The 71,499-nt window shown below is 36.0% G+C and overlaps 1 protein-coding gene across 1 annotated transcript; it reads left to right on the top strand.

The window, feature by feature from the left end:
* Positions 1-28,550: 28,550 nt before the first annotated feature.
* On the top strand, positions 28,551-60,352 carry TFPI (tissue factor pathway inhibitor). Its single transcript, XM_049773343.1, has 8 exons — positions 28,551-28,656; positions 29,764-29,880; positions 37,154-37,351; positions 38,738-38,779; positions 43,008-43,184; positions 44,655-44,747; positions 58,827-59,006; positions 60,240-60,352. The coding sequence occupies exons 2-8, from the start codon at positions 29,772-29,774 to the stop codon at positions 60,338-60,340; spliced, it is 900 nt and encodes a 299-aa protein (XP_049629300.1). The 5' UTR covers positions 28,551-28,656; positions 29,764-29,771; the 3' UTR covers positions 60,341-60,352.
* The last annotated feature ends 11,147 nt before the right edge of the window (positions 60,353-71,499 follow it).

The raw sequence follows: 71,499 nt of genomic DNA on the forward strand, positions 1-71,499 counted from the left end.
TCTCCTACCCCTGGATTTACAAATTTTCTGCTATCTCTGAAGTGCTTATAGTCTAACTTAAAAAAGTATTTAAGACAAGATTACGTATCTAAGAAAACTATCTAAAAATAGGTTCAAAAGTGTAAGTTATGTACCAGAGGCAAAACAGTCTCATGAGCATTGAGTGGAAATAAAAAATGATTAGACTTAAATACTCAACTCAAAAGTTAGTGACAGGAGCGATAGCACAGTGGTAGAGCGTTTGCCTTGCACCTGGCCCATCCAGAACGGACAGAGGTTCAATCCCCGGCATCCCATATGGTCCCCGAACCAGGACAGATTTCTGGGTGCGTAGCCACTGGGTGTGGCCCCAAACAGCCCCCTCTACGAAAAAGTTAATGACAATAGAATCAAGAAACCCAAACACAACAAGCTATACACAAAAGGGACCTGTTACACTAGCAGTCCAGGTGGCTGAGGGTGGAAATATGGGATGCATGCTGGCAACAGTGGTGGAAGGAGGTCATCGGTGGTGGTGGGAATTGCCCAATTCATGCTATGTACCAAATTTTTTGTGTTTTTTTTTTTTTGTGTGTGTGTGGTTTTTTTTTTTTTTTTTTTTTTTTGGTCACACAGTGGTGCTCAGGGGGTTATTCTTCTCTCTGAGCTCAGAAATTGCTCCTGGCTAGGGGACCATATGGGATGCCGGGGATTGAACCAGCCTCTGTCCTGGGTCAGCCACGTACAAAGCAAACTCCCTACTACTGTGCTACCACTCCACCCCAACTATGCACCTTAAATATAACTATGAAAAACTTTTAATTCACATTGAGCTCAATAAAAGTTTTTTAGAAAAGTGTCAAGTCCTAAGGAATGATATCAAAGGCTTTTAAATTGTTGATAGGGAAGAGAAAGATGAGTTACTCTTTGTGTATGAAATATTTCTAATTGTTGTTTTGTTTGTTTGCTTGGAAGCCATACCCAGAGTTCTATGCTAAGCAAATGCTTCTGGTTGTACTTGGAGAATAGAACATGGGCCTTTCACAAGCAATGGGCTCAGCCTGTTGAACTATCTAGCCCTAGGAAATTGTTTTAGAAGATACATTTTTGAAAAGTGATTGTTATTTAATGCTCTTTCTTTTCTCTCCTTATACTCAGTAACTTTTCACTTATAGCTTTAAACCTGTCATATATATGTATATATGAGTATAAGTAAATGTATACATGAATGTATTATGTATACTTATGAGTGTATATATTATAATTTACATGTAAGTTATGTATGTATAAGTATATACTAAATTATATATATTGTCTATATATTGATTGTATAACATGTATACCTGTATATAATTACATATATGTTCATATAACAAGTATACATGTATATAATTGCATATATCGTTTATATAACATACAGTGTATATATTATGATTTTATTTCAGGCACCATGATTTTCAGTACTGATGTTAAGACTTCATACATAAAATATTCAAGCTAAATCCTCCACCAGTATCTACATTCCATCACCATCATCCCTCATAATCTCTTTCTGTGGTCTTTAAGCATGTGTTATTTTCTTATCTGTTTCTTTATATTCTAGATATCAGGAAGTTATGCTGTGTCTGTCTCTGCCTAAGTTCACTCAGAAAGATTCTAGTTCTATCCACGTCACAGCAAAGTTTATGACTTTTGTCTTTTCTTATAAGTTGTCAGTATTCCATTTATAATATATACTTGGTATCTTGAAGGACGCAAATAGTCTACTATATGATAATTTTATTCAATTAAATATTAATCTAGTACTACTACTATTGAAAAGGCTATCAAAAAAGAACAAACCTTTGGTCTCTATTGCAGGAAAATTATAATTTAAACATTCAAATAATGAGAAAATACTGTTTCATTATGTGAGGGGGCAAAATTTGAATAGGATAAAAAGAAATGGCAATTTGTACAAATTAATTGGTTTTTATAAAAGCATAAAATAACAGCATTCATCATGAGAAAGGAAGAGAGGAAAAAAATGTTTACTGGATTTTCTGAATATAAAAGGAAGTGTCAGGAATTGCCTTTCATTTCCGGAGAATACAGATCTCATTCTTGGCTGGAAATGATGTTTTACAGACTGAAGGAAAAATGTCTGGAGATCAACATTATTGGTTCCTGGAGGCTCCTGACTAAGCTTCCTGAGGCTCCCTATTCCATTATAGGATGATTCAGAGGAGTTGACCTCAGAGCCACTAAATGTTTTATGGGTAAAATCCCCACATCTTCTCAGACCCTTCTCCCGGTCCCCTTGTTTGTTTGTTTGTTTTTATTTTTGAGTCACACCTAGTGGCTCTAATGGGTTACTCCTGGCTCTTTGCTCAGAAATCGCTCCTGGCAAGCTCGGGGATCTTATGGGATGCTAGGAATTGAACATTGGTCAGTCCCGAGTTGGCTGTGTGCAAGGCAAACGCCCTACTGCTGTGCTATTTCTCTGGCCTTCCGGGTACTTTTGACTAAATTATATTCAGAAATTCTTTCCCATATTTAGCAACACTGACCTCATTAAAGTGTAAAAAAAAAAAAGGGTATAGTGGTTGGTCATGTTTTGTTCTACTTAAAGTGAAACATTATCACTAATATTTAGAAATAAAAATTTCTATTAGAATGTTATCTGAAACAAAAATGTTTTAAATATTTAGCCTCAAATTTAATCCAAATTTTGCTTTTCTTTTTATGAAGAAAATAGCAGTAATTTGTGGGAAATGTTCATAGATGGGCCAATATTTTTCTCTCCATTTCTCATATAAATTGAGTTTATCAGAAGAAACCTAAGTTCTCTAATATATTTCTCAAAGCAGAGAAAAAAATCTGAAATGACTACAGACTTTGAAATGAAATGAGAAAACTGACTTGATTTTACCAATTGATCCTTGAATAAGTTAATGTCAATTTTAATTATTAAATTAATCGAGATTCTGAATTGAGTTATTGGAATGATGTCTTTTATAAGTTTAAATACTTTTTGCACATAGATATCACACCCCATATAAATTTGTAGATCAACTACAATTAACACATTAATTATATAGTGAAATTTAGATAAATAATATTTATTTAGAAAAATAAATGTGATGTTGGTGATGGTTCCAAGGTGACTTAGGTGAAGTGGGAGAGGCTGCAGCCTAGAGATGAAAATCTGCTATTTTTCTCTCTCTCTCTCTCTGTTGTCTCTCTTCTCTCTCTCTCTCTCTCTCTCTCTCTCTCTCTCTCTCTCTCTCTCTCTCTCTCTCCATTAATCTCTCTTCGTCTCTGGTCACCCCTTCTGAACTTCTGGGGAGATCTAGAACTGTGATCTTTGCTCTGGCAAGGAAAGCAAAGTTAGTCCTAGATATTGCTCATGTCTTTTGGATCCATCACCTTTCTCTCACAGAAAAGAATTTCAGGAGCAGTGAAGTGAAAATAGGTTTTACTTGGAAATTAAGAGGGAGAGAGAAAGGGAGAGGCTAAGAGAGAGAGTAATGTGCTCAGCTGAAATGCAGGCTTCTCCAAAGTCAGAGAATCCTGGTACACAACCCAGCATGAAAATGGGAAAATATGAAAGTACACATGAGTATGAAAATATGAAAATATACATCAAAGTATGAAAGTGCACATGAAAATATCAAAGTACATAGGTATGGTGACATGTAATTGGGTACCAGGTGCAGAGGCCAGCAACACTCATGTGTTCAGCACATAGTCCCAGGAAGTACATATGTACTTCTTTCGTTTCTCCCAACTTACCCCACATGGCTTTCTACCCAGGTAAAAGTCCTGTTGGTATGGTGATTCCTAGTGGTTATATTATAGTCTTGTTTCTTGACATTCTTTCCCTACTTTTGTTCCCCAGACTTCTCTGGATCTGCTCTGGCTTCAGTTAAAGATTTTATCAGGTCTTTGTCACTAGTCACTTATTAAACTAGGTGGTCTCATTGCTTCTAAGAATTCATTGCCTGCCTCGGATTGGGTAGAGATAGTGAATCAATGGTACTGAACTATCATTCTATCTTATTAAATAACTAGAAAAGAAGACAGTAACAACATGGAAAAATAATAGCTTATTGTAGGACTTTTCTATATTACATTTTTTTTGCTAAATTGAAGTAACAGTTCAAAATTTAATATCTTTCCTTTTTGGGGGGGGCACACCCGGCGATGCTCAGGGGTTACTCTTGGCTGTCTGCTCAGAAATAGCTCCTGGCAGGCACGGGGGACCATATGGGACACCGGGATTCGAATCAACCACCTTTGGTCCTGGATCGGCTACTTGCAAGGCAAACGCCAGTGTGCTATCTCTCCGGGCCCAATTTAATATCTTTCATATGTACAAGGTTTTAACTTGGTATCTCTATATTACAGTATGCACACCATCAAATTATATAAACATGGTTTCTAACCATCACCATAAAATTGATTATCTATCATTTTTCCTATACAAAAATTCCCTGCTTTATAAATCATATCTGAACTACTTTTGCATCTAAATGAGAAAAAGTGGCCAGATTTATTTCATTATCAGTACAGCCACAATGTAAAAGCTATATTGTTGGTTACTTGGATTTTTATTTAATTAGGGGGTTAATTTTATTTAATTAGGGAGTTCATATTACCCAGTTCTCCAGAAGTCTGACTTTTTGTAACAAAACCCATTCTGGTAACTATTTTCTTAGTGAATCTTGAAATCTTAGTGAATTATTGTTACAGTGATCATAATTAGAAAGGTATTTATTATTGGCTAAATTATATTTTTAAATCATTTAATTTCAGAAACTAAGTTTCAAAATTAATTTACTTAATAGATAAAAACTAGGGGTTTTTTTGGTGGGGCACACCGGGTGATGCTCAGAGGTTACTCCTGGCTATGCACTCAGAAATCGCTCCTGGCTTGGGGGACCATATGGGACACCTAGGGATCGAACCCAGGTCCTTCCTGGGGCAGCTGTGTGCCAGGCAAACACCCTACCACTGTGCTATCACTCTGGCCCCAAAAGTCTTGCTTCTCCCATACTTAATATTTAGACTAGGCATATATTTTAATAGACCCAAAATTTGACTCTTGTAGCCAAAATACTAGGAAATATTTTAATGTCAAAATAGTCTTTGTTTTTATTTTTGTTTTTGGGTCACATCCAGCGGCTCTCAGGGATTACTCCTAGCTCTGTTCTCAGAAATCGCTCCTGGTAGGCATGGGAGACCAAATGGGATGCTGGGATTTAAAATGCCCTATCACTGTGCTATTGCTTCAGCCCTTTTATTTATTTATTTATTTTTTAAGGAAGGAATATTTTAATAGTTTCAGGATATTATGAATGTTCTTTTAACACTAACGTTCAATGTCTTTGTTTGGCTAGTATTTTTTTTTGTGTGTGTGGTTTTTGGGTCACACCCGGCAGTGTTCAGGGGTTACTCCTGGCTCCATGCTCAGAAATTGCTCCTGGCAGGCACGGGGGACCATATGGGACGCCGGGATTTGAACCGATGACCTTCTGCATGAAAGGCAAACGCCTTACCTCCATGCTATCGCTCCGGCCCCTGTTTGGCTAGTATTTTACAATACTAAGAATCAAACTCATGGCCTCATACATACAAAACTAACATTTCAGAGCAGATCTAATGATATGAAAGAATTCTGATCTAGCATTTGAAGTACTGATACCATTTCCCCATTTCTCAAGCATGTTCTAATGAAATAAAAGAAAGTGCTTTAAGGTTAACACCGGCTAAAGGAAAGACAAACAGCTGTCAAGTCAGGTTTACTATGGCTGGTGATAACAAGACCAACCCTTATGTAATAAAGCTATTTATTATTTTACATATGAAGTATAGTGATAGGATGCTTCAAGCTAGGTGAATTCCACATTGATCCACATTCTTTCTATCATTTTATTTCCATCATTCACAGTAGACCAACTTAATCCCAGACTCCTCAAAGTTTCTTTGTTTTAGGCCCATGCCTCACATCCAGACAGCAAGAAAAAGGAGATCCCATATAACTCTTCCCACCTCAGCCATTTTGAAAGCAAGAATTCTTTTCAAAAGCACTTCGTTCTCAACCTGGGATAGAGAGAAAGGACACTTTCCTCTGAGGCCAAAAAATTTTCATACAAAAACATTAAATGAAACACTTTTAAGGGAAATGGATTCACTTTTCTTACATGGACAAGTATAGACTTTCCTTCTCTGAGAGCTAAATTTATCTCTCTATTTAGATCTCTGCCATCAGAGTGGGTAGGATTCTTGTCTTGCAAGTAATCACCAAGGTTTTATCCTGGCTCCCCATATAGTTCCCTGAGCTTAGCAAGATTGATTCCTGAGTGGAGAGGCGCTCGGGGTAAGCCCTGAGCACTGTTGGGTGTGGCCCCAACACCAACAAATAAAATACCATTATAAGAAAATTAAAATGTGGATCAGCGAGAGTGCTTAAAGAGTAGTGTGAATGCTTTGCCTAAGGGAAGCCTACAAAAATTTCCAGTGTATCCTGGTTCTCCAAGTAAATCCTGGGGCCACATGCACCAGCAGTGCTCAAGGCTTACTCTTTGTTCTGTTCTTAGGCATAGAAGTAGTTGGGGAACTCAATAGTGAAGTGGCTGGGACTGAACTTGGGTTACTGAGTGCAAGGCAAGCATCCTACTTGCAGTACTATCGCTCCAGACCAATTTCATTATCTCTTTTATGTAGAAAATTTAATAAGTGAGAATTTTTTTGGCCACACCCGGCGATGCTCAGGGGTTACTCCTGGCTGTCTGCTCAGAAATAGCTCCTGGCAGGCACGGGGGACCATATGGGACACTGGGATTCGAACCAACCACCTTTGGTCCTGAATCGGCTGCTTGCAAGGCAAACACCGCTGTGCTATCTCTCCGGGCCCAAATGAGAATTTCTTGATCTTTCTATATGTTTACACATATGCATACAGGCATTAACTTATATGTGTGCTTAGACCTTTGAAATTAAATTCTGTACCCCACCCAGGGAAGCCTAAATTTCTCAAGAAATCCTCTTCAGACCAAGTGAAACCAACATTCTATGCTCAGGGTATCATTCCTATTCATTTTGTTTGAGGACGTTTTCCTCTCCCTCTTTAATTTAAAAACCTAAAACAATGTAGTCTATGTAGTTTCCTGTAAAATGCCCTCTGGGACTGGGCTCTGTTGCCTGGCTTTATTAAATTATACTGCAATTTGCTATTTTCACATTTTCATATTCATTGGCTACTGCTCCATGACTGTACCAAATCTGTTTTGGCAAGCTTGCAAGATACTGTCACAATCACTATCACTGAACCTCATTACTGTCTTCTAGCTCAAACTTTATTTAAATCCTCAGTACTTTAGACTTATTTGATTTACAACAATTTAACTAAATACAACATGGATCTGAACTATAGAGTTTCATTTCTATGTCTTTGTTGCTGTTGTTGTTGTTGTTGTTGGGAAAAATGTCATTGTGCCATTTTTTTAATAATTTTTATTTTGACCAAAGTGGCTTACATATCTTTCACAGTAATATTTTAGGTACATATTGACATTGAATCAGGGGAATTCCCATCACCAAAGTTGTCCTCCCTCCATCCCGTTCCCATATCCCCCACTCTCAACCCCCCGGGCTGCTAGAATAAGTAGTCCCCTCTGTGTATAGCTTACTATTTAGTGATCATACAACTGTTTGGTCTTGGTACCCTCCATTACTTACCCCTCTATTTAAGAGGCAGAACTAGATAGTTCAAGATATGTGGTTTTGTTTGAAGAAAAGAAAAGCAATAAAATGGGGTAAAAATCAAATAAGCTGAAAATGGGCGGAGTCCTCCTAGAGGCTCTCAACCTCAGTTTGAGAGACGAAAGGGAAAAAGGAAGTGAAACACCACAACAATACAAAAGGAAATATCAAATAAAAAATCCAGTGAGCACTACAGCAATAAGGACAAGCACCCCATAATAGCCACGATCCTGAAATAAAAACATAACAGAGCGCAAAAAGGGAAAAAGAAAAAAAAGAGAAAAAAAGAAAAATATTAGAGACAACAACTTCAATATCCAAACCAAAACAAAGTAGTAAAAAAAATAATAAATAGGGATAGTATGGAGATAGTATGGAGGTAAGGCGTTTGCCTTTCATGCAGAAGGTCATCGGTTCGAATCCCGGCGTCCCATATGGTCCCCTATGCCTGCCAGGAGCAATTTCTGAGCATGGAGCCAGGAGTAACCCCTGAGCACTGCTGGGTGTGACCCCAAAAACACACACACACAAATAATAATAAATAGATAAATAAATAAAAAAGATTATTTTGTGCTTTTTTTTCCTGCATGGGCACAGTAAATATTGGGAACATTAGAAAGGGAATTCCCTTGGCCTAAGAGATACAGGGTTTCTCCACCTTTGAAGTATACTGTCATAGGAATAACTATAGACTCCTTGCATGTTCATTTACTCTCCTCTTGGTGCCTTTGTAGTGTATGGAAGATTTCTCTCCGTCATGGGTGATAAAATCAGACCTCTATATCTAGAGATCTTGGTATCTGCACAGGTCAAGGTATGGAGCTTATGACGAAGTCTTTCTTTGTGGTTCTAGAAGTTCTGTTCCTTCACTGTCGTTTTAATCTGTCTTCTGTAGTTGGTGGTCTTGGTCATTGTCATTTCTATGCCTTAAAAAGACAATTTTTTTCCTGAAATTTTCAGGAATTTTTTTTCAGAAAAAGTAAATTTTCTCTATATATCTACATACAAGACATGAATTTATATACATAAAATTATATATACATATAAAATTACTGAAAATATATTTCTTCTGCCTTATGGCTTTGTAATAATAGAACTAAAATGAGGTAAGGAGGGCAGAGAGATAGTATAGTGGGGAGGGCCTTTGCCATGCACATGACTGACAGGGGTTCTATACCTGGCACCACATATGATCTGCTTGAGTTATACCCTGAGCACAGAGCCAGAAGTAAGCTCTAAGTATCTCCAGATGCTGCCACCATAAATAAATAAATAAATAAATAAATAAACAAACAATAGTATTTTTTTAATCAGTGCTAGAAAGATAGTACAGCAGATAGAACATTTGCTTACACATAGCTGATCCGAATTTGTTCCTTAGCACCTCATATGATCCTCCAGCCCACAGTAAGTGATTTCTGGGCAGCACCAGGGGCGAACACAAAACTAAGCCAACCAAAACAAAACAAATTTAGCATTTTGGGGGGGCCAGAGAGATAGCACAGCAGTGGGGCATTTGCCTTGCATGCAGAAGGACAGCATTCTATATGGTTCCCCATGCCTGCTGGGGGGTGATTTCTGAGCGTAGAGTCAGGAGTAGCCCTTGAGCACTGCCGGGTGTGACCCCCCCCAAAAAAAATTAGCAGTTCTTAGTGCCCAGAATACAAGAGTCACCCACCATGTGGGAGAAATTGTTCACCAAATACCCACCAGATAAGGGGCTAATATCCAAAATATACAGGGCACTGACAGAACTTTACAAGAAAAAAAATCTAATCCCATCAAAAAATGGGGAGAAGAAATGGACAGACACTTTGATAAAAAAAGAAATACAAATGGCCAAAAGACACATGAAAAAATGCTCCTCATCACTCATCATCAGGGAGATGCAAATCAAAACAACTATGAGGTACCACCTCACACCAGAGATTGGCACACATCACGAAGAATGAGAACAATCATTGCTGGCGGGGATGTGGAGAGAAAGGAACTCTTATCCACTGCTGGTGGGAATGCCTTCTAGTCCAACCTCTATTGAAAGTGATATGGAGATTCCTCCAAAAACTGGAAATTGAGCTCCCATTCGACCCAGCTATTCCACTCCTAGGGATATACCCTAGGAACACAAGAATACAATACAAAAAACCCTTCCTCACACCTATATTTATTGCAGCACTATTCACAATACCCAGGTGCTGGAAACAACCAAGATGCCCTTCAACAGATGAATGGCTAAAGAAACCGTGGTACATATACGCAATGGAATATTATGCAGCTGTCAGGAGAGATGAAGTCATGAAATTTACCTATACATGGATCTACATGGAATCTATCATGCTGAGCAAAATAAGTCAGAGGGAGAAAGCGAGAGAGAGAGAGACACACACACAGAATAGTCTCACTCATCTATGGGTTTTAAGAAAAATAACAGTCACTTTTGCAACAATCCTCAGAGACAATGAGAGGATGGCTGTTTGTTTGTTTGTTTGGTTGGTTTTTGGACCACACCTGGCGGTGTTTAGGTGTTACTTCTGCCTCTTTACTCAGAAATTGCTCCTGGCAGCCTGGGGGGACCATATGGGATGCCATATAGGGGGGACCATGGGATGAGGATCAAACCCTGGTTCATCCCAGTTAGACCTCATGCAAGGCAAACACCCTCCCCCTGTGCTATCACTATGGCTCCCGGACGCCGATTTAGGTTTTTTTTGTGGGGAGGGGGTCACACCTGGCAGCGCTCAGAGGTTACTCCAGGCTCTATGCTCAGAAATCGCTCCTGGCAGACTCAGGGGACCAAATGGGATGCTGGGATTCGAACCAAGTCCTTCTAGATGCAAGGCAAAAGCCCCACCTCTATGCTATCTCTCCAGCCTGCCAATTTAATTTTAAGTGAGATCCAAGCTTTAAAAATAAAGAGTGTGCTTGCATTAAATAAAAATGGGCTGCAACAATTATGTGATGGCAATAATTATGCAGTGAAATAAGTAGGTAATATATTTAAGTATGTTTTCTATTTTGTTTCCTATTCTCTAAATCTTGCAATTTAAAATAAAACTTTTCAAACAGCAAAACTAATTTAAAAATTAATAAAAACTATAGTGTTTGAGAGGGAATATAGTGCTTTTCAGGGGAGACAGACTGGGAATGAGCTGAAGGGTGGTGGGTGGCACTAAAGTTTGGTGGTGGGAATGGTAAGTTGTGTTCACATAGAGAGGTGTTAAGCTATATCTTTTAAATTCTATATTAGTCAGAACAAGTGATTTATTGGTAATATAAAGAACAATAACAAAAAATTTCAGAGTAGTTCAAGATTTGAATTTACCATAAATCTTGGATTGCACAATGTAATTTATATATATTATATGATTTATTTAAGCACCACGATTATAAACATGTTAGTAATTTGGTTTCAACCATAAAATGCAGAACCCCCTTCACCAGTACAATTTTCTCACCACCATGTAATATTTAAGCTATGGTAATAAAATAGTTAAGAAGTCACTTCAAAATGTAATTATTATCTCAAAATGATATTTTAAAATGTTTATCTCTTTGAATTTACAATATTTCTTAAGTAAATGTTATCTATTCTATATGTAACACATAATAACTCTTGATATTTGATCTTAAATTTAACCTTATTTCATAGATATTTTTCTTGATACCACAATAATGCCTTTAGTGATGACTCAGTCAACCAGGAATGTGGTCCTTGGGGTAAAGTTAATAAAAAGATAAAGAAGATTCTGCCCTGACTCGTTAGAATTGTTAGTCATTGGCATGTGGTTAATGCTCTTACAGAACTTTAGACCCCTCTGGGAAGCTGCCCAAACATTTGAATCTCCACAATATATTTACTCAGAACATACTGTTTTCCTGAGAAAAGTCTGCTTCTCAACCTTTCACTGAGATTATATAAATTTAGTAGCCTAGCACTTGTGAAAAAAGTATTTTAAGTTTAATAAGAAATGTTTTTAATCAAAACCCAATTCCAGATCCAGTCATTGTGAGCGTTGTGAATTTTCTACTCAGAATTCTGCTTATGAAAAGGAACCTTCCAAACAGAAAATGAAAACAGAAAATGATTGCAATTTTTATAGCATATTTTCTCTTCCTTAGTCAACTGTTTTATTTTAATTTGTTCTTTCTTCTTTCATTATCCTTTGCATTTGTGTGTTGAAAATCCCAAAAGGAAAAAGAGTCAAGAAAGCAAATAGGTTAGAGATAATGAAGGGTATCAGGATTTAGTGGCCAGAATTGTCCCCTGCAGATCGGCTAAATTGAGTGGATGAAAGTCATAAACACCAAGAAGATAACAACATTAGCCACTGGTGAGCAGAAAATTGGAATTACTCTGTGTTATTTACTTTTTCATTTTCTGTTGTCATATTTTGTCTATCAGTGCTACTGCATAAAGAAACAACCAAATAAAATTTCTTCTTCCTGATGTAATTAAACTTAGAAAAAATTATCAGTATGTTACAGATAAAGGAAATTGGGATCAGAACATTTAAACACTGAGACAGACTGCTGATATTAGATGTAAAACCACCATTTCTCCAGATTAAATATTATAAAATAATGGACCTGTGTCTCAGAATTAATTCTAAAATAGATTTACCTAAAATGTATAATCAACTTGACTAATTGTGCAATGTTTGCCACAGAACAACAGACTATAACTCTAATGCTGTAGTTCCAACCTAGCATTGGTCTCTGCTATTTCTATGACTTCTTTGCATTTTGTTTTGTTTTTCTTTCTAATTTTTGTCATAATACCATGACTACCAAGTTAACTTGTTTATAATACAGTCATTTTAGGCATTGGATTGGTTCAAAACCAATCCCACCACTAGTGTGACTCCCTCCACCACTATTTCCAGTCACCTTCCCACCACAATATCCTGCCTCTATGCAGCACAAACAAATTTACTTCATATTACTTGTTACAACCCTAAGGCCACTGGAATTATCAAAGTATGGGTGAAGTATGGGTGGCCATTATTTTCATCTGGAGCCTCCTGGTAGAGCTGGGACATTTTTCTGGCTCTTTGCATTTTGTCTTGTTTGTTTGTTTTTAGGCCACAGCCAGCAGTGCTCAGAGTTTACTCCTGGTTCTGCACTCAGAAATCACTCCTGGCAGGCTCAGGGGACCATATGGGATGCCGGGGATCAAACCTAGGTCAGCCACATGCAAGGCAAACACCCTACTGATGTGCTATTACTTCAGCCCCCTCTTTACAATTTGAATCTAGCCATATATTCTTTTTTTTTTTAGGGCCACACCCATTAGATGCTCAGGGGTTACTCCTGGCTAAGCGCTCAGAAATTGCCCCTGGCTTGGGGGAACCATATGGGACTCCAGGAGAACAGCGGTCCTTCCTTGGCTAGGGCTTGCAAGGCAGATACCTTACCTCTAGCGCCATCTCACCGGCCCCTGACCATATATTCTTAGACATTACCTTTGGCACTCCCTTTGAGTTGTTTTGTTACCAAGAAAAACTGCCAAAATATTTCACTTGCTCCAATGGTCTTAAATCATAAGAGGATTCAGTTTTGCTGGAGAATTCACTTTACAACTTGTAACTCAGAAATCCTCTTTCCCTCATTACTTACCAATTACAACAAATTTTACTTAAAAATCAAGACTCTCCATGTTTGCAATTATTTTTAGACTTTAAAGTTTGAGATAATATTCTTAATAAAAGATAAATGTTATAAATATTGAACTTGCATTTTTTCAGTGCACAAAAGTGCTATCAAGAAATAGTTATAGGGGGCCGGAGAGATAGCATGGAGGTAAGGCGTTTGCCTTTCATGCAGGAGGTCATCGGTTCGAATCCCGGCGCCCCATATGGTCCCCTGTGCCTGCCAGGAGCAATTTCTGAGCCTGGAGCCAGGAATAACCCCTGAGCACTGCCAGGTGTGACCCAAAAACCAAAAAAAAAAAAAAAAAAAAAAGAAATAGTTATAAAAGTCAAAGCGGTAGGCTAGAAAGTTAGTACAAAGGGTAAGACATTTTTTTGCCTTGCACACATAACTGATCTAGATTCAATCCCCAGCATCAATAGGGTTTCCTGAACACTTCCAGGAGTAATCCTTGGAAACAAAGGAAGGAGAATCTCTGAGTACCAACAGATGTGGCCCAAAAAACTCATTGTCCCCCAAATAATTATATTAAAGTCTGGGAAATTCAATGAGCAGGAGGCCATACTGAGCATACTGGGGACCCATTAATATCTAGCACATGGTCCTCCTGAGTGCTGCGCAGCTCTACAGTTCACCAACCATCTCCACACATATATTATAGTAGTTCATATCTATTGAATTGGTCACATTTTTAATTTTTTGCATTTAATCTAGATGCCTTACAATATAAGTTCTAGTAAAGTTATCTACCCATTGTATTGATGAGTGGAAAGACTCAAGGAGGATAATAGATTACTAACTTCGAATAATTAAGAAGTTGTAAGAGTACTATTGGGATCAGTACAGTCTATACTAACCTGCTTGCTGTCTAAAATGTTGTTGCTGGGGCCAGAGTGGTAGCATAGTGGTAGGGAGTTTGCCTGGCATGTGGATGACCCAGGACAGATCCAAATATCCCATATATTCTCTTGAGCCTGCAAGAATGATTTCTGAGCTCTGCTGGGTGTGACACAAAAACCACACAAATATATTTAGTATTGCTTCATAGAAATATCTTCCCTTCCAGATCTAGAACTAAAAGTTTCAGATTAAGGCATCAACAAATGAGTTTACTTCTGAGGTCTCTTTACTGGGTTGATAGTAAGCTGGTTGTTCCTGTTTATATCAAAATCCTGATCCTTTGTTCAAGAAGGACAACAGTGCATTTAGTTTAGGATTTACTTATATAAACATTTATCCTTGATCATCTCATCAAAGGTATCCAAACATGACTACATTTGGAGTATTCACATTCAATTATTGGAGATAACGAGCATATGGAGTTTCCTTATCTATTAATGAAAATATTCCAAAGTTAATTATGGTGATGTTTATATGATTCTGTTTATTTCCTAACAGTTACTGAAAAAAATTTAATCAAATTTAGCTACCTTAAGACTTGCCTATTAAATTTTCTTTTATGAAAATAAATCAGTCTAAGGTCAAATATAGATATTTAGCAATGGACTTCTACCTATAATATATAAAAATTGTAATAATTCCATAATAAAAAGACAAAAGAATGTTTAAAATAAAATTCAGGTAATTGAGAATTACAGTACCTTCTATAAAAAAAAAAACAAACAAACACGGTGCTCAAGAAAGATATTTTGAACAAAGTGTCTCAAACAAGGGTCTTAGGTAAAAGGAGGATATGTGCTATTTAGTGTTTTATAAAATAGTGTTCTCAGAAAGAAAAATACAGTTTCCAGGTATTAGGCATACACTGATCTTGGTTTGTTCAAGAATCAGCAGGTTCAGAGAGCTAAGAACTAAATATGGACTTACTGTAAAGCAAAGTAACTGCCTGAAAGAATTGACAGAAAATAACATCAAATGGGGAGATGGGATGATTCATTGGGCCCCTTTCTTTTGTAAAAATCCTATCTCTTGATGCTGATAATACAGCACATCCCCAGCTTCTATCTCATGTTTTAACTATGCAGATATAGGTCCATTTAGAAAATTTATATTCTATAGCTGAATTAATTCTTAATAGTCAGATCAATCACTGCCTATATGAATTTACCTAGTTGCATGAGTAGCATAAATAATCCAAGGTGTGTTTAAATTATCTGTCCTTTATATCCTATATCAATTACTTAATTTTATCAATACTTTGCTTAAAATGCCTCTCTTGTCATTTTCTTTTTATTTCTACTAGTTGCCTTCTGTGAATAATTTTGATGTGATCTTCTGCAATATACTCACTTATTATCTCTACTTTGAATTTTCCTTTCTCAGCATCTTTCTACCAACCTAAATTTTATTAAAGCTCTAATCACATTGAATATTTTTTTCCTGGTCCTTCTCCCTGCAGTTCTCATATGGTAATTGTTATATTCTTATTCCAAAAATCTACTTTTTCTGTACCTATTATCTTAGGCTTCTAAGTATGTTCATAAAAAATAATGGCAAACCATCTTGACCTATATTTTTCCATAATGAATTTGTTATATTTTCCCAGAGGAGATACAATTTCACAATATAGTGATAAAAAGTCTTAAAAGGTCTACATTTTTAAAACATATATATTTTAAGTTCTTATAGAAATGGCCATTAACCTACAAGCACCTTTTATAATAGCTTGCTGAATTAATGTTCTAAAATATATCTTTGACCTAAAGAGATAAAATAGATGGTACAAATTAGCAATTAATGCATTGAAATGCAGCTACACAATATCATTATAATATATTCTGCAGATTTGTGCATATATATATATGTAAAAAAACCTAAAGACAATTGATACTAAGTGATGCATTGTAAAATAATGTTTAGAAACATAAATTTTCTAAGATTACATAAACTTGCAGCTATTCCCTATAATTTCTACCTTATTACCAAAATATATAAGTAACTTTTTTTTTTTTTGGTTTTTGGGTCACACCCAGGGTCTACTCTTGGCTTGGCTCTGCTCAGAAATCACCCCTGGCAGGCTTGGGGGATCATATGGGATGCCAGGATTTGAACCACCTTTCGTCCCATGTTGGTTGCGTGCAAGGCAAGGCCTTACTGCTGTGTGATCTCTCCGGCCCCATAAGTAACATTTTATTCAAGTTAAATAATTGAATATTTAGTTTACCACTACTATGTGACTACTGTATGCAGATATCCTGACTGCTCATTTTGACAATTAAAATTTTTCTGTTACTCACTTGAGTATAAATTCCTTATGGTTCAAGGCTTTGTCTAGAATGTCAACTATTTCTATTTTCTAACTAATAATTATGCTCATATAGTTACTGGTGCAACATATTCATTTTTTTTTTTGCTTACCTAACATGACATATTAAAAAGCAAAGGAAGGAAACTTAACAAGACTCTGAAATCAATCCATTAATGAAGAGTTATCTAACGATATTATAACTACAATAAGACTCAACAAGATTATTTAGTAATACTTTTGGTCAAAGCAAAACAAGCTGCAATATCTTATAAGATATTTAAAATAAAACATTTTGTGGAATACATAATAATAGAGTTGCTATGCCTTCAAAGAAAAAAGTTTTATTTGTGCCTCTCAGAGTTCTTTCTCTGTCCCTATCTGATTCTCCCTGGGTTGAAATGTAAAGAACCACCATATGAGCTTGTCTATCTTTCTGCATTACTATACTTTGATTTATTTTTGCTTCAATTTTTGGAAAACACCTGGCTCAGTCAGATGCTACTCCCAGCTCAGTGCTTGAGGGTTGCTGCTGGCAATGCTGGAAGACTGTGGTGCTGCAGATCAAACCCTGGCTTCCTGTGTTTCCAGCCCTTTGAGATAGCTCCTTGACCTGTTCCTGGCTTCTCAGCAACTCTTTGGTCAAGTTTAAACACTAGCCAAAGTAGAACTTCACTATCTTGGGAAAAGACTTCTAGTTTACAAAGGCTATTAGGTTGTTTTATATATTAAATTACATCTAATCAAAAGGAGAGGAGACAATTATGGAAGAAAAAATTCTGGAATAATGGATAACTAACTATATTTTGCTTAGGTTTAGCCTTTTTTTTTTTTTTTTTGGTTTTTGGGCCACACCCAGTAATGCTCAGGAGTTATTCCTGGCTATGTGCTCAGAAGTCGCTCCTGGCTTGGGGGACCATATGGGAAACCGGGGGATAGAACCGCGGTCCATCCAAGGCTAGCGCAGGCAAGGCAGGCACCTTACCTCTAGCGCCACCGCCCAGCCCCGGTTTAGCCTTTTTTCAAAATGTAAAGATAATATAGAAATTCCTATATTATTCAAAAAAGTTAATCTGGGCCAAGAAAAAAAATATGAAGGAACTATAGAAATATACAGATAGAATGGATACCAAGATGCATAGAATATTGAGCTTAAATACAGTGAACTTTGCCCTAAAGTTTAATGATAAAATATAATGCTGTAATTAGTAGTAATTAGAAAGAAAAGACTTAAAAAAAAAGAAAGAAAAGACTGTTTTGGGGATCAGTGAGAAGATCTGAATTAAGTTCACTAGAGGAGGGCAAATATCAATAGATATGTTAGCTTGTACAAGAAACAACGTAATCACTATTCATTGGGGAGTATAAAAGAATAATTGCAACTAATAAATTAAGTATGGGTGCAAAAACAACATTTTTAAAGAAATTAGGGACCGGGCCGGGCGGTGGCGCTGGAGGTAAGGTGCCTGCGCTAGCCTAGGACGGATCACGGTTCGATCCCCCGGCGTCCCATATGGTCCCCCAAGAAGCCAGGAGCAACTTCTGAGCGCATAGCCAGTAACCCCTGAGCATCACAGGGTTGGCCCAAAAACCAAAAAAAAAAAAAAAAAAAAAAAGAAATTAGGGACCAATGTTATAGCATTTGAAGAGGGAAACTTTTTTTTTTTTTTTTTTGGTTTTTGGGCCACACCCGGCGGTTACTCCTGGCTGTCTGCTCAGAAATAGCTCCTGGCAGGCACAGGGGACCATATGGGACACCGGGATTTGAACCAACCACCTTTGGTCAACCACCTTTGGTCCTGGATCGGCTGCTTGCAAGGCAAACGCCGCTGTGCTATCTCTCCGGGCCCCTGAAGAGGGAACATTTGTAATAGCACATGCTCTCAATCTTGTTTAGCAAAGTTATTGCAAACATAGCAATGAAGAAAGGATTTGATTCAAATCTAGCTCTAAGATTCCTCATGTTTAGTTAGTACTAAACAGTCATGACCTGTAAAACTGCTTTGCAGTTTATAGTTAATAAAATCAGTTCACATAGGAATTTCGGTTGTTTTTTATTATCTTGTTTTATCTTCTCTGTGGCCAGAAAATTTGGTACTGATATGTAATATGACTTCTTGTCTCCTGGTTTCCTCCCCAACTATGCTCTGCAAATTTATATTTCTGTAATTCTAAGGAAGTTTATTAAAGAAAAAGAAAGCACTATTCCTTAATAAAATATTTAAATTAATCGCTTTCTATACTGCAGCCTAATTATTTTTAAAAGGGTTTATATATATATATATATATATATATATATATATATATATATTGTGTTTCCATTATCCCCTAAAAAATCCTTTTTTGTTTTGTTTTTGGGCCACACCCGGTGATGCTCAGGGGTTACTCTTGACTCACTGCTCAGAAGTCTCTAGTGGCAAGTATGGGGGACCATATGGGATGCTGGGATTTGAACCACCATTGGTCCTGGGTTGGCTGCTTGCAAGGCAAATGCCATACTACTATGCTATCTCTCTGGCCCCTAAAATAATCCTTTGTTTATTCTTTATGCTATATACACTAATAGATGTCCTGTGAAGCAAATGATTTTTCTGTTTTTGTTTGGGGTCACACCTGAAATACTCAGGGGTTACTATTGGCTCTGCTCCTTAGGATGCCTGAAATCAAACCCAGGTCTGCTGCAAGTGCCCTATCTGATATACTTTTTCTCTGGCCTTTTGTTGTTGTTTGTTGTTTTTAGGCAGAATAATGTTAATTTGAGTAATCAAAGCTGTCGGAGGCTTCAAATTTGAGGAATTTGGGGGGAGCGAGCCTTAGTGTGAAGTTGGATGTGCAGTTAAGAGAGAGAATTTCAGATGGGGGAACCAATTTCTGGAGCCAGAATCCTAAACCAGGAGCTTGGAGACCTGCAAGCTCCTCAAACTGGGCTTCCACTATCTACTCCCAACCAACACTATTGCTCCATCCCCACCAAACTTGAGCCTGATATAAGTACCAGTTCCTACCCTGGACTATTCCCTCACACCCACCTCACTGCTCTGGTTCACTGGTCTTCAGATCTAGGGTACTTAACTCATCATACAATCTGGGGGGGGGACAACAATCTGAAATTGGGTAACAAGATATTAAGTCTTAAGTGGCCCTCTTGCTATCTCAAAAATTTAATTTCAAACTTTCCCTAAAGTTACGTCACTAACCAAAAAAACATTTTTAACATAGATTTTTGGTTTCAGTGTTATCATTTTAACTTGTAATTTTTTTTTCAAGAAAAGAGGGAGTGGTTGTCTTCTCTGAGTTGCACATTTTCAATATTTCCACATCATTTAAAAACAATTAGCTCATATATTCTCTGACAGCTTTGGATCTGAGTTAGAGACTTCAGTGATACTATTTATTATGTTTGTTAACTTCTTGAAATTCTCTTCATTTTGAATAACTGAAAAAGACTGGTACAAAATAATTGTTTTTCACCTGAATAATTTCTTAGATACCAATTTCTAGGATTATGCAATAATACCTTTTAGTTTTTCTTCAATTTTGTGGCAGGCAATTGTTTTAATACTTAATTTCATTTTTTCCCTCTTGAGACACAGCAATTGCATAAATATTTGATTCTGCTTTCTTTATTCCATGGACATCCATTTATCTACAATATATTTGATGTACCATTTTAAGGCTATCTCTTTGGTTCATGGGTACAGATGGCATGAATAATATACGAGGTCACAAAACTAGTCTCAGGCAGTGGAAATGCCCAAAGAGCTTGAAAACTTAACTTTTTTTTTGTTTGTTTGTTTGATTGCTTTTGGTTTTTGGGCCACACCCGACGGCACTCAGGGGTTACTTGGTGGCTCTCTGCTCAGAAATCGCTCCTGGCAGGCACGGGGGACCATAAGGGATGCCAGGATTTGAACCACCATTGGTTCTCGGTCAGCCGCTTACAAGGCAAACGCCCTACCACTGTGCTATTTCTCGGGCCCCTAGAGAGAACTTACCTTGCATGAGAAGGCTCCAAATTCAGTCTCCAGGAGTCGCTCTGTCGGCCTCTGACCATTGCTAGGATTATCATTGTAACCCCCAAGTACTGGGATGGATATGTGGTCAGGGGGAGAGCTTAAGCTTTGCATGCATGAGTTTCTGGTTTGATTCCAAACACAACCCCAATTTCAAGGCCTCTGTCCTCATATTGTTCTCACCACTTTAGAACTTGTCTACAGGGTCAGAGAGAGAGAGCACAGTTGTAGGGCATTTGCCTTGCATGTGACCGTCCCAGGACTGACCTGGGTTTTATTCCCGTCATCCCATGGGGTCTCCTGAGCCTGTCAGGAGCGATTTCTGAGAGCAGAGCCAGAGCCAGGAGTAACCCCTGAGCACTCCTGAGTATGACCCAAAAAATCAAAAGAGAGAGAGAGAGAGAGAGGCAAGAGAGAGAGGAGAGAGAGGAGAGAGAGGAGAGAGAGAGGAGAGAAGAGAGGAGAGAAGAGAGGAGGGAGAGAGGAGAGGAAAGAGCAGAGCAGAGGAGAGGAGAGAGCAGAGAGAGGAGAGAGAGAGGAGAGAGCAGAGAGAGAGAGAAGAGAGGAGAGAGAGAAGAGAGGAGAGAGAGGAGAGGAGAGAGAGAGAGTAGAGAGAGCGAGATTGTCTACAAAACCATCATCTTTAGAAGTTGGGATTCAAATTTGTGGTATTCTGACGAGACTATTCAGTAGCCGTGTTGTCAATTTTTATTCATTTTAACTGTGGCATTCACTAGCTCTAATTTGCACTTTTTGGGTGACTGATCATAAATCATTTAATATACCTATTGACAATGTTGTATATAATCTTTTGAGAAATTCTTATTCAGATTTTAGCACATTATAAACCACTTATTAAGCTCTATTTCTTTGAAGATTCTTCATCTGTAGTCTGCAATATGTAAATTGAATATACTTCCTTATACCTCTCTTTTCGTGTCTACTAATATTTACCTTAATGAATAAAAGTCATTGATTTTAACAAATTCAATTAGACATATTTGTCCTATGAGTGATATATCTATAAACTAATTAGCTATCTTTCACACTCATCATAATCATTCCCCCATTTATACTTTAATTTTCTGTTTCTTCTTCAAGATGTACATTCTTTCTCATTTAGATCTGTGAACCACCTAGAAACATTTATGAGCATGCTACTAGTTAGGCCAATATATATTTTTAATAACCAATCTACTTAAAGAGTAGAGGGCAGAAAGCTATCCAAGAATATGAAAAGTGACTGCTGGAAAGATAGCACAACAGTAGGGTGTTTGCCTTACATGCAGCTGATTCAGGACAAACGGTGGTTCGAATCCTGGCATCCCATTTGATCCCCTGTGCCTGCCAAGAGCAGTTTCTGAGTACTGAGCCAGGAGTAACCCCTGAGCACCATCGGGTGTGACCCAAAAACCAAAGTAAAGAAAAAGAAAGAGAGAGAGACAGGAAAGAAAGAAAGGAAGGAAGGAAGGAAGGAAGGAAGGAAGGAAGGAAGGAAGGAAGGAAGGAAGACAGAAAGAAAGAAAGAAAGAAAGAAAGAAAGAAAGAAAGAAAGAAAGAAAGAAAGAAAGAAAGAAAGAAAGAAAGAAAGAAAGAAAGAAAGAAAGAAAGAAAAGAAAGAAAGAAAAGAGAGAGAAAGAAAGAAAGAAAGAAAGAGAGAGAGAGAAAAAAGAAGGAAGGAAGGAAGGAAGAAAGAAAGAAAGAAAGAAAGAAAGAAAGAAAGAAAGAGAAAGAAGAAAGAAAGAAAGAAAGAGAAAGAAGAAAGAGAAAAGAAAGAAAGAAAGAAAAAGAAAGAAAGAAGAAGAAAAGAAAGAAAGAAGAGAAAGAAAGAAAAAAAGAAAGAAAGAAAGAAAGAAAAGAAAGAAAGAAGAAAAGAAAAAGAAAGAAAGAAAGAAAGAAAGAAAGAAAGAAAGAAAGAAAGAAAGAAAGAAAGGAAGGAAGGAAGGAAGGAAGGAAGGAAGGAAGGAAGGAAGGAAGGAAGGAAGAAAGTGAGCTAACTAATCTCTAGCTTCAATGTGTTTGTTTTCTTGGTTTTCATTTTGTTATGTAATTCAATGATAAGCTTTGAAATTAGAAAAAGCATAAAATTGCAATCATATAAAAGTAGGTCTGGTCACCCTAGTTGATAGTCACAAATTATTCAGTTCTAAGGACAATTTTATTAATCAATTAGTTGATTTTGTTTTGGGATCCATAGCCCAAGATCAACAATTGCTATTTCATGCTTGAGTCCTGCTCCTATTAGTGCTCAGTGAACCATTAGGTGTTGGAGATCAAACCCAGGTTTCTCACATACATAGTATGTGTTCAGCCTCTTGAGCAATCCTTCTGGTCCCATTTTATTCTTTCTAAAATGGTAAGCCTAAATTAGTCTGCTGTTGTTCTGGGATATTGGATTGCTTAGTGCTTCTTGTTATATTTCAGTAAAATATAGAGAAGAAAATGTAAGGGACCAGTGATTTCCTAAACTGAATCCTAATCATGGATCAATTATTATTTATGGCATGCTATACAGCAAACTTACAGTTTTATCTGTCAAAAATTATTTCTTCTGGAAGTAACAAACTCTCCTAAGAACTACATTTGTTCATTCCACTGGCAAGACCATATATTTGTACTTTTCCTGTCTTTTTGAAGATCTGCTAAGTCTATGCAAGTCTTTCAGAACTCTCCACCTTAATAGGGCTAGAGAGCTAGTACAGACAAAAGTAATCCCTAAGCATTATCAGCTGAAGCCCCCAAACAAACAAAAAACTCTCCGCTTCACATATTAGTTCCAAAAATGGGCCAACTCATGTATATGGAAATTAATCACCTATTTTTGATGGAATGGCTTTTTAAGATATATAATAAAAAAAATCAGTGACATGGACTACACTGAGTGAGAATAAAGCTTTTTCTCGGGAACACAAAAGCAATGAGACTCATGAAAGTACATCTGAGATGATGAGATGAATCTAAACCTGCCTTTCTAAACCTAGATTGGTCCACCTTCTACAGATCTAGTGGACCATGAGCTATTAATCTAATTCAGCCTTTCTGCCTTTATGAACCAGAAAACACAGGAGGGATATGTTGTAGACTGCTAGAAACATTGTTTATAATAAGAATATTTTTATTTCTATATTTATCACACTGCCGTTATATTTTGTAGGCATCCTATGGATGAAACAGCAATAACGGTTTTTACAAATTGGTAAGAAATTTCTGTGGACAGATAATGTTGTTGACCAGTTAGGGGCTGAAAATTCACTCACCTAAGCAGTCTAGTGAGACTAGGAGTTTTGTAAACAAATAAATTCTATGACTACTAAAAATGGACAACTCTCTAAGCTACCATAATTAGACACACTAACTTGACGTATTTAGATCCCAGAGATCAAATTCCTCAGCCAGCACCTCATCTCACCCTACTGCTCAAGATAAAACATGCGATTTTAAAAAGCAAAATGCATTTTATAATCAAAGTGTAATGGGGATATACTCTTCAAACAATAAAATGAAAATAAGAACTGTCAAAATATTTTTAAAAAATAAGGTCAGGTCTAGAAGAAAATTAAAATGATCTAAAACAACATATGTATATAAGTACCTATGGACATATTCAATTCAAGTAGCTTATGATATGATTCAAGGAATTCAGTGAATTCAAGTCTCTTACGATATGATTTAGAAGATACATAAAATACTGTTTGTAAAAGCATAAAATACTTCCAAAGTGTTGTAAGAAATGGGTATTAAAAATTTTGTTAAAGACACTTAATAAAATGTCATTTGTTATTTTAAAATCTACAATAAAGCTTCCCACTTTAATTGTGTTTATTCCATCTGTGATTTATTCTCTAAAGATATAAACAGAAAATTTGCTAACTTGTTTTTGATTGAACATCTGCTTCTGTATTTGTAAATGTTTACTTTTGAAATATCTCTTCTCTTCCTGATTCTGATAGTGTTAGTGCTGGACATGTATATGTTCCCTTCTGTCCTCTTCACAAGCTGTCTAACATTATTTCATCCTTCCTATCTTTGAACCAAAAGATAGATACTGAAACATTTTTTGTAATTTTCTTTTCCCACTATCCCCTTGGCTTGGATGTTTAGGATGTTTGCCATTCTGAACAGGAATTCTCATTTTCCTAATTAAATTAGTTTACTTTGAATTACAAATGTTTTGTTTATCATTTAAAATTACTTTTCTGGGAAACTTTTTAGAATCAGATAATTCCCTAAGTTGGAGGTAGAATTGTGATAAAGAACTTTTTCCTTGGATTTTTTGGGCCACACCCAGTGATGCTCAGGAGTTACTCCTGGTTATGCACTTAGAAATCGTTCCTAGCTAGGGTTACTATATGGGACACTGGGGCTTATCCTGAGTCAGCCGTGTGCAAGGCAAACACCCCACCGCTGTGCCATCACCGAGGCCCCATAAATTATTTTTTATTTGTTTTTTTTGCTTGTTTTTGTTTTTTGTTTTTTGGACCACACCTGGTGACGCTCAGCAGTTTCTCCTGGCTATATGTACTCAGAAATCGCTCCTGGCTTGGGGGACCATATGGGATGCCAAGGGATTGGACGCGGTCCGTTCTATGTTAGCATGAGCAAGACAAATGTCCTATCTCTTGTATCACCGCTCCAGCCCAATAATTTTTTTAAACCTTTATTTAAACACAATGGTTACCATGATCATAACTGGGTTTCAATCATAAAATGCATACCCCCTTCACTAGTGCAACTTTCCCACCACCATTTTCCCCCTATTTTCTACTCCCCTCCACCCCTTGCCTGTCTTTAAGACACGCATATTTCTCTCTCTATTGTTGTCATGGTAGTTATTAGTGTAGTTATTTTTCTATCTGTACTTACCACTCTTTGTGATAAGCTGGTTATCATGGACTGGTCCTTCCAACCCTCATCTCTATTGTCTTTGGGTATTATTATTATTATACTTTTATTTTTTTAAAATCTCACATATGAGAGACTATTCTGTGGTGGTTATCTCTTTTACTCTGACTTATTTTACTCAACACAATAGTCTCTAAATTCATCCATATATAAGCAAATTTTGTGACTTCATTTCTTCTAACAGCTGCATAGTATTTCAATGTATGTATAGTTGTTTCCTTAGCCACTCATCTGTTGTTGGGCATCTGGGTTGTTTCCAGATTTAGGCTACTGTAAAAAGTGCTGCTATGAATACAGGAGTGCAGAGGGCTTTATTGCATTGTGTTTTTGTGTTTCTAGGGTATATAGAGATATACCCTAAAGGCAGTGGAATTGGCTTGATCATATGGGAGCTCAATGTCCAATTTTTTTCACCCCACCTTCAATGTCCAACTATTTTTTTTTTTTTGGTTCACACCCAGCAGCGCTCAGGGGTTACTCTTGGCTCTATGCTCAGAAATCGCTCCTGGCAGGCTCGAGGGACCATATGGGATGCCGGGATTTGAACCACTGTCTTTCTGTATCTAAGGCAAATGTCTTACCGCTGTGCTATCTCTCCGGCCCCAATGTCCAACTTTCTAAGGCATAGTCCCTCCCCCCATTTTTTTTATTCAAAAAAGGCTAGACTAGATGGCATTTCTTTTTCTTTTTCTTTTTCTTTGGTTTTTGGGCCACACCCGGCTGTGCTCAGGGGTTACTCCTGGCTGTCTGCTCAGAAGTAGCTCCTGGCAGGCATGGGGGACCATATGGGACACCGGAATTTGAACCAACCACCTTTGGTGCTGGATCGGCTGCTTGCAAGGCAAACACCGCTGTGTTATCTCTCCAGGCCCTAGATGGCATTTCTACTAGGAGTGAATGAGAGTTCCTTTCTCCCCACATCCATGCCAACCAACAGTGATTGTTCTTGATTTTTGTGATGTGTGACAATCTCTGTGGTGTGAGATGATATCTCATTGTTGTTTTGATTTTCATCTCTCTGATTAGTGATGTGGAGCATTTTCATGTGCCTTTTTGGCCATCTGTATTTCTTCTTTAAGGAAATGTATGTTTATCTCTTCTAATCCCATTTTTTGATGGGGCTAGATTTTTTTTCTTGTTAAGTTCTGTCACTACCTTGATTATCTTATATGTTAGCCCTTATCTGATGGGTGTTGTGTGAATAGTTTCTCCCATTCCATGGGTAACACTTTAATCTAGTCACCTTTTCCTTTGAATTGCAGAAGCTTCTCAGTTTAATGTAATCTCATTTGTTTATCTCTGCTTTTACTTGTTTGGACAGTGGTGTTTCTTCCTTGAAGAAGACTTTAGTTTCAATGTCATGGAGTGTTTTCCCTACATTTTCTTCTATATACCATATAGTTTCAGTTCTTGATATCAAGGTTTTTAATCAACTTGGATTTGACCTTTGTGCATGGTGTTAAGAGGGAGTCTGAGTTTGCGTTTTTTGCATGGTTGAAGAGGCTTTCCTTGCTCCTTTTTGTTTTTCTTGCACGTTTATCAAAGATGAAATGATTGTAAATCTGAAGGGCATTCTATGAATATTCAAGTCAATTACATTGCTCTGAGGGTGTTTGTCTTTATTCCAGTACCACACTGTTTCAATGATTATTGCTTTGTAGTAATTTAAAGTTGAGAAAAGTGATGCTTCCCATCTTCTTGTTTTTTAGGGTTGCTTTAGCTATTCTTGGCCATTTATTGTTCCAAGTGAATTTCAGTAGTGTTTGATCAACTTCTTTGAAGAATGTCCTGGGTATCCTAAAGGGATTGTATTAAATCTATGCAATGCTTTGGGGATTATTGTCATTTTAATGATATTGATCTTCCCAATTCCTAAACAGGGTGTATGTCTCCATTTCCTTTGCCCTCTTTTATTTCTTGAAGCAGTGTTTTGTACTTTTCTTTGTATAGGTCCTTCACTACTTTAGTTAATTTTTATTGTTGGACCACACCTGGTGATGTTCAGGGATTACTCCTGGCTTGGGGGATCATCTGGGATGCCAGGGACCGAACCCAGGTCCATTCTGGGTTAGCTGCATGCAAGGTAAATGCCTTGCCACTGTGCTATCACTCCAGACCCAACTTCATTAGTTAAGTTGACTCCAAGATGTTTGAATTTCTGTGGTGTTATTGTGAATGAGATTTTTAAAATCTATTTCTTCTGTTATTATTTGTTTATAAGAAGGTTATTGATTTTTTGCATTAATTTTTTAGCCTGCCACTTTGCTATAGGACTCTATTGTTTCGAGGAGCTTTTTGGGTAGAGGCTTAGGATTTTCTAAATATAGTATCATGTCAATCTGCAAACAGTGAGAGCTTGAATTCTTCCTTTCCTAACTGAAAATCCTTCATATCTTTTTCTTGCCTAATTGCTGTTGCAATTACTTCTCATACTATATTGAATAGGAGTGGAGAGAAGAGGTAGCCTTGGCTTGTGCCAGATCTTAGACAAAAGGCTTTCAGTTTTTTGGTGGCTAAAGAACTTGGCGGAATGTTAGAATTTTTTTCCCAACTGTTTTGTTTATTGTCTCATAAAACAACGTGTGCAGAAAACTGACTATAAGGTAAACTTATATTTTATTTATTTGGGGGGTTTTGGCCCTCAGAAATCACCCCTGGCAGGCTCGTGGATCATATGGATGCCAGAAATTGAACCTGGGTGGCCAGAGAGATAGCATGGAGGTAGGGCATTTGCCTTGCATGCAGAAGGTCAGTGATTCAAACCCAGCATCCCATATGATCCCCCGAGCCTGCTGGGAGCGACTTCTGAGCATAGAGCCTGTAGTAACCCCTGAGGCTGCCAGGGGTGATTTCCCCAAAAAACAAAACAAACAAACAAACAAACAAAAAAAAGAAATTGAACCCAGGTCTATCCAATGTCAGCGGTGTGCAAGACAAATGCCTTACTGCTATGTTATTGCTCTGGCGCCAAAACCTTTAAAGAAAACAAAGAATAACAGTTGAAAATTTTTTTTTCCTCTAACAGGACCAGAGTTGAACCTAGAGAAGCAGCACCGGGGTTAAGGCACCTGCCTTCTAGGTTGCCAACTCCAATTTGATCCTTGTATCACATATGGTGCTCTGAACAAAGCCTAGAGGAATCCCTGAGACCAGGATCAAAAGGTAAGACCAGAGTGCTTCTCTTTCTAAAATTGACTAGAATTAGAAAGAATAAAAGAGATAGCACAGCGGTGTTTGCCTTGCAAGCAGCCGATCCAGAACCAAAGTTGGTTGGTTCGAATCCCGGTGTTCCATATGGTCCCCCGTGACTGCCAGGAGCTATTTCTGAGCAGACAGCCAGGAGTAACCCCTGAGCACCGCCGGGTGTGGCCCAAAAACCAAAAAAAAAAAAAAAAAAATTCAGAAATTAAAGTTTTATGAAACAAAGAACAGAAATTTATAAGTAAAAAAGTAAAATTAGTTTACTTCAGAAAGAAAAAGAATTATTCATAAAAATGATGTGGCAGTTAGAATCAAAAATTAGAATGGAACCTAATATATTTTAATTTTGTTAATCAACATTTACTAATGTCTCTCAATTATTATCATTTTAACTTATATTTTTAAGATTATAAGATAAATTTGGTATAGTAGTTTTATCTCTATTATCAAAGATCTACTTCTAAGCATACTTTTAACTAGATCAATACAGTACAATGTATACAATTCTCACTTGGGGGAATTAGTATTTCTTTTAGGAAATATAATTCTCATTTTTGGTAAATAAATTTGTCATTTTGAATCTGTTTGAAGCACACCTATTAGATAACAAAACAGGTACATCTGTAAAAACAACTCTAATTTTATTTATAACATACATGAATATTATTAGATATATGCACTGAAGGTGTGCTTTCTACAATGTTGAAAGCTACGTTTATATGTGTATTTTTGGGGGGGGGCACACCCGGTGACGCTCAGGGGTTACTCCTAGCTATGCGCTCAGAAGTTGCTCCTGGCTTGGGGGACCATATTGGACACCGGGGGATTGAACCGTGGTCCTTCCAAGGCTTGCGCAGGCAAGGCAGGCACCTTACCTCTAGAGCCACCACCCAGCCCCTATATGTGTTTTAAATATGAGGCATGGAATTTGTGAATAAGCATTATTGAGACTTTATATTAACTGTCACAAAAATTTACACTTGGAGGTATGCGTATGAGTCATTGGTCTATAAATGATCCCACAGGAACAATTTAGCCATAAGATGTCATTTGGATTCTGCATTTCAGAGTATACAATGAAGAAGAAACAGATGTTTGGGGTTTCCATTTGTTTGCTGCTTAGCTGTGTGTCTCCTTCTCTTAATGCTATTCTTGAGGAAGATGAAGAATTATCAGACATTTCAGGTAATGCTATAGAGTCATTTTTCTTTTTTAATTAAAGTTCTCCATTTTCATCCAAAAATTTAATATTTGCATCGTGTATAATTGTTCTTTTGGTTAGAGTGGTGTTTTTCATAGGAAATTTGTATGCTAAATCTGAAAAAAAAATACTTGGGTTCAGAAAAGCCATAAATCTGAAGCAAAAATGATGGCTCTCTTTTCAGGCTATAAAAATAAATAAACATTGAAGCATCTCTTGGAAATTGCAAGGAGGTAACTGCTGTCAAAATAACTCTCTGTGACTCCTGATATCATAGTTTGGCTGGGAAAAACTGTAAGAAAAGAAAAATAAAGATGTGAAATTTCAGTCTTTTTTTCCTTCTTACCCTTATTCTCAAAACAAAATTTTTTCATATGGGCCTACAAGGAGAATGTAGTCAAATCAAAACCAAGAGCTTCAGGTAACATTTCATTCTAATTCCATAGAGCCCTATCACTAGAAGAAAATATATCGACAACAGAATCTAAAGAAGATAATATACTGTTTACTATCATCAATTAATCGTTTTTGTTTTGTTTTGTTTTTGTTTTGGGGCCACACCCAGTGACTCTCAGGAGTTACTCCTGGCTCAGAAATCGCTCCTGGTCTGGAAGACCATATGTGACACCAACCGTGTCCAACCGTGGTTTGTCCTGGATCAGGCTCGTGTAAAGCAAACGCCCTATTGCTACGCTATCGCTCTGGCCCCTATTGTCAATTCATCTTTGTCTAAATTAACTAATTTGTGGCAAAATTAGTGATTTTTTTGTTTTGTTTTGTTTTGGGGCCACACCCGGTGACTCCTGGCTATGTGCTCAGAAATCACCCCTGCCTGGGGGACCATATGGGACCCCAGGGGATCAAACCACTGCCAGTCCTAGAACAGCAGTGTGCAAGGCAAATGTCCTACTGCTATGGCCCCTCTCGATAAGTTTTAATTTTTTTAATTTAATTTTTTTTGGTTTTTGGTTACACCCAGCAGCGCTCAGGGGTTACTCCTGACTCTTTGCTCAGAAATCGCTCCTGGCAGGCTCGGGGACCAAATAGGTTGCTGGAATTCGAACCACCGTCCTTTTGCATGCAAGGCAAACAACCTCTCTCCATGCTATCTCTCTGGCCCCGATAATTTTTAATTCTTAAAAAAAGTTTATTGTAGTTTAGGTAATATAAAACATAATATTTATTATTTTTATATAAAAATCAATTATTAAGAGTGATTTGGTAATAGAAAATATTAATAAATAGCTACTATTTTATCTTTACATCTTTGAGGTTCCAAGAATTTCCATAACCAGATTCAAAGTTTATATCACAGCTCCTTAAAGTGATTTTTTTCAGTGTATTTAACTTTATTAAAGAATTCATATTTCTCACATGCCTGAAACTATGGTAGGTGCTAGGAAAGCAGTGAGTGATGGCTGAGGGAGGAGTTCCCAAAAATTCTACAGCTTGTGAGAGAACTAAAATGTACACAAAATATTTCAGCATATATAGTACAATGTTCCTTAAATAGGAACCAGATGGTTCCCTGTGAGTAACCAGGATATTCTAAGAAAGTCACAGGTGAATGTTAGGGACCAAGAGGTAGAATGATTTAGGGATGTTGTCCAGGGCACAAGAAGGAGACAAAGTCTAACAAGGCCACTTAGAAGTGGCTTAACCCTATTCCTAACTTTTTTAAGAAAAAAAAAAGATGAGAAAAACTGATATAACTGAAGGGACAATGACAGGCATGAGGGAGACTAGGCCAATTTCAGCAATTTCAGAAGAGTACATTGATTTAGTCTGTACCCAAGAACTTGAACAGAAGGAGTTGACCTGAAGATTTCTGTGAGCTGGACCCAGAGCTTTAAACCTAGCTCCCAATACCCTCACCCCCATTAGATGACTAAGCAACATGAAAAGCCTGGGATACAAAATTGGCAAGAGTTCGCACAATGAATTCTTAGCTGATTTTTGAAGTTTTTCAATAGTCTTATTTTTATATGCCATTCTGGGTGGGGATTCACATGTGAGTAGATATATGTAACCATTTTTTTTTAAAAAAAGATGTAACACCATTTAATAAAATGTATTTAATCATGTGATTTAATGAATGAGCTCCCTTATTGCCTTAGGCTCATTTATCCAAAAGATGGTTGACGTATTATTTTGTCATTTTGATGGAGAGGTGTCTATAGAAATAAATTCCATCTTGAAGATTCCTAAAATTGTTGTTTCTGTAGCCAGACAAGAAATCAGAATTATTCCATTAATTCTTCCAGTAAATTCGAAGTTTAAAATCTCTGTATGAATACAGACCAAACTGATATGAATAGTAAGAAAGATGATCTTAAAGCTAGACTTGAAGATTTACTTAATTTAGCTGCAGTGTCTTAACATTTTGTTTTGTTTTGAATTCATCTGAAAATAAGCATGGCCCACAACAAAGTCAATTCCATTTTGGATATTATTTATCAATATAGTATCATTTTATAAAAGTTGATCATTTCATTTCATAGCATGCTATTCTTATAGAAAACTATACAAATAGAGACTGGAGTGATAGTACAATGGGTAGGATGTTTGCCTTGCATATACTTGATGAGGTTTGATCCCCAGCATCCCTGTAGTAAGCCCTGAACATTACCAGGTGTGGACTCCAAAAGACAAATTAAAAAAAATTTTAAAGAGCAAACAGTCATATAATAGAATAGCATGTAGACTCTTAGATAAAAACTTGCCATTAAGTACTTAAGTCCCCTTCTAAATTTTAGGAGAATGGGGATTCTTACAATCAAGGCTTTTAAATCTAATGAGAATGAGTGGTAATTCTCAGTATATAAAAAGATTCAAAAAATTAAAAAATATAGAAAGATTAACATAAAATATTCCCTACAAAAAAAGAATCAAAACAAATAAACCACTAATTCCATTCTTCTGGCAGCATCAGATTGGTTTCTGTTATATTGGTCAGTTTGTTTTTTTCTAATTTTATGGCCAAAGGCAAATCTTTGTCATTAGTCTTGTAATAATCAACCCTGATTCCCTAGATAAACTTATTATACATCATACACTCCTGTGAACCTCTCGAATATTTATGTAACTGAAGTTCTAAACATTTCTGAACCTGAATGTCTTTAATGTTTATGTAAATCAAGTGTCTGAAGATCCATAGATGAAGATCAAGTGCTGGTACCCAAATATTCTCATATATGCTATGACAGCACAGTTTTTCTCTTTCAAAAGGTTTACTCCAAGTAAGAAATGCAGATAAAATACACTTCCACCTTTTGGGGGTGAAGTGAATGGCAGTGACTAGCTGACCTCTTTCTCCCTCTTCGGAAAGATTCAAGTATGGACCACAAGAAAAAAAAGCTACATAAAATAAATAATTTAAAATGTGAATAGTGGGGGGCTGGAGTGGTGGCACAAGTGGTAGGGTGCTTGCCTTGCCCGCACTAACCTAGGACAGATCCTTGTTTGATCCCTAGCATCCCTTATGGTCCCCCAAGCCAAGAGTGATTTCTGAGCGCATAGCCAGGAGTAACCCCTTAGTGTCTCCGGGTTTGACCCAAAACCAAAAATAAATAAATAAATAAATAAATAAATAAATAAATAAATAAATAAATAAATAAATAAATAAAGGATAGTGGGAAGAATGATTAATACAACACGGTAAATAAAGTTAGTTTTTCTTACAAATTTTGTATAAAATTACCACCTACTTTCACCATTTGAAAACTTATTTTTCTAAGGTAAATTTTATGAAGAATATGATATATATGAATGGTAAAAATATAATTATGTATATGTGTTTGACCAAAATAACAACTTGGCAACGTCACTCATACAGGCCATGACAATATAAGCCAGCTTAAAAATATGGAATATATATTAAAAATAAAGAAAGATGAGCCTGGAGAGATAGTACAGCGGTGTTTGACTTACAAGCAGCCAATTCTGGACCAAAGGTGGTTGGTTCGAATCCCGGTGTCCTATATGGTCCCCCGTGCCTGCCAGGAGCTATTTTTGAGCAGACAGCCAGGAGTAACCCCTGAGCATCTCCGGGTGTGGCCCCCAAACCAAAAATAACCCAAACAAACAAAAAACAACTATACAGAAAGATAAAAAAGATGAATACAAACAGTGTTATGTTCCAGTGGCACTATTTATATTGAAAATTACTTAAAATTGCTCATAAATAAAAGACAATAAACTATTGATGCATGTAAAAAAAAAAGAAATAGAAAACAATATACAGAATAGCAGAAAAACCTTTGTGAATGCTGTGTTTTAAAGTGAATGGCATTCACAATATATATAAGGAACACATACAATTCAGCCACAAGGAGAAAAGACAAATCAAGTCAAATATCCGAATAAAACCTTGCCTAATATTAGTTATATTAGTAGATATGTATTATATTATATATATACATATATATGTATTATATTAGTAGATATGTACACAAGGAAATTCTCAACATTATTAGTGTTTTATCACACACAAGTTGTAATGAATAAATTATGAGATAAAATTTATAATTTACTATGATAGAAGAAATGTAACAGTACAGAAAATTTATAAAATAATTTGTCATATTTTCAAAAATATGAACATAGACTTTTCATGTGAAGTAACAAGTATACTCCAAGTTATACAACAAAGAAAATGAAAACATAGCTAAAAACCATAAAAATTATATAATCAATTCAAGAATATTTGTACCTATGTATTAGAACTAGAATTATTTACAGTACCTCAACATCAGATCAACCCAAATGACTATTGAGAAGCTATGGTTAAGTATATGTAATGCTTCTGCTGCTAACAAGATGTATAGATGTGAATAATTATGTTGCTTGTAATAATAAAGATAATTACATGATGGTTTTACTTATATATGGAATAAAAATAATACAAACAAACTAAAAAAAAAAGAATATGGAATACATCTAGAATAAAAGTACAGGGGGAAATGAATCAACTCTAAAACTGACAGGTTGAAGTGAAGGGCTTTTTTTGTAATATCAGTTTACAGTTCATAAAATGGAGATAAAATTGTTTAATTCAGAATATGTGGTTATTAAATAATATATTTGGATATCTGAATCACAGAAAGTCACATCCAAGATAAAAACTACTAAGATTCACTTTCTGTGGTACACTGCTACCACCTGGTGGCAAAACTGTACAGAGCAAGTTGTACTTGGTGATAACTTTTATTTTTTTTTTTTTTTTGGTTTCTGGGTCACATCCGGCAGTACTCAGGGGTTACTTCTGGCTCTGTGCTCAGAAATCGCTCCTGGTAGATACAGGGAACCATATAGGATGCCGGGTCTCAAACCACCTTCTATCCTGGATCGGCTACCTGCAAGGCAAACACCTCATCACTGTGCTATCTCTCCGGCCCCAAAAACTCTCAAATTTTTGTTTTTGTTTTTTTGTTTGTTTTTGTTTTTGGGCCACACCCGGCAGTGCTCAGGGGTTACTCCTGGCTGTCTGCTCAGAAATAGCTCCTGGCAAGCACGGGGGACCATATGGGACACCGGGACTTGAACCAACGATCTTTGGTCCTGGATCGGCTGCTTGCAAGGCAAACACCGCTGTGCTATCTCTCCGGGCCCCAAAAACTCTCAAATGTTTTAAAAGTAAAAAAAGAAACCAAAGACAGAAATAATTAAAAACAATCTGATAGAAACTATTAGTTCATAAGAAAAATGAGATGTCTGCCTGAAAGATGTCTTCCAGCATTTTATAGTTTCCTATAATGCCTCTAGAGTTCTAATGACATTCACTTGGGAGTCAGGATCACTGCATTTTATGGCAAAAAGAAAAGAAATTTGTGAAATAACAGTATTTAGCCAAAAGATTAAAAATCTTAAAATGTTTTTAATCCTAGCTCATTTCTCAGAAAATTTTGCGGCATGAATTTCTACAAAAAAACATGAAAAGTTAATTGTTCATTAGTTGCCCTTAATTACTGCAAAACTAAAGAAAGAAATGTTCCTGTTACTTACTAGACACGATTCAATTCCATACAAATCAAGAGTCATATCTATATACAAAAAGTAAGACCTATATATAAAAGTAGAATTCATTTTGCATTTTTCCTTTAGCGCTTTGAAAAATCGCCAAATGATCACAGCAATAAATTATCAAAATGCAGTAGTTAATGTACCTGCTTCATTGTCAAGGCTATAGATTTTCACTTTTGTGATGACTTGGGATTCATTCTCATGTTTTTCTTTTTTTTTAATTGATGACTTGTCTTGGCTGCTGCTGCTGTAATGCTTAGTGGGGTTTGCACATCTGGAAGAGTTGCTCACTCATACAATTGACTACGGTGTTTGCTGAACCAAACACTATGTCACTCCTGGTACTTGTATACATGCTCACCAGGAGTTTTACTCATCTAGGTATAGAGTTTCTACACATTTTGGTTGTAGTACATAGTACACCGTGGAGTTTAAGTGAGATTGCATTACTTTACAAACTTTAGTTGGAGAGCTAGCACACACCCTGTCTGTGGTGTTCCAAAGAAGACCATGTACTCTGTTGTCTAATTCTGGTTTCAGATAATGTAGGTGCAGCAGGTGTCCAGCATTTGTGGAAGATGTCAGGAATTGAACTCAGGGCCACACACTTGCAAGGCCAGCGGGTTTAGTCTTGAGCCTTTCATCTCCTAGAGCAGTGGTCGGCAACCTGCGGCTCATGAGCCACATGTGGCTCTTTCCACTTTTAATTTGGCTCTTCTGTGTGCCCGATGGCCGCTCCAGGAGTCAGGACTCTGCTCCTAGCCTCTGTCAGTGCGTGCCCTGTGTGGCTCTCAAAATAAATTTCAATTGTGGGTCTGGTGAGATTTGGTTCAGTTGAAAAAAAAGGTTGCCGACCACTGTCCTAGAGAGATAAGCCTGTTTTATGGCTATTTTAATTGCTTTGAAGTCAAACAGATTAAGGGCCAGTACAATAGTTCAATGGTTAAAGCTCATGTCTTGTGAGAGACAAACCTGATTTTAGCCCTGGTGCCACAGGTTTCCTCAAGTCTTTCTAAGTCCAGCCCTGGAGGCCCCTATGTTCAGCCAATGTGGTCTGGTTAATCAGCAGTAACACAGAACCCAAGCAGTTCCTAAGCTTTTAACCCTCACCTTGTCACCTTGACTCACTGGCCTGGTTTGGCCAAGAATTGCTAGGCTGAACCTTTACCCTGAGCACTACTTAGGAGAGAACTGAAAAGTATTGCTGAGGATTATATGTTTCTTTTTACCTTGCAGAGTCCAAGTTGCCACCACTGAAAATTCTAAGTCCATTTTGTGCATTAAAAATGGATGATGGCCCATGCAAGGCGAACATGCCGAGATATTTCTTCAATATTCTCACTCAACAATGTGAAGAATTTATATACGGAGGATGTGGAGGAAATCAGAATCGATTTGATACTATAGATGAATGTAAAGAACAATGTACAGCAGGTAGGTTTGTAGAGCAGGTCACTCAGGAGACCTTACCTGAGATAGTCTCAAAGTGATTAGGAAATTTTAAACACACACAGGCACACACAAACACATTCATACACACAAGCACACAGGATAAGTCGTTCTCTTTGGAATCTTGAAATGCTATAGAAAAGAAAATAATATTCCTGCTGATTCATGCAAACTTTACTGGGCTCAACTTTTCTTTTTACATTCTTACTAATAAATGATAATGAAACTTAAAGGAAATACATTCCATTATTTTCTCTATATAGATGTACATTTTTTTTCTCTACACAGAATAATCCCTTCATTCTCAAAAAAAATGAAGGATTCTGGCAAAAATGTTACATATAATATCTATTTAAACTTTTAAAATATTTAACTGTCTAACATACCATATATTATAAGTACCATATAATGTAACAACTAAATAAGAATTTAGAATCTACATTAAAATGTATCTGGTAGGGGCCAGAGAGGTAGCCCAGAGATAGGGTGCTTGCCTTGCACACAGCTGATCCAGGACGGATGGTGGTTCTATTCCTGGCATGCCATATGGTCCCCAGTACCTACCAGGAGCGATTTCTGAGCAAAGAGCCAGAAGTAACCCCAGAGCACCACCAGGTATGACCCTAAAAACAAACAAACAAACAAAATATATATACACATGTACATATACATAGATATCTGGTAAAAGACAACATAATATTTAAGTTGTTGAGTGATATAATTCAATTATATCTATGAGATTAATGTTCCCATTAAACAAAATGTAAAATAAAATACATTTTATTATATTGCTCTTCCAGTTTTGAGTTGAGTCAGTGAGTATAAGTCAGGAAAGAATAAAGAAAAAGAAGGATCTTCTGGATCTTGTCCTTCCACTGTTCTACTTCACTGTAGAAACTATCTTTATTTAATATGCATAGTAGATTATTAAATTACTTTTATATTCATATTGTTTTAAGAAATAACTAGTTCCACATAGATATTTGAGTAACAAATTTAGTTTAGCAGAGATTATTGTGGAAGATCATGGATTGTACACAGAGAGCTCTGATGCTTCTCTTGGCTCTGTGATTTTGTGGTCACTCCTGGGACACCTCTGAGAACCTTGTTGTAGAAAAGGGATCTGACCAAAGTTATCTGAATGCAAGACACCTTGTGTCTCAACACCTGTATGATCTCACTGGCCCTCTACTAATTTTCTCAAATGTGTTAGTAATTAATGGCATAATCCTCAAGACTGTTAAAATAGAATAGCTTCATGGAAAGCTTGAAGGGAATATAAAGAAGTTTAATTTACTTATTCATATTCTGCTTTAATAGAATAATAATGTAATTAATGCATCATATATGCATATTATTTTTTTCTTGCAGACTTTCCAAGTGCAAAACGGGCAAAGAAAACATTGCTCCAAGGTAATTATGCTTTATGTGTTATTTGTGTAAAAAATTTAGTTTAGAGGGGACCACATGAGATGTCAGGGATCGAACCTGGGTCAAACGCACTTTTCCTGTTGTGCTATTGCTCTGACCACCATAATAAATATTTAAATATTTCATAGAATTTGAGTTAACTTTGCCATTTAGTTTCTAAATGAAAAGAAAATTTAGCATAGTAAATATCCTGTGACTTATGCAAGTTAGTAGAGTTTGAATTCTATATTGTAGTTTTACTTGAGCTTTGACTTAAACTAAGGAGTGTATATGTAGATTTAATAAAAGAAATTCTACGTATTTGAGAACAAGGCATGTATTTCTGCTTAAGTATGTTAAACTACAGAGCAAACAGAATGATTTCCCTATGTGTAATTCAGACTATGTGCAATTTAATAAGTTTATAGAATTTAGAAACTAGTATTCCTAAAACATAACTTTAGTTAAGCAGCAACTTCAATTTGTACAATGTCTTCTATTCTACAGTTTAATTTGTTACTGATTTCTCTCTTATGCCATATTTTCACTACTCCAATTAAGCAAATATTAATTTACTTTCTTTTTTTTTTTTTTTTTTTTTGGTTTTTGGGCCACACCCGTTTGACGCTCAGGGGTTACTCCCGGCTATGAGCTCAGAAATCGCCCCTGGCTTGGGGAGACCATATGGGACACCGGGGATCGAACCGAGGTCCATCCTACGCTAGCGCTTGTAAGGCAGACACCTTACCTCTAGCGCCACCTTCCCGGCCCCCTAATTTACTTTCTTAAAATTCCTCTTATGTGTTTTAAAATTTAAATGTTTTAAAATTTCAAAAGTCTGAAGATCCAGAGAGTTAGTTAGCTTACCAAGTTGGTGTAAATGCGTTGCTAGCAGAAGGCCTAGATTCTATTCCCAGCATCACATGGTATCCCAAACACTGCCAACAGTAATCACAGCAACTATCATACCAAGGAATAACACCAGTGACCTACCAATCCCACCCAACAGTGCCTGGAGGTTACTCCTGGCTCTGCACTCAGAAATCACTTCTGGCATAGTCAGGGGACCATATGGGATGCAAGGATTTGAACCCCGGCCGGCTAGTTGCAAGGCAAAGGCCTTATATACTGTATTATTGCTCCAGTCCCCAACCAATTTAAAAAAAAAATCAGAAAAATAAATAGTAACATACTTTAAGCTAGGAGACAAAGGGCCTGAATGATAATACAGCAGTAAGGCATTTTGCCTGGCATGTGGCCAACACAGAACGAACTTTGGTTTGAATCTCGGCATCCCATATGTTCCCCAAACCTACCAGGAGCAACTTCTGAGCACAGAGCCAGGAGTAACCCCTGAGTGCAGCCGGGTGTGACCCCCAAAACAAAAACAAACAAAAAGGGAGGCAATAAACTTTATCAAAATAATCTTCAAATTAGCACTTTAAGACCTAATTGAAAATACATAGTTTACAAGATATAACAATGCAATGTTTTGTTAATGTAATTTTCAGAATACAATGAGTTTATTATTTATTTTTATTAATTAAAGTTAATAAAATGGAACACATTCAGCAGTGATCATTCCTTATGGAACTGGGTTATCATATGCACTGCCAAGAATCTAACCTGGATCCATGGGGATAAAGGCAAGTGCCTTTACCTCTAAGCTGTTTCCTGGACCCCACATTATCTTTATACATGCAATTGTCGCATCAATCATTAATACTATTTGATACATGTTTTTGTAGTATACATGTACTACAATGTTTTAATTCATTTTTAGGGTAAGAATGGTTGGAAGCAAATGGGGTAATTCAGCTTTTTATCTTTTAAAAATCAAACCTAATAACGTTTTATAATTATAGATTTGAAAATTAGTTAAAGCTTTTTGTCACTGACTATGCATTTTTGCCTGGAGATAAAAGTTGTAAGGTAAAGTTTCAGCGGTACAACTTTTGTAACAGATGTGTTTAGCCTGTTTTGGAGCACTATCAAAGAATGAATATTTGACTGTATCAAATGCCTCTTTAATCCTTGAACATGTATTTCCTTTCTGACTCTACAATGTTAAAGTCTTCCCAATGCCTGGGAGAAGAAAAACAAGTGATACTGTGGTGAGGATGCACCTAACACAGACATTAATTCCAGCATAAGGATTCAGGAACTTTGAACATACTGAAATAGTCATGAAAGCTTCCATAGATCAAGTTTTTTTTCCTTCAAAAAATTTAAAGTTTTTTTTTTAATTTATTTGCCTACTGAGAAGACTATACCTAAAGTTATAAACGATTCATAGTTATTATCAATGTATCTAAGTTTAATAAAAATAATGTCAATTTTCCTACATGTTTTTATTTCCAGGAGTAAAACACCTACCTTTTTGGTTTTGGTTTTGGTTTTTGGGCCACATCCAGTGACAATCAGGGTTACTCCTGGCTTTGCACTCAGAAATTGCTCTTGGTTTGGGAGACCATGTGGACACCGGGGATTGAACCCAGGTCCATCCTGGATCAGCAGCTTGAAAGGGAAATGTCCTACCGCTGTGCTATCGCTCCCACTCCTAAAAACCTACATGTTTTATTGCCTCAATTTATGAAATGTTCAAAGATAATGCCCTATTTACCTGTAATAAAATTTAAAACTTGAGGGGGGCCGGAGAGATAGCATGGAGGTAAGGCATGCCTTTGATGCAGAAGGTCAGTGGTTCGAATCCCGGCATCCCATATGATCCCCCGAGCCTGACAAGAGCGATTTCTGAACATAGAGCCAGAAGTAACCCCTGAACTTGAAATTTCAACAGAAATTTTTTTCCCTTTATTTTGGTTTTTTTGGGCCACACCTGTTTGATGCTCAGGGGTTACTCCTGGCTAAGCGCTCAGAAATTGCCCCTGGCTTGGGTGGACCATATGGGATGCTGGGGGATCGGACCTTGGTCCATCCTTGGCTAGTGCTTGCAAGGCGTCTAGACACCTTACCTCTAGCGCCACCTTGCCTGCCCCTGACAATAGTTACTTCTTATCCTAAACATCATAGAAGATATTAGAAAATTTCAGTAGTGTATAGCTGTGGATGAATTTATATTTATGTAACTTATCTCTAACATTTTTATTCCTTATATAATTTAAATTTATTTATTTGTACATTTAATTTTATTTATTATCTTGGGGCCATACCTTATGTCCAGTGCTTAGGGCTTATTTCTGGCTCTGTACTCAGGGATCAGTCCTAATGGGCTGTAGAAGGTTTGGTGGGGGTGCATATAGAATAACAGGGATCACGATTAAACCCTGCTTTTGTTGCATGCTGCACTCTTCCCACTGTATTAACTCTCTAGTCCTCATTCATTTATATTATTTATTTATTTTCTTTTTATTTCTCTTTTTGTTTTGTTTCATTTTGTTTTGGTACCACACACAGTGATGCTCAGGGGTTACTCCCGGCTCTGCTTTCAGAAATCAAAGCTGGGGAGGGGGACATATGGGATACTGGGAATTGAACTCTCATGCAACCAAAATTCCTCCCTATCTACTATGCTATTGCTCTGGCCCCTATTTACTTTTTTTTTCTTTTTTTATACATTGATATGCAATGTTGTTATCAAAGGAGTATCATGCATCTCACTTTATCTCATCTCAGTATCCAGCTTTTTCTAACTATCATAGCCTTAATGTCCTTTCTTTGCCCTTACTGCACTGCCCTGCCAGTTTTGGTAAGCTTCCTACCATGGTGTGGTCCTCCTGGTCCTCATCTCTATTGTCTTTTTTTGTTTAATTGTCTTTAAATATTATTAAATAGTAGCTCTTTTTTTTATATATATATCCTACAAATTAATACAATATTCTACTATCCCTCTATTTCTGACTCATTTTACTCAGCATAATACTCTCCATGTTAAAGCAAATTTCTTGATTTTATTTTTCCTAACAGCTGTGTAGCTGGACCACAATATTTTTATCCTTTCATATGATCTCTGGCACTTTGGTTCTTTCCAGATTCTGGCTTTTGTGAATAGTGCTGCAATGAACATAGGAATGCAGAGGGCTTTTCTGCATTGTATTTTAGAGCTCCTAGGAAGTACTTCTAGGAATGATATTGCTGGGTCTTACGGAAGCTCAATTTCTAGCCTTTTGAAGTATTTCAATATTGTTTCCAAAAGTTCAGCCCTAGTTTAATATTATTAATTATCCAGAGATAATACTGTTTTGGAAAATTTTTTTTACCATTTTTTTAGGAAAGCCAGATTTCTGCTTTTTGGGTGAAGATGCTGGACTCTGTCGTGGCTTTATTCCTAGATACTTTTATAACCATCAAACAAAACATTGTGAAAAGTTTGTGTATGGTGGGTGCCTTGGGAATCTCAACAACTTTAAAACAAAGGAAGACTGCAAGAATACCTGTGAGGATTCATGTACGTTTATTTTTCATTTGATTTTACTTTATTAATTTAAAAGTGTCTCTTAGAAGAAATGCAACAGTATGTGGACCTTGTTTTGATGATACAAATGAAAATATGTTTATTTTCAATAAGTCTAATTATTATAGTTGCTATGGTAAAAAATAAAATTGGACTGAAGTGGATAGGGCACTTGTTTCCAAACCTGGATTCTATCCTGGGCATCCATATAGTCCTCTGAGCCCTTCCAGGTATGATTCCTGAATGCAGAGCCAAGAGTAAGTTCTGAGGACCACTGAGAGAACCCCTTCAAAATAAATAAATAAATAAATAAATAATAAAATAAAACCGTGGCCAAAGCAAAAGTACAGTGAGTAAAGTGTTTGCCTTCCACATGGCCCATGTAGGATCAAATCTCCACTATCCTATATGGTACACTGAGCCAACCAGGGGTGATTCCTGAGCACAGAGCCATGACCAGCACTGGATGTGGCCCAAATACCAAACAAACAAATAAATAAAACCTCACAATAATTTTGTTTGTTTTGAACTATACCGGGCGATGCTCAGGAGTTACTCCTGGCTCTGCACTCAGGAATCCAACCCACATCTGCCATGTGGAAAACCAACAAATTGTCCCACCCACTGTGCTATTGCTCCAGGTCCTACAAAAATTTTTTTTAAATCTTGGTATATTGTAATCAATTCCATAGATGTGACATTGTGGGGAAATTTAAGCCACACCCAGCATGCTGAGGGGTTACTACTACTCTGCACATCCAAAAATTACCCTGGAGGTGTTTGGGAAACTATATAGGATGCTAGGAATCAAAACCAGGTCAGCCACTTGCAAGACAAATGTTCTACCCACTGTGTTATTTCTCAGACCCATATATGATTTTTATTTTTTTATTTATTTTTTGGTTTTTGGGTCACACCCGGCAGTGCTCAGACGTTACTCCTGGCTATCTGCTCAGAAATAGCTCCTGGCAGGCACGGGGGACCATATGGGACACCGAGATTCGAACCAATCATGTTAGGTCCTGGATCGGCTGCTTGCAAGGCAAACACCACTGTGCTATCTCTCCGGCCCCCCATATATGATTTTTAAAATTTAAGATATGGTATTTAGTTTTCCATCTTAAGAAGCCTATGGTATAATTTAAGCACAGGCTAGAATCCTTTGGTTTTATTATAACAATGTGAATATGATAACAATTTGAAAAGAAATAGTTCTATGGAGCTGTCACCTGAATTTCATCTGACCTAAGGTTTATTAAAGGAGTAAGTAAAATATTAACAGTTATATATGCATTCATTTATACAAACCTTTGTGTACATATTTCATAAACCCATCATTTACTTAACATAGGATACTTGATAAAACCTTTATGTTTATTTCTCAAATTCTCCTGTGCTTTGCATTATGTCTACAATATGGATGCATAACAATCTCACATATTTTAATTAACTGGCTTTTTCCAGTGAGTAGTTTCCCTGCTGAGGAGCAGCAGAACTATTCCTGCACAGAGAATAACGCCTTGGTTCCCAAGCCTACCAAAGTTTCCAGAGTTTTGGGTAAGAATCTTTTTGTTGTTTTTAATTGTTGTCAGAAAAATATCATAAAAAAGTTGAATATTAGAGTTTTAAAAGTTTTAAAGCTATACCATTTTTGTCATCTAATAATGGGTGTGTTGAAAACTTAGATTCAAAACAATAATGTTTTACCGAAACAGAAAATTGTATTTATTCCCCCAAAGCAAGAAATACTAATTTTCCCAAAGTGAGAATTGTATAAATTGTATTGTATTGATCTAATTAAAAGTGTGCTTTGGGGGCTGGCGTGGTGACGCTAGAGGTAAGGTGCCTGCCTTGCCTGCGCTAGCGTAGGACGAACCTAGGTTCGACCCCCCCCCCCCCGCGTCCCATATGGTCCCCCAAGCCAGGTGTGATTTCTGAGCTCATAGCCAGGAGTAACCCTTGAGCGTCACCGGGTGTGGCTCAAAAGCCAAAAAAAAAAGTGTGCTTTGAAGTAGATTTTTTACAATATTGACAAATTTATTTTATAAAATTATAAACTAAAAATTTGATGGTAAATGAGATTAAGAGCAGTAGTGTGTCAAAGGCACTTCTTAATACTTTTAAACTGAGCATGATATTGCAACAAGTATCCATTATCTAAATGGATAATTTAGAATATTGAATATTAAAAAATTTCTATGGATAATTTAAGAGTAGCTTGGGAATTTTTATAGATAATTTTTGTGGATAATATAGGAATTTGTCACGGCCGGCGCAGTGGTGTAAGCGGTAAGGCGTCTGCCTTGAGCACGCTAGCCTAGGACGGACCATGGTTTGATCCCCCGGTGTCCCATTTGATTCCCCAAGCCAGGAGCAATTTCTAAGCATATAGCCAGGAGTAACTCCTGACAGTCACTGGGTGTGGACCAAAATAAAAAAAAAGGAATTTGTCAAATTCTATGTCCAAAGGAGATACCATTGAAAGGAATTTTTTAAATCATATCTTTATTAAATACCGTGATTACAAACAAGATTGTAGTTGGGTTTTAGTCATAAAAAGAAAACACTTCCACATTCACCAGTGCAATCTTCCCATCATCAATACTCCCATCTCCTTTCTTTCTCACCCCACCACCACCACCACCACTTGTATTCAAGACAGGCTTTCTACTTTACACATTGAAAGGAATTTAATTTGGACATCTAAAGATCAAGTTTAAAGAAACATACAGAAAATATGTCCCCCAAAATGTAAAGCTGGGAAAATAAATAAATATAAAAATGTTAGAAAACCTAACCCAAACCCACAAATAGCTGGGCAGTTAAGGATTCCGCCCAGTTTCGGTGTATTAGACCCTTACCCCAGTTTATTACTTTTCTCTTTTTCAAACAAAACCACGCAACTTGAACTAGCTAGTCCTGCCTCCAGTTAGAGGGGGAACTAAGGGAGGCATCAAGACCAAACAGGTACAAGACTACTAAGTTGTGGGTTAGATACAGAGGGGACCACATATTCTAGCCGCCCTGGGGTGAGGGAAGAGGAAATGGGAGGTAGGACAGAAACGGAGGTGTAGGGAGGACAATTTGGTGATGGGAATCCCCCCTGATTCTATGTAAATATGTACCTAAAATATTATTGTCAACACTATGTAAACCACTATGATCAAAATAAAAATTAAAAAAAAAACTTGAAAAAACTGAAAGTTGAGAGGAAGAATGTAAGAGTCTATCTAGATACAAAAAGATATTATAAGCTTATTCAAAATTTGTCATCTGGGAGCCAGAGAGTTAGTAGAGTAGGTAAGCCCCATGTCTTGTCTTCCCAGGCTTAAACACCTTGCACCTTATATGATCCCCTGAGACCAGCCAGGAGTATTGCTTGAGAATAGAGACAGAGTCAGCCATGAGCACTTTCAGGTGTGCCCCGTGCCCCCTACACAAAATAGAATTTTCCAATGAAAATATATATAAAAGGATTCGATATAAACTTGGCATGAGTTGAGATAGAGACCGAGAGAACAGAATGAAAATTAAACTTCTGCAAGAATGGATATAAAGCACTGCAAATATTCAGATGGCTTATCCAAAATAGTGATGTGAATGCTCAGGTTAGTGCCACACTGATCTGATGATGTCTATGGGACATACGTCAACCTCAAATGCCACTAAGAATTCAGAACAACTGGGCCTGGAGAGATGGCACAGCGGCATTTGCCTTGCAAGCAGCCGATCCAGGACGAAAGGTGGTTGGTTCGAATCCCAGTGTCCCATGTGGTCCCCCGTGCCTGCCAGGAGCTATTTCTGAGCAGATAGCCAGGAGTAACCCCTGAGCAACGCCGGGTGTGGCCCAAAAACCAAAAAAAAAAAAAAAAGAATTCAGAACAACTAGAAAAACAGTTCTAGAAGGACTAGAAAGTGTCAAGGAACAAATTAGAGGGAACATTGCTGTCCATGAAATATCATGCAAAAGAGAATTGAGTTCTAGTTATGCCCCATACTCAGATCTTCCATTTTAGTCTCTCCGCCTACCTGTCTCTCCTTAATTCCTCAACCCAGTCTAAGGAAAAATGTATGAAATTAAATATGATTATGTTTCTGGAAAAATGTTTATTTTTAAATGTGAAAACTTCAAAAAGGCATACACGGATTTTAAATTTCCCAAATAGATTTAAGAGCAGTATTTTTTTGTTTGTTTTTTGTTTTCTTTGGCCACACCCGGCGTTGCTCAGGGGTTACTCCTGGCTGTCTGCTCAGAAATAGCTCCTGGCAGGCACGCAGGACCATATGGGACACCGGGATTCAAACCAACCACCTTTGGTCCTGGATCGGCTGCTTGCAAGGCAAACGCCGCTGTGCTATCTCTCCGGACCCACGAGCAGTTTTCTTATAGCATTTGAGATGCTCTAAAATTTTAGTCAGAATTGGAGAATAAAGTATTCACAATCTGATACTCCCTTCAATTCTTTAAAAGAGCAGAGAACTCAAGCCTGGGTGATGGCAGTTTATTTTTTTTAATATTTATTATTAATGATAATGTTAGAAAGTATCTTTGTAGTTATAATTTTTAATATGCAAAATTAATTTCATCACACTGTTTCTTTGTGTCCTTCCAGCTGTGTGTGTTTCAATGATATTTTCTTCTCTGATGACATGTCCTATGTTGAAAGAATACTAAATTTCATTGCTTTAAAATATGTAAAAGACTGGAGTAACAAACTCGCTAGAACTTAAAGTTACATGTAATACGCTATTTCTGCAAATAAATTAAATGAACAAAATAAGTCTTTAATGTTTCAATATGTTTTTCTCTGTTGTTTATTCAAATTGAGTTCTTAGATTATAATTTATTAAAATTTGCAAATGAAGGTCTGGAGTTGGTTTTGCCTTGAGGTTTTCTGAAGAGTACAGCACACTGTCAAAACAGAAATACAAATTGTGACATAGTGAGTTTTAAATATATTTAAATGTTTATATGAAAAGTAGAATATTAAATGGATATGTGGATTATATGATGGATTTTAACAGTAATTTATTATCTCCAGAAGGAGTAAACATTGACAAAATGAATTTAAAGGAAAACAATATTGGGGCTGGAGAGTTAATACAGGCATTAAGTTGCATGCAGCTACTTAGATTTGATCCTTGGTCACCCAAGTAGCATTCAAGAAGTGTCTAGCCAGCATATAGAATAGAAATGCCCAGTCACAGAACTGCCAGTAATATACCCCCCAAAAGAAGGAAAATAAAACAATATTGAAGGTAGTGGATTACAAGCACACAGGGTGAAACTCCAAGACTAGCCTGGAGCCTTTGTCCACACTGAAGCTTCTATAAGCACAGTACCAGCCCTGTTATTTAACTACCTCTTGTCTGCCTCTACTCAGACCCCAGGATCTTCCTGTCAGGAAAACGTAAGTCTCACTGAAATGGTAATCATGACTGCCATGTTTGGATGTGATGCATGTACACTATACATATGGATAAAAGAAGACAAAATGATACTGAGCTGATTTTTATTTTAAATATAAATGTAAGGGACAAGTCTCTTAAAGTCATTGAATACTAAAATTCAGAAAAATATTTTTATCTTTTATTTGTCTAGAAATTATCTTTATAATTGTGTACATTTGCTTCAAAAATTTCAATTCCACTACCCAATATAATCCCTTTCCATTTATTCTAAGACTGTATTATATTCTTATTTTTTTGCTATTTGGTCCACACCTGGCAATGCTCAGGGCTTACTCCTTGCTCTGTGCTCAGGTGATTCTATATAATACTGGGAATTAGATCTGGATTGGCTGTTTGCAAACATAGCACCTTTCATATTCTATCTCTCCAGTCCTTTCAGTTTTTTCCTTTTGTCATAGTTCTTAATGTTTGTAATTTAAAACCTGAATAATGCTGCAATGACTCCCATCAGTTACATAGGAATGGTAATATAATACCTCAAGGATAGCAATGAAATTCTGCCCATATTATCTTAAGACCTGACTGCATTCTCTCTTCCTTTTCCAACATACAGCATATGGGAGTACAGCTGTTCTGCGCTATCGGACTTTTAGCTGATCCCTTTTCATTCCAAGCAAGTGGCAAAAAAACAAACAAACAGGAAGCTGTGTCTTCCTACAGTCAAGTGGGACTTCTGAGTCCCTACTTCCAAAAAAGCCTTTGCACTTCTCTAACCACTCTCATTATTTCAGCTAAAAATAATTACCTTTAACAGAATCATTGTCATTATAATAATTCTCTTTGTTATAATTTTAAAAATGCAACTTTGTTTACATAAAAGCCTTTTAGATCTTAACAATGTGAAATATTCTCTGTAGGCATATGATTCTTTAGAAAAGCTCCTATAAGATTTGGTGTTAATATCATAGCCAGAACAAGCCCACAAATACAGTAGTATTTCTTATTTTTCCATTAAATAGTAATCTTTAGGTAGAATACTTGAATATTCACAATAGTTACACATTGTAATTTATTATAAAATATTTGGAAAGATACACTTAACATTTTATTTACTGACATTAAAAATAAATTTGAAGTTTTTTTTCATGTTGCTAGCAAATGTTTTGATAACTTTAAATTGTTCTTACTATCATAATTTTAAAATATTAGAATAGCTTTGATGCTTTCTAAGCACAAAGCTTAATCTTCTTTCATTTTCATATTTTAATATTAAAAAGCTACTGAGTTGATCTCAAAGATCAAGTTTTATTCTTCCTAAGAGAGAATTGCATAAAATATTTTATAAGTATAGCCCCTTGCATCCTGAGAGTATGCTATTTGAGCTTGGTAGAATTATGAAGATACTCATGCAGTGACAATAATAGTTTGTTTTCACTCTAAGTATGAGAAGAATTAACCTACAACTTCCTTCATGTGTGCAATTTTGTCAAAATCCTCATGATGAAAGACTGCAACTGTTGGTTCTATTGACATTCATTTAACAATTCACCAATGCAATGCAGTATACTATGCATTATGGATATACAAATATAACAATGTTGTAATGTAGTAACATCAATAGATTCTGAAACTGAAACCATGGGCTCAAATTCTATCTTCAGTATATTTTTCCACTATAAAAAGAGGATGGTAAGAATAGAATATATATTACCATTTGGCCTTGATTGTGAGGTGAAATTAATCAGTATATATTCCTCACCTAGGATAGTGCCTAGTATTTAGTGCTGTTTTTCACCTTTATCACTTGAGTGTTCCCAGGACCCCTTTCACTCTAAACTTCTCTTAATATGTGCCTTTAGGGTATATCAACTTGGGGCTGGAGCAATAGCACAGTGGGTAGGGCGTTTGCCTTGCATGCAGCTAATCCAGTAATCTACCTAGATTTGAATCCTGGTATCCCATATGGTTTTCTGAGCCAGGCAGGAGCAATTTCTGAGTGCAGAGCCAGGAGTAACTCCTAAGCATTGCCAGGTATTGCCCAAACCCTCCCTCCTCAAAAGATACATCAGTTAGATTTCCAAAATATATTGCTGCAACCCAACCTGGCACATACTTTTTGACAGGAAAAAGAAAACATACCTATTTTACATAGATACAAATTGTTCCTAACAGTCTCCAAGATAAAAACAAAATAGGTGGTTACCATTTGGATTAGTGAAACTCTTTCTCCTGATTACATTTAAAATATGATAACTAGGCTTGGTCATATTTTATATAGGTCTGAAAAAATTAAATCAGAAAATCAATATATGATTGTTTACTATTGACTTTCTGAGCTAAGTGCTATGTTCACAAATTGCCTAACAATGAAGAACTAACCTCATCATTCTCAAGTCAACTTATGGATTGGCAATAGAATGTTAACACCCAGTTGGCCATCTGTTTGAGATATTATTATTTAGACAGGAACATCACAATTGGGGGAATTAACTGGAAAGAAAATACCGTCATCAGCTAAAGAGTTGCATTTTCACTTGCATCATCAACACTGTTGACAACTTGAGAAAAACCAGCTTCATCAACCCATATCTAGAATTCCAAAAGGTTTTCTGTTTCTCATAATGAGTTCTGTGACTTCCCTCATAACTCAAATTTTGTCCACATGTGAATCCATGTAAATTTGGTACTTTATTTGCTGATTTTCTGGAAGTTGATTTTTCCATAAATAATTTGAAGTATGTCTCCATTGGCCTTTATTTCTGGTAAGAGCACTACTGGTAAGAAACATTTCATCCCCGCCAAGACTGCTGTCATGCAAAGACACTCACCCTAAGTGACCACTGTTTACTTTCATTAATCCTCTTCCAAAGGGGCCAGAGAGATAGAGTAGCAGTAGAGCGTTTGCCTTGAAAGCAGCTGACCCATGATAGACCTTGGTTAGATCCCCAGCATTCCATATGACCCCTCAAGCAGGAGCAATTTCTGAACGCATTGCCAGGAGTAATACCTGAGCATTACTGGGTGTGGCCCCAAAACCAAAAACCACCACCACCACCAACAACAAAAATCTCTAATTCATGATTGGTTTTTAACAAATATTTTCCTTTTTTGGGGGGGTGAGATTTCATCATAAGATTCCTCCAGGGCAGTATTTTACTAACTTAAAGAATCTGCATACACCTTTTAGAAAAACATTGCTGATTTCTAATTAGTAAATCAAATTGTCAATAAAGTTTATTTTACTTTTTCTGAACAAGAAAATTAGCCAGAATAAGCCATATGTGCTTTAATCATAACACAACTATAAACTAAATGCTATCATCTATGAACATAATATGACAAAGTAGGGGCCAGAACGGTGGCACTTAAGATACCACCTTGCAAGTGCTAGCGTAGGACTGACCTTGGTTCTATCCCCAGATGTCCCTTATGGTCCCCCTCCCCCAAGCCAGGAGTGATTTCTGAGTGCATAGCCAGGGGTAACCCCTGAGAGTCAATGAGTGTGGCCCAAAACCCAACAAAAACTAATAACAAAGAAAAACTGCAAAAAAAAAAAAAATAATAATACCAATTTTATAGCACGTGGCTTTTATTTATTTTCAGCCTTTGGGCCACACTCAGCATAGCTCAGATAATTTCTTGAAGAGCTAATTAACAATTAGATAATTTCTGGCAGAGCTCCGGCAGGCAAAGGAGGCACTCAGCCCACTGAGCTTTCTTTTTGATCCCTTACACGCACATAACTTTTGCTAAAGAGGAATGATACATCTTGTAGTATTAATTTGGTATTGACTGTCAGAAGAAAGGAAATAGGAATGAAATAAGAATAGATTCTAAAACCTAATACTTATATTATTTACAGTTCTCTGAGCTTTCTTCCTCTTTTTGCAGGCAAGACAATCTTTGGGGGAATAATTTGAGAACGATTGTTACAAAATACGTTTATTAAAAATATTTGTTCCTTGGAAACACAATGGAATGAGGGTTTATAATTTTTTTATTACTTATGATACTCGAAAATGAATTGTTACTAATCAGTCCAAGTATCAAATCCTGAAACTTTGATCTGTTATTTTTAGCCGGTCACACTAAACAAGACAAGCCAGTCATTCTGGTCTTTAAAAGTTTGAACTTTGATTAGTGCTGGGCTTCATAAGGCTTACTCCTCATGCTATTTGAAGTTTCTTTATTTGATGAGTTATTTTGATTAGATTTTCTCCTGTTCAGACTTGATAAACACTCCCATGCATCTAACTCTAGGGAAGAAAAGCATCTGTGCAGCTCATCCTGCTCTTCCAAAAAGAAAAATAGAATTTGGGTATCAGATATGAGGAGAAGGTGGGACAGATTGATCCAATAATTTATTTGTTTTACTAACTTTTTTCCAGTTAGATGTCAGATGATATTCAACAGTGGTTAATGCATTGGCTTTATGGACAAGAAAATACAGGTTTCAATTTCAATTTTGTTATGCTGACTTTCTCTACCTCATGTTCTTTATTCTATATGGAGAGCAAAATATTATATGTTATGAAGATTGTGATAACAGGTAAAATTCTGAGCCCAGTATTCAATGCCAATGAATAATAATAGTAAATGCAATAATATTTAAAATGTTTTTTGGTTTGTTTTGTGTTTGTTAGCTTTCTGCTGTGGTGGTAGTAATGTCATTTCGGGGGTGTCATACACTTGGTATCTGTCTTATCTTACCAACTTAGTAGTAGTACCTGGGATCAAGTACTTGGTGATATGGGGTGGTCCCATGAATAAGAATCCAAAATAAACCAGGAATTTTCTGATTTCCTTTACCTCTGATAATTTCTATAATCTCTGCTTATTAAAACTTTATTATTTTTCAAAAGTTTATCAAGGAGCTAAATAAAAATAAATTTAATTGGGTCAGAGAGATAGTACCATAGGTAAGGCACATGGTTCAATCCCTAGCCTGGCTTATGGTCCCCATGACCTCCCAGAAGTGAGCCTAGAGCACAAAACCAAGAGTAAGCCCTGAATACAGCTGGGTATAGCCCCTCCAAACTCTGAATATATAATATATTTTGGTAAAGTTTTAACAAAGTTTTCAATATTTCAGGGATGACATGAAAAATTTGTCCATGTTCACACAATTTAGAATAAATTATTTAATGTTTTACTCAATTTTTTCTTAATTTGTAGTTTCATGCTTTCTTTGTAGCCTTTTTTCTTTTATATTTTTGCTCTTTTTTATTTTGGTTTTTAGGGCCCCTTCTGGCTCTGCAATCAGATATTGCTATAGTTCCTAGCAGGCTCAGGAAACATATTAAGAAGAATGATTCAATACCTAATGAGTTTTAGTAAGTAAAATAAATTTTGTATTGAAGTTAAAATAAAATAAAAAATAAATATAAATTTTATATTGAATGTTAATATAAAATAAATATAAAATTTTATATTAGATCTAATATAAAATAAATGGTTTCCGTGATGAGAAAAAAGACCAAGATTAAGATTCAAGGTGAATATAAATTCTAAATTCACTTAATAATTTTTTTTAAAAACGTGACATAAACCACCTTACAAATAAAACTGACTTCAGAGCACTACTTTACAGTATAGCAATCACTAAATTGTGACAGTTCCTGGCAGAAAGTAAGTGGATCCTGAATTCTGAAAACCTCTCATGGATCCTATAAATGGAAGATAACCAACTTGTTATTAAATGGCAAGATCAAGACAGAAAGCAGTCAATTATTAAACTCCCTTTGGAAAATTAACAAAAGTCAGGTTAGTGTCTTTTTTCTATTTTAAATTTTGTGACTAACTATAATCTAGGCCATTTATCACTCGGTGCATCTACTTCAAAACCTTTATATTTCTTTTATTGTAGATTTCAAAGTCTGGATTTTGAATAGGTGAGTGCTTATGGTTATATAGAATAAAAATGTTAACCGAAAGTAGTCATGCTCACGTAATACAAAAGGTTCAATTTCCTGAGAATTGGACCCAAATAGCTACATGCAAGGCATGAATCTTATCCTCCATATACCTATCTAGTCCCATCTGGAATTAATTTTTAAAGAGATCACAGATCCTAAATAGATTAATAATGTTACAGATCTACCATTGTAATATTATTCTTAGTTATATTATATGGTATGTACCTAATAATCAGGTATCTTTGACTTTGAGTAGAGTAAGGCTATTATTGATGGTAGTGGTATTTTTAAAACCAAACATTTAATGACATGATATAAAATATTTTAATTTTGTCACCTGTGGAGGTTTAGCTAGATGATCATCAAGAAATAAAAATATATTGGAACTATAAAGAACCATCACCATTATTTTAATACTTTATTTTGTTATTTATGCTAAAGAAACCCATGATAATATTGCCACTAATGATTAATGGGTTAGTTTATACATCAGGTTTAGTGCATGTTCCAAAGGAAGTGGGTATAGAAAGTCTCCTCAAATGATAATGATTTATTGCATTATTAAAATTTTAATTGGAAATAAGTGCAGTTATTTTGCCTTACCTCCATGCTATCTCTCCAGCCCCAAATGCAGTTATTTTGAATCTATCTCTCTCTGACTGACCTCACTCAGAATAATACTTTTCATATTCATCCATATATACAAATTTCATGACTTCATTTTTCTTAACAGTTGTGTAGTATTCCATTGTCTAAATATACCACAGTTTCTGTAGCCACTCATCTGTTCTTGAGCATTTGGATTGTTTTCAGATTCTGGTTATTGTGAGTAGTGTTGCAATGAACATAGGAATCCATAGGGCTTTTCTGTTATGCTTTTAGGCTGCTAGGGTGTATTTTTTTGGAGTGGTGTTCCTGGATCATATGAAAACTAAATTTCTAGTTTTTGAGAAATATTCATCTTGTTTTCCAAAAAGGGTGGACCAGTTGACATTACCCCCAGGAGTGAATGAGAGTCCCTTTCTCTTCACATCCATACCAGGGCTGGTTATTCTTGTTCTTTGTGATGTATGCCAGTTCTGTGATGAAGGAATGAGTATTGGACATTGAATGACTGAAAATTAATCGTGAACAACTTTGTAACTGAAAAAAACTTTACTAGCATCAATCTTGTTGTGACCAGTATTTAAAGGAACTACTACAGTAGCTTAAATAAACCAATAATCTAAATAAACCAATGTTTAAATAAACTACTAAAGTAAATAAGTAACTGGAAACTACATATATTACTATACATAAATATTTTAGTGATTAATTTTAAAAATTAACTCGCATTCATAATATCTTTTTCTAAAGTAAAACCTAATATTGATCTGGATAGAAAGTCAGTCATTTTTGTTAGTAGATATTAAAATCAAGCAAATAAAGTGAAACAACATCAATGTTTTAGAAGTCAGTGTTGAGTGAATTGAATTGAGTAGAAACAAGAATTCGTAAGAGGGACAATTCAAATCTGCATACCAGCTCCATTGGTGTCAAAAGCAGCATGCCAAATAGTTTTGATTCAGAACCATTTTAAGATGCAGTTGTTCTGCACATAAAGAACATCTTTAAGGTAAAGGAAGTCCAATGCCTGGGACATCTGTCAAGAAGCTCTATCTGTGCAGGTCAGTTGTGCTCTTTTTCAGAGTCCCCTGTCTTCCTGTTGTCCTGTTACTACTTATAGGATCCATTTTTCCTTGGCTTCTGAATAGATTTGAAAGACTATAACAAAAAGACAGTAGCTTTTGTAACTTCTCTTCTACCTAGCTGCCATAGCTTTGAATCTTCCTAAAGTGATCCATCAGGGGTTCTAACTTTAAACTGGTGTTCTAAGCTCTGAACAAATGACAGATTCTTTTCCCTTGCTATATTCAATCCTAAGAACTGAATACCAAATGTAATATCAAATGTAATACCAAATGTACTAAACCAGATTATTTATATTCTCCTTGAAATGACCTTAATTAGATTATAGAGTTACTTTATACAGGCTGAGGAGAGAACGAGTTTTCTATTGAACACCAGAAAACTTTCTGTCTAAAAATAAGTAGTTGGGGCCAGAGCAGTGGTGCCTTAAGCGGTAAGGCGTCTGCCTTGCACGTGCTAGCCTAGGACAGACCATCGTTTGATCCCCTGGCACCCCATATGGTCCCCCAAAGCCAGGAGCGATTTCTGAGTGCATAGCCAGGAGTAACCCCTGAGCGTCACCGGGTGTGGCCCCCAAAACCAATAAATAAATTTAAAAATAAATAAATAAAAATATGTAGTTTTACATAGATTTGTTATTAAAAATAATAACTAATACTTCTCAAGAATAGTGCAACTTATAAGTGCCTCCACATATAGTATCTTAAAATTATTGTGGATTGGGCCCAGAGAGATAGCACAGCGGCGTTTGCCTTGCAAGCAGCCGATCCAGGACCAAAGGTGGTTGGTTCGAAACCCGGTGTCCCATTTGGTCCCCCGTGCCTGCCAGGAGCTATTTCTGAGCAGACAACCAGGAGTAACCCCTGAGCACCGCTGGGTGTGGCCTAAAAAACAAAAAACAAAAAAATTATTGTGGATTAATACATCTACTATATAAGATGCTGTGAACATGGATGTGCAAATGATTTTTTATCCTATCATTCAATTATGAAGACTCTGGGTGTTGAGAATAAATAAAAACAAGTTGATTTTTCCAGTTTCAGATCAGGGTAATTATTTGTGGTATAATTCTCTTTTCAAACATAGATGATGAGTATGGAAGCTCATCGAGATAAAAAGTGGTAGCAAAGGGATATGATGGGAAAGCTTACAAAACAGTAGGTCTCAGTTATAACATATTTTTCAACTATTATAAACTCCTTTGTGACTATTATAAAACTCCTTTTATATAAACAGTTTTAATGGCAGTTTTTATCATTAGATGCATTTAAAAAGTTAAGCAAATATTGTCACCACAATGATTTTAACTTTTGGAGTTAGCTAACTCTGAATTAGGATTAAGTAACATGATTTAGACAACAGAATTTTGAGTTATGCTTTGGTTTTAAAGTCCTTGGCATTTCGTTTAACATTATTTATAGACTCAAACAACAAAATAAAACTATATTCGCTGTGATAATACTTTTTGATTTGGGCTTGTAATATTACCTTTCTAATGTTTCTTTGTATACATTTTCCCATAATATTGTCAGTCATGTTCCAGAATTTCCAGAATTTCTCTCTTGTAAGTCATTATATTAAGACAAGTTAATCTTTACCTATCTAGAAGACAAGGTGTGGTTGATATTTTTATCAATTTAATAATCTTTTTTTATTCTTCCTCACATGTCATTTTTGCTTTTTACAGCATTTTCATCTGGGTTCATTTGCCATTCATTTGCTTCTTGCTTTCTGAACTACCTTTTTGCCTCCTTTAGCTACTGGATTCTTCAAAGTTTTGTTTCCTACGAATCTTGAATATTTAACAAGTCCTGTATCTGTTTGATGGATCCTATTGCACCATTATCAGAAAATTTACGTTGTTTCTCTAACTGGTAAAGGACCTAAAAACTAATACTAGGTAGAATCATCACTGTGCTTTGCTTGTGAAAATGAATGTTGTGTTATTATCTTAGATGAATTTTTTCAGTTTTTGAAAGTATTGATTCCATTCACATTCTTAAACCATAAATGTTTTAACTTACTGGCTTTAGCAATCTTTTTTGTAATAACTCTAATTCATCAAGAACTAATACATCTATTTATGAGAACATTTTGGTCACTAGGTCAATCATTTCTTCTGGACTGTTCCAAAACTTAGAATTTGTGAAACCTGAATTCTTGTATTTTAAATTGCAGTTTTGCATCATTCCAAACTCTTTCTTAATTTCTGTTTTAGTGTTCAATATTTTGTCATCAGGCTTTTTCCTCAAAGTTGATCATTGATGAATAAATGACATAAAATTAATAAAAAAAATTAAAATGTAGATTGTTAATAAAGTTTTTGAAGTTTAATTGGTGAATAGTGGTTGTTTAGATACATGAACTACCTAAGCATAATAAAGTATTAATAAAGTGTGATCCTAGCACTTTTTTTTTATTAAATGTATCAACATTTTTATATACTGGAGAAAAAACTCAGTATAGTAAACATTTTATAATAAGTTTTTTCTATAATTAAAAAGGTAATCTAAATACTACTTTATACATTTAGATTATTGCAATTTATCTATAAATAATAGTGTGAAGGTCTCAGATTAACCATCAGTGATGACTCACCAGTTTTTCTTGATGTTCTCAGAATATCGTGGGCCTTCCTGGTGCCTGACCCCAGCAGACAGAGGTCTGTGTCGAGCCAATGAAAGTAGATTCTACTTTGATATCAGCACCAAAGATTGTCTTCCATTTATATACAGTGGATGTGGAGGGAATGAAAACAATTTTACTTCTAAAACTGCATGTATTCAAAGTTGTAAAAAAGGTATAGAGGATATTCTCTTCTTTGTGTTTAAAATAATAATTGTTTTATGTATAAATTTTTTACATCAGTTTATAAAAGTTCATTTTGATTAGAAACAGAGCCTTATTATTTAACTAATGTGTCCCATCATAATTTCAGTTAGATACTATCGCTGGATTTGTTAACTACATTTTCTCTTAAGGTGTGTGTCTTCATAAAAAAATAAATTTTCAACAAATTAACCATAAATAATAATTACAAAGTTGTCCTGCTTGAAGATTATATTAAAATATATTTAAGCATTTTTTAAAAGAAGGAGCTACACCTGGCAGTACTCAGGAGTTGCTCCTGGCTCTGCACTCAGAAATCGATCCTGGCAGACTCGGGGGACCATATGGGATGCTGGGAATCAAACCCAGGTCGGTCCTGGGTAGGCTGCATGCAAAGCAAATGCCCTACCACTGGGCTATCTCTCCAGTCCCTAAGTATTTTTCTAATGCATAAAATATTGGTATATTTTTCTGAGTATAAATATTCTTATAAAATAAACTATATAAATAAAAACTATTTTACATATATATACATACATATATACATATGTATGTATGTATATATGTATGTATATATATGTATATATTTAAAACTCTTGCCTTGCAAATGACCAACCTATTTTCTATCCCTTTTATTCCTTTTGGTCCCCTGAGCCTGCCTAGATATATCCATGAGCACAGAGCCAAGAGAAAGTCATGAGCATTGTCTGTGTGGCCCAACAACCCCAAAAATAAAACCCCGAAACTATCATTCCTTAATCATATCATATTATAGTTACATGCCCACTCTTTAACAAATAAAAATAAATTTTTAATTGAAAATAAATAATATTGGGGCCGGAGTGGTGGCGCTAGAGGTAAGGTGTCTGCTTTGCCAGCACTAACCTAGTACGGACCAAGGTTCGATCCCCCGGCATCCCATATGGTCCTCCAAGCCAGGAGCGACTTCTGAGTGCACAGCCAGGAGTAACCCCTGAGCATCACCGGGTGTGGCCCTAAAACCAAAAACAAAAATAAATAAATAAATAAATAATATCAATATGTTTATCCACTTTTACTAACTTTATGCAAGGGATTTTCTTAGAAATATAATGACAAACTAATCACATTTTTGGTTGCTGAAGCATTAAAGGTAAAAATATATGTGAAATGTTTTATTTTGTGGCTTTATCATTCATAAATGTGTTTTTCTTCTGTTTTTTAGGTTTCTTCAAGAGAAAAGTTAAAGGCTTAGTTAAAACCAAAAGAAGGTCGAGGAAGAGACCAATTAAAATAGTATATAAAGATTTAATTAAAAAGACATGAAATTTAATGTAAAGATAATCATTTCATGAAGTATCTTGATAAAACTTCTCACTACAATTTCCACATTTTGTATTCCTATATATAATAAAGAATATTTTCATGAATCTTCCTTGTTGTCAAATGTTTGTTTCTTACTATCAATACATTTCAACACAACCTATTTTGAATCTAATCAAATTGCTTATTCTAGAGTGTACCTTTGTAACTCACCATTATAAAATTAATTATTCTCTCTAACCTTTCTGTTTGCCATTTATCTACAAATTATATTAGCACTAGGCATAGTACATCAAATTTCCATTAGAACTTATTATTTAAAAATGTGTTGTCACGGGGCCGGAGAGATAGCATGGAGGTAAGGCGTTTGCCTTTCATGCAGGAGGTCATCGGTTCTAATCCCGGCGCCCCATATGGTCCTCTGTGCCTGCCAGGAGCAATTTCTGAGCGTGGAGCTAGAAATAACCCCTGAGCACTGCCGGGTGTGACCCAAAAACCACACACAAAAAAAAAATGTGTTGTCACTTATTTGCTTTGATCATGAGCATGTTAAAGCTTCTATGTTAAGCCAAAGAAAGAAATGTGACTATTAAAGGTCAAGCATTTGAGGGCTTTTGCACCTAAACATATTCCATTAAAGCTAACCTAATTGTTCATTTGGAAAAAGCTAGTAGTAAGATAATTTTTTATGTGCTTACTTCTTGTTACCTCTGTGCTTACCTCTTGTTTTCTCCTTTACATTAATTAACCTGTACATTGATCAATCTTGGCTCAAATCATATTTGAATACTGTTTACTCTCTGATTTGATTTGATTTATGCCTGTCTGATTTGATATTTTGTTTTGATGTTTCATGTCATTCATATAATCAAAACAAGCTTACCTCAGAAAGTAAGGTTGAACGATTGTGTCTAGTACAAATCACGATAGAAAGAGATTTGGTGGGAGAAATTTGAAGGGAAGTTTTTATGGCACACAGAAGAAAATTTAGTTTATGTACTTCCTAATTTTAGTGTTTAACAACATTTCTTTTAAAAAACTAACAAAAATAATTAAAACTCCAGAAACTTACTCATTTATGTTTCAGTACAACTAGTGATTCCATGCTTTTAAAAGATCAGACATGTTATGTCAGTAAAAGTAAGAGAAAAATTTCAGCCAAAAACCACTAAATTTTATGTATAATTTACTTTCAGAGTTTTAACTAATATTTTTAAATTAATTAACTATATCATTCATAATATGCACTTAATTAATATATATGACATCTCAATAGCTTATCTATAATTATTATGCTTACCTCAAATTTTACATTTAAATTTGTCTTCTAAAAACTAACCAGTTTCATTTAATTTAGCTTACTAACCTCTCAAGCAATAATATATTATGCTTTTTTTCTCAGGATTGAAAGCTTGAACTCAATTTTTGTTCCCCTCATATACACATCTAATGAGTCTCTAAATGCAACTGCCTTATTTTTTTGTACAGTATATCAAATATATCAGTATTATTAAAATATCAGTATTTTTAAAATATCAGTATTTTTTTTGGATTTTCGGGCCACACCTGTTTGATGCTCAGGGGTTACTCTTGGCTAAGTGCTCAGAAATTGCCCCTGGCTTGGGGGGACCATATGAGACACTGAGGGATAGAACTGCAGTCCTTCCTTGACTAGCGCTTGCAAAGCAGACACCTTACCTCTAGTGCCACCTCGCTGTCCCCAAATATCAGTATTTTTAAACCAATACTTTAACTAACCAATTTCTTTATAGCTGTATTGTTTTAAATTCTAAGAATTTACTGTATTTTTAACACTTGAAATCCTTGAAAACCTGATTAGTTCACATTTATCTTCAGGTCTCTTTTAGTTGGTACTCTTTAAGCGTGCAGGATTTGCTTGCATGCAGTCTTTATCTCTGGGAGTTTCTCTGCAATGATGTCCTTGACTGCTGATTCTTACTGGGGATTTTCTTCCTGGGTCTCTGGGACTCCAATGATTCTTATTTTATTTCTGTTGTGTTTATCAAGGACTTCTATTTTCATCTGTTCACATTCTTTGAGTAATTTTTCTATTGCCTGATCATTTGCTTTAAGGTTCTTTTCCAATCTCTTTTGCTGTATCGAGTTATTCTTCATCTCATATTCCAGCTCACTGATTCTATCCTCAGCTGTTGTTACTCTGTTGGGGAGGCTTTCATTTAGTCTACTGAGTTTTTCAGACCGGTTACTTCAGTTTGGAATTTTCTGTTTTCTATCTTCATATCCTCTTGATTCTTATTTGTGTTTCATTCAACTAGATCTATGCTTCATTTGAGTTCTATGAACATCCTCCATATTTCTTCTCTAAACTCCTTATCTGAGAGACTGACTAGGTGGTTGGCAGTTTTTGGGTTATCAGAGCTGCCATCTTCATTCTCTATGGCTGGTGTTGGCCTGTATTGTTTCCCCATTGTCACACTTGTAGTGTGGATTATTTTATATGTTATGGTGGTGTTCATTGGCTAGAAGATGCTCTGCTTTGCTTTGCAGCCTCGCTTTTCTGGCTTCATTAGTTCACATTTAATCCCACTGCATGTACCACACCTTCATTAAGCTTACCCACTCTATGTTTTTTGACTACTTCAAATTTGTCAAGAAAGATATTCACCATTTACTGAATTTATTCATCCAATCACTTTTTCATTGTATAATATGAAGTCTACTAATGTAATCACCAATCACTTTTAAATAAAATGATATCATTACAAATAGTATCTATCTGATCACTTCAAATATTTATTTTTTGATTTAATATATTTGTTGCACAAGTCACTTTCAAATTTATCTTTTCTATGGAATTAGAGACTTGGAAGTAAAAATCCCTTGAACTATGCTTTGCTGTCAATTATACATGAACTATAAAATCTTTCTTAGATTAAGTGACAAATTGCCACTAAAGACATGTCATAATGTGATATTTTATGACATAATAAGCATAATAAGCATGTCATAAAATATCAAAGTCGAGTTCTCTACCTGCTCTACTATTTATCCAATCCCTCTGCACATGCCTTTGACTTTCAGTTGTTTCTTGAAAACTTTACCATAGATTCTACTTTGCAGAACAGAAACCTTTGACTTTATCATTCTCTCAGACCAAATCTCTGAACTTCTCTAACTGTATAGTAGTGTCTTAGGTAGAATTATTTAGACAACTTTCAAAGACAATAGTGATAATCATTCAACCATACTGAGAAGGAAAGAGAAAAGTTTATAGCATTTTATTACATAACAAACAAGAATATGAAAATCAGTTCCTTCATAGAAGAGGAAAATTCTGGCCCAAAGTACCTGATATATTTAATCATAAATTGAAAAGATCAGAGAGTACTGATTTTAGTATAGATAGATTCAAGGTCTGATATTGACATCAAAACTACCTTTATCCGTGATTCTACAATATTTTTGATAGATTTTCTAGTCTCATGGTGATTCAAGATAACATGTAAGCATACCATCCTCTCTGGGCAAAAATTTCTTTTGAGAGGGTCACACCCAGTGACGCTCAGGGTTTACTCCTGGCTCTGCACTCAAGTTGTTCCTGGCAGGCTTGGGGACCATATGGGTTGCCGATATTCGAACCAGGGTCCGTCCTGTGTTGGCCGCATACAAGGCAAATTCCTTACTGCTGTGCTATTGCTCTGGCCTCTGGGTAAAAATTTCTTGAAAAGCTTGAACTCTCCCCACAAATTTAAGATTTTTGTCTCAGGCCCAATCAATTAAAATAAAAAGTAAACTGAACTTGATTAAAATAAAATTTCTGGGGGCCAGAGAGATAGCATAGTGGTAGTGCATTTGCCTTGCAAGCGCTGACCCAGGACCAATGGTGGTTCGAATCCCGGTATCCCATATGGTCCCCCATGCCTTCCAGGAGTGATTTCTGAGCAGAGAGCCAGGAGTAACCCTTGAGCATTGTCGGGTGTGGCCCAAAACCAAAAAATAAATAAATAAACAAATAAATAATAAAAAAAATTTCTGACTTAAAATATTTCAAGAGATCAGAAGACATCCACAGATTAGGAGAAAATATATGCTAGCAATAGTTTGTTATAGTAAAGATATTAATAGAAAAACATAGAAAAAAGTCATATTTTATTATAAAGTGACAGAATATTAGTAAGTCTTTATATGAAAGAGAAAATAAATAGAAAATAGGAACTAGTCATAATATAACTCAAGTCTAAATACACCTAACAATAAATTCCACAGAGGATCCAGAAGTTTTTTAGAGAAGAAAATCCTATAAAATTTCAAATATATTTTTGCATACTATAAAAAAAAACTAGTGTTTTTCTATACATTTCAAAGTTTAGTTTATCTAAGAAAAAAACCATTAGATTTGAGTGTAGAAAAGTTCAAGTACAATAAACATTTAAAAAAAGAGATGAAATGTTAAAATTTCTATAGGGGCTGGAGGGGTAGGGTGCCTTGCACACTGTCTACTTGGGAAGAACAGGGTTTCAATCCCTGGCTGAGCGCAGAGCCAGGAGTAACCCCTGAGAACCACCATGTGTGGCCTCCCAAAACAAGTTTCTTTTTTTTTTTTTTTGTTTTGTTTTTGTTTTTGGGCCACACCAGGTAACGCTCAGTGGTTACTCCTGGCTATGCGCTCAGAAGTTGCTCCTGGCTTGGGGGACCATATGAGACGCCAGGGGATCGAACCACGGTCCGTCCAAGGCTGGAGCAGACAAGGCAGGCACCTTACCTCTAGCGCCACCGCCTGGCCCCACAGTTTCTATAAAAAGAAAATTTTATAGAAAAAGCCATCAAAATATTATATACAAAAATAAAATAATTAAGCAGTTTATATAATTAAACAATCAAACTTGAAATTATAGGTTTAAGAAAACTGAAGGGAATTAAAAATGAAAGGCAGTTTTAGAGGGAACTTGGTTTTCAAGCATTGAAACAGAAGATTGTACTCTACTCTACCAATGAACACCATTTACATACATACATACATACATACATACATACATACATACATACATATACACACACACACTTTCAAATACTATTGGTTAAGAGAAAATCTCTAAGTACTGAAAGTAGACATACTTTCTATAAGTAATAAAAATAGAGCTTTTAGTCATGTATGAGTCAAAGGAAGCCAAAACAATAGAATATAGAAATTTGAATGTTAAAGCATGATTTTTTAATTGTTATATGCCTTGAGTGATAAGTTATCTTTTGATTATGGACTTGTCTTACTTTGTTTAAAATTAAAATTAATAAAGTCCTTTATTTTTTATTAAGTCTATGTAAAAGTTCTAGAGTGCAACCTCAGAGATATTGCTTCTTAAACCAATATCAATACTCTTTGAGTGGTGAATTTGCTTGTCAAGTAATTTCTTTGACTTTATTTTTACTGATCTTACATTAAATGTAATTTCCCTATAAAAATTCCACTTTTAAGTTCTAGTTTTAACATTTCAGGATTGCCTATTAGAATGTTCTCTGTTCAAAACCATTTAATACCAATAAATTTTATAATGTAAAATGCATTTGATAAAAGAAATTAACAATTATCATTCTCTTGATAATATCTTACATTCTATAGTGTAATGTCAGTTCTGGCAGTCTGTTATCTTCTCTCAGAACTCACCTACAACTATTATTGATTTCTCAGTGTTTAATTGATGCTCAAACATCAAAATATTTTTTATGAGAGGCTTTGAGTTACTTTGACCAAAATCTTACTAATTTTGAGGTTTATTTTTTTAATAATAAAGAATTGGGAGGACTCAATAGTATATATATATATATATATTACAGGAAATAAAGTGTATTTTTCTAAGTCATCAAGGAAGTTCAAAACTTTTCATGAGTTTGAATTAAGTTTTTTTTCTTTTTAGATTTTTAGATTTTTGGGCCACACTTGGTGATGCTCAGGGATTACTCTTGGCTATGCGCTTAGAAATCGCTCCTGGCTTGGGGGACCATATAAGACACCTGAAGTGAACTGCGAGGTCCATCCTGGGTCAGCTGCATGCAAGGCAAATACCATACAGCTGCACCATCACTCTGCCTCCTGAATCAACTTTTTCGGTTGTTTTTTTTTTTTTTTTTCGGCCACACCAGATGACGCTCAGGGATTATTCCTGGCTATGCACTCAGAAATCACGCCTGGCTTGGCTTATGGGAAGCCAGGGGATCAAACCATGGTCCGTCCTAGGCTGGTGTGAGCAAGGCAGACAGACGCCTTAAGGCTCACGCTACTGCTCCGGTCCCTTCTATTTTCAACTTTCTGAGTGTTTACCTTGCTTTTATAATTTCTAAAAAAAAAAAAAAAAAAAAGCTTTAAAATTTAGTGATGAATAAATTATTTCTAGTACTTTAATTGCCTATTTAGTCCAGGTTAGTCTATTGCTGTCAACATTTCAATAGTAATAGTAACTATTTTTTAGGATTTTTTGTTTGGGTTTTATTTATGGGACCATACCTAGCAGGGTTAAGTTTTTATTTTTGACCTGTGCTCAGGGATCATCCCTGGTGGCTCTTGGAGAACAATAATTCTTTAAGATTTTGGTACATATTTGCATATGTATTTTTATAGCAGAAGTCATTCTATCAAACTTCCTTTTTTAATTGTGTATTTCTTAAATTGAGGTAATATTAGTTACATGCATTCTTTAGTACAAGTTTATATTTCTGTAAATAATATGTCACACTAAAAACACCAAAATAGTAGAGTTCACTGAAAGTCCTTGCAAATTTTGATCCTAATGTCCCCTAGTCCTTTAACTAACTTCAGTTTTGCAGTCAAAATTGAATCCTCCCTTTGAATTTTATTTGTTCCTTTACTTTGTTTCTTTTTATCCTATATAAGATATTATATACCATCTGCTATTTCTCCTTTTGACTTACTTCACTTTTGCAAAAGCTCATCCAGTTTTGTACACATTGTGCCAACAGCAAGTTAAGTTCTTTTTCTTAAAAGCACTAAACTCTAAGTTGCAGATGTTCTCAGCTGGATGCCAGAGGAAAAAGCTACTTCTAGCTTAGTCGATTTTTGGGAACAGAAACTAAAAGTTTTTACTTACCAATAATTTTTCTTGTGTTTTTCTTTAAAAAAAAAAAAAAACATGTTCCCCACTCTCAACAGAATGTTCCACAAAATTTGTAAATCACTCTAGGGAAATTTTCAACAATTTAAACATGTAAACAGCTGTGTGCTACCTAAATGATCCAGTTTGCCAAGAAATTGCTACCCCAGAGATGAAGAAATAAACAAATAAAAGCTAAAATTAAAATAAATGCTCAATAAAAATAATTTTGCAGTGATAAGTATATGCTATGGCCCTTGTTTGAGCCCAAGCATTGCATATGGTACCCCAAGCATTGCCAAGAATGATCCCTGAATACAGAGCCAAAATTAGCCTTTAGTGTCTCTAGATATGGTCCACAAATAAACAAACAAACAAAACAAAATTTAAAAAGAAAAGGAAGAAGCAAAAAAGCAAGGAGAAGAGCAAAGAAAAGACCAAGAAGAATCTTGAAAAATAAGTATATCTCGGGGCCAGAGAGATAGCATAGTGGTAGGGTGTTTGCTTTGCATGCAGCCAATTCAGGAAGAATGGTGGTTCAAATCCCAACATCCCATATGGTCCCCTGTGCCTGCCAGGAGCAATTTCTGAGAGCAGAGTCAGGAGTAACCCCTGAGCAATGCCAGGTGTGACCCAAAAACCAAAAACCAAATACCCCCCCCCCAAAAGAGGAAAGGATATCTCTTCTCTGTAAAAGTATATCTGTAAAGGTATATCTGTAAAAGTAAAATATATCTTTACTGGATATAAGTACACGGTTAGACACTAATAATATTTTAACATTCTTGGAAATAAAATATAAACCACCAAATTAAATACAATAAAAAGGTCAGAGAGATATCTCAAAGTACTGAGAAACAAGCTTTGCATGCAGGAGCCTTTGGTTCAAGCCGTGGCACCACACCACATTGTTCCTGGAGTACTATCAGGAGTCATCCCAAACAGTGAGTCGAGTGTTCACTGGACATAGATGTGTATAGTGAAAGAAACATGAATAAATAATAAAATAATATATACATGGGGAGCCAAAGAGAGAGGCAAGGAGCTTGCTTTGCATACAGCTAATAGGGGTTCAATCCTAGGCACCACATATGACACTCTGAGCTCTACCAGAAATGATCCCTAAGAACAAAGCCAAGAGTAAGCCCTGAGTATGCCAGGCATGGCACTAAAACAAACAATATATATAGAAACAGAGATGGAGGTGCCTGAGCGGTGGCGCTGAGTGATAAGGCGTCTGCCTTGCCGGTGCTAGCCTAGGTCGGACCACAGTTCGATTCCCGGCTTCCAATATGGTCCCCCAAGCCAGGAGTGATTTCTGAGCTCATAGTCAGGTTATAGCTATAACCCCTGAGCGTCACCGGGTGTGACTCAAAAAACAAAGCAAAGGGGGCGGGGGGGGGGGGAGAGAGAGAGAGAGAGAGAGAGAGAGAGAGAGAGAGAGAGAGAGAGAGAGAGATGGAATTCAGATCTATCTAAATCTTAACCCAATTGCCTTGACATACTAGTGTATGTGTGAAATAACTGTGAAAGTTAATGTAATCACATACATCAGGTACTTAAGCATAGTTTTAAACTCGTAAGTATCCAACAATATAGTGACTATTGGTATTACAAATTGTAGAATACTTAATCTTTCAAAATATTATCATGTTATAATTCTTTTGAATTAGAGCAACTACTGAAGTTGGTGTCTAAAACTTAAAGTTAAAGAATGGACTTTAAGGTAAATTGCTCGTTATAATTTCACAAAATAAGAAATATAAGTGTCAAGTGTTTGACCAAATTTTTCAAGATTAATTAAAGAAAATTTTAGAATAATTTGAAAAGTTTTCAAAATATTTGAGAAACTGTCAGAAGTGCTAAAATATTTCTGGATCTGCCACGTACGTGCAAGGCAAATGCCCTACAGCTGTGCTATTGCTTCAGTCTAGAAGTGCTAAAATATTTCTAAAATGAAAATACTATAATAGGAAAAAGAGGTTAAAATCTGATTGTATATACATGTTTGAAGAGACAAAAAGCAACCTATTGGGGGGAATGGGTGCTTAGGTTTTATTTCTGGCTTTGCACTCAGAAATCACTCCTGACAGGCTCGAGGGACCATTCGAGATGCCAGGAATCAAACCGGGATTTGGGGTCTCTGTCTGTTTGGAGTTGGAAGCAGTATGCAAGGCAATCACCCTACCGCTATGCTATTGCTCTGGCACCCAGTGGTGATGCTTTACATTGCATTGCATTTTTCTCTAATGCTAGTATTTATTATTTTCTTTTTACTGAAAGTGTAATTACATAGTTGGGATCTCAGATAGCAAAAATAGTCTATACAAATTTCTTCCAAAGCATTTGTAATAGTTTACCACATTAAATATTTTGCAAAATGGGCCCGGAGAGATAGCACAGTGGCGTTTGCCTTGCAAGCAGCCGATCCAGGACCAAAGGTGGTTGGTTCGAATCCCGGTGTCCCATATGGTCCCCCGTGCCTGCCAGGAGCTATTTCTGAGCAGATAGCCAGGAGTAACCCCTGAGCACTGCCGGGTGTGGCCCAAAAAACCAAAAAAAAAAAAAAATATTTTGCAAATAATGATAAATAAAAAGATAAAGTAGAATTAGTAGCTAAATATGGATCATCACTTTTCTACCATTTTTCAATTGAGCATACTTAGTATTACTTTGCTTCCATTTTTTTTTTTTTTTTTTTTTTGTGGTTTTTGGGTCACACCCGGCAGTGCTCAGGGGTTATTCCTGGCTCCAGGCTCAGAAGTTGCTCCTGGCAGGCACGGGAGGACCATATATGGGACGCCGGGATTCGAACCGATGACCTCCTGCATGAGAGGCAAACGCCTTACCTCCATGCTATCTCTCCGGCCCCTCCATTTTTGATAAGTGAAAATATAATCTTAACAGAATTAAAAAATAATCCAAAACCTATGGCTTATTTCTGGAAAAGATGTCAATCATATACCAATGTTTCTTCCTCTAAAATAAAAAGAGGCAACAATTATTTGATTGATATACTTAAGTATACTATGCAACACACAATTCAGGGACCAGAATGTTAGCACAGTGGTAGGACATTGGCCTTGAAATTGACCAACCTGGGAAGTATCCAAGTTTGATCCACTGCATCCCATATGGTCCCCTGAACTGCCAGGTACAATTTCTGAGCAAAGAGCCAGGATTTAACACCTGAGTGCTGCCACTGGGTGTGGCCCCCAAACAAACAAACAAAAACAAAAAACACACAATTTAATTTGATTTCATGCGTTCTTAATGCTAAATCAGACAAGAGTCTGTCAGTTGTACCATTTTTATTTTCAGAAAATCTCTAAACACAAGGAGAAATAAATATTAAGGACAAAATATTGTGTATGAAATTCTGTGGTTAATACCATAGACATTGCACTGGTAAACAGTGTTTTTTTTTTATAACTGAAACCCAACTTCAAACATGTTTATAATTATGTTGCTTAAATGAAGATATTATAAAAAATAAAACTACAAAAAGAACCACCATAAACATTTGCTTCAATTAAAGAAGTAAAGAAAAGAAACAGATAAAGTCACACACCCTCAACAATGAATGCATGGATTCAGGATTTGAGGGTTAGTGGTGTGTGTGTGGGGGGAGGGGTTTGATTAACCAAAGTCTAAAGAGGAATCAATAGATGGTAGTAGAGGTCTTTTGATACTTTATCAGTAGGTGAGGGACAATTTTAAAGAGCTGCTGTAAAAACCCTTCTGAAACATAATGATGGAAGGTGTGTGTGTGTGTGTGTGTGTGTGTGTGTTCTCTGGCTTCAGCAATAATCTAGTTGTAATACTTGCACGGAATTCCCTCAACTGATGGCTTTACTTTTCCTAGAGATTATGTTCCCATCCAGAAGTCATTTCTTGCTAAACGGACAACTCAGAGATGCAGTTTATAAAGTACAATCTGATCTCTGTGGATTAGGTCAAATCCAGATTTTACTGTAATCACATACTTTTCCATTTCATTGTTTCCAGTTCATCTTTATTCCTTCTCAAGGTATCTCCTAAAGTTTAAATTTAAAAAGTACACCCTCCTGAAAATCT

The sequence above is a fragment of the Suncus etruscus genome, chromosome 5 (assembly GCF_024139225.1).
Source record: "Suncus etruscus isolate mSunEtr1 chromosome 5, mSunEtr1.pri.cur, whole genome shotgun sequence".
Classification (NCBI taxonomy): Eukaryota; Metazoa; Chordata; class Mammalia; order Eulipotyphla; family Soricidae; genus Suncus; species Suncus etruscus.

Bases quoted from the DNA above. Each gene is read 5' to 3' on its own strand.
- TFPI (XM_049773343.1), top strand. From the start codon at position 29,772: ATGAAGAAGAAACAGATGTTTGGGGTTTCCATTTGTTTGCTGCTTAGC. The intron at 29,881-37,153 runs GTAATGCTATAG...TTTACCTTGCAG, and splicing joins AGAATTATCAGACATTTCAG to AGTCCAAGTTGCCACCACTG. The intron at 44,748-58,826 runs GTAAGAATCTTT...TGATGTTCTCAG, and splicing joins CAAAGTTTCCAGAGTTTTGG to AATATCGTGGGCCTTCCTGG.